At 58.7% G+C, this 67709-nt stretch overlaps 1 protein-coding gene and 1 long non-coding RNA gene across 2 annotated transcripts; both read left to right on the top strand.

Annotated features, from left to right (window-relative positions):
• Positions 1-33283: 33283 nt before the first annotated feature.
• Positions 33284-63169, top strand: HTRA3 (HtrA serine peptidase 3). The gene is made up of 9 exons (XM_006075851.4): positions 33284-33891; positions 46790-46889; positions 49622-49844; positions 51732-51926; positions 53413-53445; positions 54384-54498; positions 58600-58648; positions 60366-60461; positions 62059-63169. The coding sequence occupies exons 1-9, from the start codon at positions 33507-33509 to the stop codon at positions 62222-62224; spliced, it is 1362 nt and encodes a 453-aa protein (XP_006075913.1). The 5' UTR covers positions 33284-33506; the 3' UTR covers positions 62225-63169.
• Positions 34116-43535, top strand: LOC123334385. Its single transcript, XR_006552128.2, has 3 exons — positions 34116-42568; positions 42655-42780; positions 43138-43535. It is a non-coding gene; the product is annotated as an uncharacterized LOC123334385 (long non-coding RNA).
• Positions 63170-67709: the final 4540 nt, after the last annotated feature.

Here is a 67709-nt window from a genome sequence, read left to right as displayed (position 1 = left end):
GAGTGCAGTTAAAGGCTTATCTGGACCGCCTACCCCAGCCCTGCCCCCTCTCCCGTCCCTCCCCGCGGCCCGCCGAGGGCTGGGAATTCAGGCAGGGCTGAAACCGGCTCCTGACCCACAGACGGGGTACTGAGGCTGGGAGGCCGTGGGCAGCCCCATGGCGCCCTTCTGAGATTCTCCTTTTGATGACCTGAAATGCACTTCGTGTGTGTTCCCATGCGTGTGCTTAATTGCTCAGTCATGTCCGACTCTTTGCAGTCCCGCGGACCTCTCGTAGCCCTCCAGGCTCTTCTGTCCATGGGATTCTCCAGGCAAAAATACCGGAGTGGGCTCCAGGGATCAAACCCAGGCCTTCTGCACTGAAGGCAGATTCTTCACTATCTGAGCTGCCGGGGAAGCCCACACATCACGTGAAACCTACCATTAAAAGTGAATAATTCAGTGGTATATGGTACACCTGCAATGCTGTGAAACCACCACTCTGGCTAGTTCCAACATCTCCGTGTCCCCAAAGAAGCCTCCTGGACCACCCGGCAGTCATGGCCCCTCCCATCTCTCTCCCCAGGACCTTCATTAACAGAAGGAAACAGGAGACCCCTGGTTTGTTTCTGCGCCCAGGAGGCGGAGCCTGGAAGGCCCAGAGTCGGGGGGAGGTGGGCAGGGGCGCTCCGCCATTCTCTGGTCCTGGGGTCCAGAGCCCTGAGCCCCAAAGTCCTCTCCCTGCTTAGACATGCCTGTAGGGCTCCCCTCCACCAACTGCCCAGGCCTCTACCGCCAGGGGGCAGCAGAGGACTTTCCAGAAGCGGCAGCTCCCAGGCTGGAGGGAGCAGGTCCCAGCGGCAGGGCCAACAGACTTCCTGTAGCCCTGACCCTGGGCTGCCTTCTCTGAGGGCTAGGTGGGTTCACACAGCAAGTGGAGGCCGCGCTGTAATTGAAAACACGAAGACGTGACGGCCGTGCTGGAGGCGGCGGGAAGCCCCATCACGGTGACCCCGGGGTCACGGCGCTCTGAGGTCACGGGCTTGCTGGGCAGCTGCCCGACCGGCCTGCAGCCGTGCCGCGCGGGGTGGGGCCCGGGTCACTCCTGGTCCACCACGTGCCTCAGAACCCGCGGCGTCCCTGGCCGTCCAGCAGCCGTTAGGTTTCCGTCGCTTCCACCTGGAGTCCCAACCCCACGCCCTAGGTCCCCGGGGGGCTCGGGCATTCCAGGACCCCTTGCTCTAGAGCGGCAGACCTGGAGGTCCAGGTGAGGCCCGGTTGTCTAACCTGTGGGTTCAAATCCCAGCTCCTCACGTAGGGGCTGTGGCTTCGGGCGAGAAGTTTACTTCTCAGAGTCCCAGTTTGGTCGCGACTAAGACACGGCTGATGATCGCTGCGTATGGGGTTGACGTGAGGATTTGAGAAGCCGAGGGCTCAGCTCAGAGCCAGGGCTAATAGTGGCCTGTTTCCTATTAATGGTGATGATTGCCAAGGGCCAAGCTCCAGCAACCGCCGGCTACAGAACCCGGAACCAGAGCCTGAGTCACTCTGATCAAATCGCCCAGCCTCTCAGACCCTCAGTCTCTTCTTCGTCTGTAACCAAAACCAAACTCCACACCAGGGTCCTGAGCGTGAAGAGAAGCTGTATACCAGCATGGAGCAGGCACACACCACAGGGCCGCCAGCCCCCACCCCCGGCCCCCATTGGTGGCCGAGGCAGGGAGCAGGCAGGTGGAGGCCAGCGTTTGGCTGCCGTGGGCCCCGGCCGACTGGGCTCCAGTCCTGCTCTGCTGCTGCAGCGGCCAGGGCCCCGGGAAGCAAGGCCCCCACCTCCTCTTTCACCAGAGTGGTGGGTGTGAGACAGGCATGCGTCTGGCACAGGGACATACAGCCCAGGGGCCCTGCCACCCCAGTGTCTCCACTGGGTCCATCCAGGCACCTTCTCACTTGGGTTCACTGCGCACCTACTCTGTGGGCACCTACTGTGTGCAAGCTCAGTAACCCCTGCGGGCCAGGCATGGGCTGAGCCACAAGTGGCCGCTCCTGGAGGAGCCCCCTGGGGCTGAGGATAAAATCACGCTCCCTGCGGGGGGGTCCCTGAAGGCTCTCCCACACACTTTCCCAAACAGAGAAGGAAAGCAACCTGCCCAGGGTCACACAGCACCCTTCCTGACCGCAAGGCCCTGGAGCTCCCCGCCAGTATGCTGTCTCCACCCTTGGAGAACCAAGTCCAGGTTGGCCCCCAGGTTTGACAAGAAACTGAGGCTCTGAGAGGGAGAGTGACCGTCTCAAAAATGCACAGCATCAGTCATCTCCATCATGACGGTGGAGACACAGCAGCCTATCACCTCCGAACAACGGGCAGGCTGAAGCCGCAAGGAGGTGGGTGTGTCTCAGCACGAGCTCACCTCAGGGAGGACGCAGCTCTCCATCAGCAGAGGGGTTCAAGCAGGCCCTGAGGGTCTCCCTTGCGAATGGAGAGGTGTGACTAGACAGTCCTGAGAGTCTGCAAGGGATGTAAGATGCCCCTCAGACTGGGGTCTGCGTTGCCCATGACCCCACCACATTTTCAGGGAGCTTGACAGCCATCAGCTTGTGCTTCTGTGGGTGCCTGGCACCTGACTCGGGGCGGGTGGGGGGTGCGGCTGTCAGTCACAGGCTGTGTGGTGGTAGGACCCATCTGCCATAGCTGGGCAGGGGTCCGTGCAAGGTCAAGTCTGGACTTTGCCTCCCTCCAACCTGCTGTGACCTGGAGCACCCAGCAGAAGGTACCTCTCGTGTGTCAATGTGCCCTGCCTTCCATGAGCCTCAGTGTTCTTATCTGTAAAGGGGGTGGGTTGCTCGTCAGACTGTTAACAAGACTGCGTGCTAAGTTGCTTCAGTCGGGTCTGACTCTTTGTGACCCCGTGGATTGTAGCCTGACAGGCCCCTCTGTCCATGGAATTTTGCAGGCAAGAATACTGGAATGGGTTGCCATGCCCTCTTCCAGGGGATCTTCCTGACTCAGGGATTGAACCCACGTCTCTTATGTCTTCCTGCATTGGTAGGTGGGTTCTTTACCACTCATGCCGAACAACAGCATAGCCAGTATTTCCCCCATCATTGACCGTCAGGGTTGATGTAAAACAATGACTAAAGACAAGGATGTGCTTTCACCCAGAGGGAAGGCAGAATTCTAAAACGGCCAATATAACCCCCTTCTCCTGAGTTAAACTGTGAATGTGAGGCATTTCCCTCCCTTGGTTAGGTTGGTGGTAGTGGCGGTGCTTTAGCCGCTAAGTCGTTTCTGACTCTTGCGACCCCATGGCTGTAGCCTGACAGACTCCTCTGTCCATGGGATTCTCCAGGCAAGAGTGCTGGGGTATGTTGCCATTTCCTTCTCATTAGTTAGGTTATATATGTGCAAAGGTGAAGGTTTTGCAGATGTAATTAAGGTCTCTAATCGGTTGACTGAGTTTCTCAAACAAGGTGGGCCTGACCTAATCGGGTGAGTCCTTTATAAGTGGGCCCCGCCTTCCCTGCAGAGAGCTGTGTGCTGCAGAAAGGATCTACCAGCTTGAAGAATGCCATGGAGCAAACTTCCTATGGAGGGGGCCACGAGGTGAGAAGCTGACCGGCTCCCAGCTGGCAGCCCTCCAGGGTACGGGGACCTCCCTCCTGCAGCCATAAAGAGATGCATTTTGCCAATGACCACATGGCCTTGGAAGGGGCTCCTGATTCTCAGATGAGATCACAGCCCAGATTGATGACATTCTGCTGAGACCCCGAGCAGAGAACTGACCACAGAAACTGTGAGATAAGAAGCAGGCGTGTTTTGAGCCACTGTGCTTGTGATCACTTGTTACAAAACACGGATAACAAATACTGAGGCTGAGACCCAGGTGTGCCTGCAACCTGGAGCCCCACCTGAAAGGACCCACATCCAGCAACACGCCAGCTCCCCTCCCCCAGAGACCTCCATCCTCACCTGCCCACTGCCCACACTCTTCAGGCTCTACAAGTCCACACATGAGGCCCTGAGGCTCAGCTCCTAACACCAGGAGCTGAGGACAGAGAGAGAGAAGCCTGGGTATCGGGACCCCAGGCTCTCAGCTGCCCTTCCGCAAGGCTGAGGCCCCTGGGCAGCGTAGACTTCAGGGTCTCCCTCGCGGAGCAGAGGGCAGCCTTCCGGGCGGGCCAGGGTCTACGGGGACGCCACGGGGCACTACTCCCCCCACCCAGGGCAGTCACTTCTGGCTGCAAGCAGGGCCCTTGCTCGCCCCGGGGCTGTGCTCAACAATTTCACAATCGTCATGGCTTTGGGCTGGGTTAGCCCTGAATCCCGGGAAGTGGGAGTGCAGGGTAAGGGTGTCTCCAGGAGGCAGGGGCATCCACGCTGAAACACTCAGATGGGGTGGGCTCCGCATCTCTGACGGCTCCGGGGAGCCCCACGTGCAGGGTGAAGAGACCTCTCCAGGGATCAGTCGATCTGGGGAGGCCGTGAGGCTGTGGGAGGGCAGGGCTGGGATTCCAGAGAAGGCCAAGGAGGGAGGAACAGCCCTTACAACACTGAACGCTGACGTCTGGGGCTCCGGCAGGCCCGCCCCTTGGGGAGGGCAGCAGGAGTGGCAGGTCCACTCACCAGGCCTGGGATGGACCCAGGAGCAGGGCCCCCTGCCCTCCACCCCATGGGGTGGCCCCTGCCCGCCTCCTGCACCCCACATCCCACATCTCACCTGAGCCAGCTGCTACCACTCAGACTGGCAGCCTCCTCAAGGCTGGCAGGGAGGGACCCGGGGGAGTGTGGTCACGGTCACACATGGCAGGCTTCACTGTCAGCAAGAGCAGACACGCCCGTTCCTGACACGGCCTGGATCCCGGAGCCAAGGGGGAAGATGGCCGGGCCTGGAAGTCTGCTCCCCTGGATGAGCCCGGTGGGCCCCGCCTGGAACAGGGCGGCTGACGCAGAAGGGCCCCTCTATGCCAGGATGGGCCCTGGCTAGAAGGAGGCTGGGGCGCCCTGAGCTCAGCTGCCCCCCCGCAACCCTCCACCAGCCTCCACGTCTCGCTGGGTCCCCGGCCAACACCACGGGGCAGAGCAGATGAGACCCCCAGAACCACCTCAGTGGGTGCAGTGGATGCATTCTGCATCCTGACACCCAACCTGTGATGAGCCCTCTTACAGATGAGGAGCAGACCCCCAACCTGGCAAGGGGTCTCCACCATATCTAGTGGAGCCTAGATGTGGTCCCCGAAGGTCAAGGGTGAGGCCGGGCGGCCCCCACCACCCCTTCTCATCAACATCGCAGTGACGGTCCCAGAAAATGCAGAAGACAGAGGAAAAAGAAAGAGGTTGTTAAAGACGAAACAAATGGACATTATTCACCGAAGATGATGGTGGTTTACACAGAACACCCCAAGAGAGGCTCAGACGGCTTTGGAATTAACAAGAAGCCAAGTCTGCAGGGAAAAGCATGACCCGAAGTCCACTCTGTTCCTGCAGACCAGCACCCATGCGCTGGGAAACGCTCTGAAAAGCCATGCGATTCGGAGTCCTTGCCCCGCCAGATCCCATGGTTTGTTATGAATACAAAGTCATTTCATGGATGCGTGCATGTGTGTGCGTACACGTGTATATGTGTGTGTACTTGCTCACATGTATGCGTATAGGCATGCATGCGTGTGTGTGTGGGTATTTTCTCAGTCGTGTTCAACTCTGTGACCCCATGGACTGTAGCCCACCAGCCTCCTCTGTCCGTGGGATTTCCCAGGTAAGAACACTGGAGAGGGTTGCTATTTCCTTCTTCAGGGGATCTTCCTGACCCAAGGATCAAACCTACATCTCCTGCACTGGCAGGAAATTCTTCACCACTGAGCCACGTGGGAAGACCCATTTCATGGATACAGGGCAGGAACAAATAACTATGGAAAAAATCCGAAGCCTAGTGTTGAACTATCCCACGTGCGGACTCGATAGAAAGTGTGCAGGCCTGCGGGGAGAAGTTGGATGCTGTCGCTCTGCAGAGGGGCACTGAGCTGCCCACCGGTGAAACAGCGTCCTGACCACACAGCCTCCTCATGCCCACTGCTGTCAGATTAAAGACCACAGGACGGAGAGAAGAACTGACGTGCACTTCTAAAGAAAAAAAAAGGGAGTTTTCCTGAGCTGGCACGGGAAGAATGTCTCCAGAAAGGCACAAATAGCACAAGAGCAAAAGATGGATGCTTGTTTACCATTAAAATTGTAAAGCACTGTGCGTGAAAAGACACTGAGAGCCGCTCAGGCGTGTCCCACTCTTTGTGACCCCATGGTCTATACAGTCCATGGAATTCTCCAGGCCAGAACAATGGAGTGGGTAGCCTTTCCCTTCTCCAGGGGGTCTTCCCAACCCAGGGATCAAACCCAGGTCTCCCGTGTTCCAGGCGGATTCTTTACCACCTGAGCCACCAGGGAAGCCCAAGAATCCTGGAGTGGGTAGCCTGTCCCTTCTCCAGCAGATCTTCCCAACCCAGGAATCGAACCTAAGTTATCTTGCATTGCAGGCAATTTCTTTATCAACTGAGCCATCAGGGAAGCTCAGGGGAAAAAAGCCACAAGCTTGGAGAAGATGTTTGAAATGCGTGTATCCAAAGCAGTGTGTGTGTGTGTGTGTGTGTGTGTGTGTGTATTTAGGAGTATAGGAAGGCTCAAGAATTCATCAGACCTGATTAAGAAGCCTAACATGCTTGTGAGCTTGGCTGCTTCAGTCATGGCCAACTCTGCAACATCATGGGCTGTAGCCCACCAGGCTCCTCTGTCCATGGGATTATCCCAGCGAGCATACCGAAGTCAGTTGCCATCTCCTCCTCCAGGGAATCTTCCTGACTCAAGGATCAAACCCGAGTCTTCTGCGTTGCCTGCACTGCAGGCGATTCCTGACCACTGGTGCCGCCTGGGGAGCTCAAGAAGCCTCGCAGTGATCAGTAAACAATGAAACCAAAAGCTCCGGCTGTGTTTCAGCAGCACTTGACATTGAATGGGCTTTGTTTTTAATCCCAGAAGGGCTTGGCTTGGACAGGTCAGAGTAAAAGCCAAATGGATGAAATGTTTTATGATTCAGTTCAGTCAGTTCAGTCGCTCAGTCGTGTCCAACTCTTTGCGACCCCGTGAACCGCAGCACGCCAGGCCTCCCTGTCCATCACCAACTCCCGGAGTTCACTCAGACTCATGTCCCATCGAGTCGGTGATGCCATCCAGCCATCTCATCCTCTGTCGTCCCCTTCTCCTCCTGCCCCCAATCCCTCCCAGCATCAGGGTCTTTTCCAATGAGTCAACTCTTCGCATGAGGTGGCCAAAGTACTGGAGTTTCAGCTTTAGCATCATTCCTTCCAAAGAAATCCCAGGGCTGATTAACAGATGGGAAGAGGCGCCACGCTACAGACCTATCAGGGTGCTACAATCCTCACCAAACGCTGGTGAGGATGTGGGTTGGGGGGGCTCTGGCTCGCCGCTGGTGGGAATCCAAAATGGTGCAGCCACGGGGGAAAGCAGTTTCTTACAAATCTCAACATCCAGCAGTCAAGCTTCCTTGGTATTTACCCAGAGGAATTGAAAACTTAAACCCACACAAAAACCCACAGAGGCATGTTAATAGCAGCTTTATTCATAACTGGCAAAACTTGGAAACAACCAAGGTGTCCTTCAGTTGGTGATGATGGATAGACAAATAGCTAACATTCAGAGCTTGAAAGAGATGAGCGATCAAGCCTCTGAAAAACATGGGGGGTGGGAACTCAATCGCGTATTTCTAAGTGACAGAAGCCACTCTCAAAAGGCCACAGACTGTATGAGTTCAGCTATCTGACATTCCAGAAAAGGCAACTGGTGTTGGAGGAGACTCTTGAGACTGCAAAGAGATCCAACCCATCAGTCCTAAAGGAAATCAACCCTGAATATTCATTGAAAGGACTGAGGCTGAAGCTGAAGCTCCAATACTTTGGCCAGCTGATGTGAGGAGTTGACTCATTGAAAAAGACCCTGATGCTGGGAAAGATCGAAGGGGGGAGGAGAAGGGGACGACAGAGGATGAGATGGGCGGATGGCATCACCAACTCAATGGACATGAGTTTGAGGAAACTCCGGGAGATGGTGAGGGGCAGGGAGGCCTGGCATGCTGGAGTCCATGGGATCGCAAAGAGTCAGACGCAACTTAGCGACTAAACAACAGCAAAACAGAAACAGTAAAAAGAGCACTGGATGCCAGGGGTGGCGGGTGGAGGGATGAAGAGACGGAACACGAGTTTTCACGGCAGGAGACTCCTCGGGGTGACTCTAACGACGGGCACGTGTCGTCTCAGATTTGTCCAAGTCTCTGGAACTGGCAAGGAGAAGGCAATGGCACCCCACTCCAGTGCTCTTGCCTGGAGAATCCCATGGATGGAGGAGCCTGGTGGGCTGCAGTCCATGGGGTCGCTAGGAGTCGGACACGACTGAGCGACTTCACTTTCACTTTTCACTTTCATGCATTGGAGAAGGACATGGCAACGCACTCCAGTGTTCTTGCCTGGAGAATCCCCGGGACGGGGGAGCCTGGTGGGCTGCCGTCTATGGGGTCTCACAGAGTCGGACACAACTGAAGCAACTTAGCAGCAGCAGCAGCAGCTGGAACTGGCAAAACCAAGAGTGAACCAAGAGTGACCCCCAAAGTAAACCGCGGCCTTTGATGACGGTGACGTGCCCGTGTGATTCACGACTGTAACGGGGCTGCCGCTCTGGTGGGGGTGTTGGCGCTGCGGGGTCGGTGCACCAGCGGGGGTGTGGAGAGGAGCATGGGGACTCTCAGTATCTTCCCCTCAGCTCTTCCATGAATGTAAAACTGCTCTTTAAAAAATGGACTAAGGGTCCCCTGAAGGCCGGCTGTGTGGGGGGGGCGGTGAATCAAACAGGGTGACTGAATGCCGGGAGGGCCCCAGGGCCTGCCCTGTTTTGCTTTGTTTTGCCGGGCTTCGTGGCATGGGGCATCTTAGTTCCCTGACCAGAGATTGAAGCTGGGTCATGGCCGTGAAAGCTCCCTCTCCTAACCACGGGACCACTAGGGACCCCCCTGGTCCTCTGCTAATTAAAACCTCCCAAACTCCCTTTAGGGAAAGTGGAAGGGGCGGAGAGAGGAAGGAGGCTCAGCCTGGGTCTCTGGGTGCGGAGGCTTGGGCTGCAGTGGCGGTTGGCCAGGGCATCCCCGACCCCAGTCTGGGCACAAGGAAGTGTCGAGAGGCTCTGGGAGGCCCGAGGCTTGCAGGATCCCCGGGGATGTGAGTGGGGGCCTCCAGGTAGGGAGACCCGGGCCGGACCATAGCCACCAGCAGAGTGGCACCCAGGACTGGAGGGTGGGGGGTGAGGTCTTCTCTGATAGCAGAGCTATCTGAGAGCCCCTGAGAACTGAGGGGCCGGGCAGGTGCCGCTCAGGGTGGCCGAGTTCAGATCCTAAAGCCAAGAGTAATAACATGGTCATGGTCCATGGAGTCGCAGAGTCGGACACGACTGAGTGACTGAACTGAACTGAACTGAACATGGTCATGGGAATCGAGCAAGCACGGTCCCTGCCCCAACTTTCTCATAAAGCAGTTGGAGGTGGGGATGTGGCATCAGAACCAGCTAAAGCTGGGACTTCCCTAGAGGCGCAGTGGTTAGGACTCCCCACTTTCACTGCAGGGGCCCGAGGTTCAATCCCTGGTCAGGGAGCTAAGATCCAGCATGCCTCGCAGCACAGTCCAAAAAAAAAAAAAAAAAATTAAAGCTCCCCAGATGACTCTGAGAGTAGTCAGAGTGAGAGCTCCAATCTTTCCGGCCATCTGGGGCCATGCCCCCCACTTAGGGGCTCAGAAGTGTGAGGCCCGCCCTCCCCTCCTCACCCTCACCCCAGCACAGCTTTTCCAGGGCTCCTAGGTACCTGGGGAGGGCTGCAAGCATTGGTCCAAAGTAAGTCCTCCTCTGCAGGCTTCCCGTGCTGGTGGGGGGCCCTTTTGGGAACACAGGGGACAAGTTAGGTACACACAGGGGTCTGGATGGCTGTCAGTCCTTTTTTAAAACTTTTCACTCATATTTAAGAACCTCATAGTTCCGTATGGAAGCTGTAACAGATGCCCACAGATGGGGTGGCTTTAGGACTACAGAACGCTACCCTCTGGGTTCTGGAGGCCGGAAGTCTGGCCTGGCCCCCGGAGGCCCTCTGGCAGGACGGCTCCTTGCCAGCTCCAGCAGCGGGGGCTGCCAGCGTGTTTGGCTTGTGGCCGCGTCAGGCCAGCCTTCAAGGGCAGCATCGCATCCTCAGACGTCCCTGCTCCATCTCCACACCTCCGCCTCTGTGTCCCCCACACAAGGACACTTGTGAACACACACAGGGTCACCCAGATAAGCAGAAGGCTCACCCATCTCAGGACCCTTGATTTAAACACATTTGCTATAAAAGGTCACAGGATCCAAGGTTTGGGAGTGGATGTTTTGGAGGCTACCATCCTGCCTCTCCCTGGAGAAGGCAATGGCCACCCTCTCCAGTATTCCCACCTGGAGAATCCCACGGACAGAGAAGCCCGGCTGGGGTCACAAAGAGTTGGACGCAACTGAGCGACTAACCGACACATCCTGCCTCTTACATCCGTCAAGGGCAACTCAAACACCACGGCTACCGGTGGGTTCATAGAGCCGATGGAGGAGGACTGGATCCCACCAAGGGCCACAGGGAGGCGGGCGGGGAGGGGGCAGTCCGTCCACACCAGCAGCCTGGGATAGGCAGGCAGTCTGAGTCCCCCCCACCCCCCCCACCCTGGGCAGGAAGGAAAGGGTGTGGCCTAGAGCCTGGGAACATGGGTCCTGGGTGGGGGCCATCGGCCCTGCAGGAGGCAGGAGGCAGGAGGGCAGGCGGGTTTCCTCTGGGAAACCTCAGGCCCTCCAGCTGCTGTGAGCATCCCTGAAGGCTGCTGTCCTCTGGGTCTGGGGTCTGGACTCTGAGAGCTGGTTTCTTTCCCTTCGGGAGCTCTGTGTATGTGTGTGTGTGTGTGTGTGTGTGTGAGAGAGAGAGAGCAAGCGAGGTGGCGGAATGAAGACGGACAGGAATTGGTGGGGGGAGGGATTGCAGGGGAGAGGTATTCCCACCCACGTCTGCCCGGCCCCATTGCCTTCCTGGAGGACACTGACCTTGCCTCTGACCCAGGAAGTAGCATCTGCAAGAAATGCCTGCCCGAGGGGCCAGACAGACCCCAGAAGGGAGCTGTTCAGGGGTGTCAGGCACTTTTGACATCCCCACTGGGCACATGAGGGGCTGAGGACTGTGATGGGGCGTGCCCAAGGTCGGAGGGGCATGCCCAAGGTCAGAAGGGTCCCCACTCTGATGCTCAGAGCTACACATCTGTGAGCAAGTCACCCCCCTTTGGACCCTTGTTTTTCTCCTCTGTACCATGGGGATAATGATGTTGATTTCAGGGATTACTGCGAGGATCATGTGAGGGTGTGTTTGTTAAGCAGGAGCCCTCAGTAAATGGCACGGTTCTTATCTTTTTCTGGGAAAAGGCTTGAGAAAAGAACAGAGGGATTACTTATGTGCACTGGGCCATAATCCGCCCATCACATCCCCTTTGCATATGCGTGCTGACTCCTCACCCAGGGGCTCCTAGTCACCCTCCAGGACCCACTGTGAATGCCCCCTTCTGTAAAGCCTTTTCCGGATGCAAGGCCTCCCCGCTGGTCTCCACCTTGCTGTCTACACCTCACCGTGCAGCACTTTTCATGGTAGATGGTCGCCACCTGTTTGCCCGCCGGTGTCCTGCTCGTTGTGAGGTCCAGGGTGGGTCCATCCACCGTCTATGCCAGCCCAGCTCTGGGCCAGCTCCCAGGAAGCTCAGGCAGAAGGCCCAGGGGCCGGGGCCTCCTGACGGAAGGCGGGTCTGCGAGGAGTCGGCCTTCTTCCGTGAGGTTGGTTGGGAAGCAGGCGGGAGTCATCCCAGGGGTTGGGGCGCCCTGCCAGCCTCCCTGGGCCCAGCAGCAGGTGTGTCTTGCACAGCTAAGAACAGGCTTTGAACCCACAAGGGGGGAGACTTGGCGGATTCCTGCACAAAACAGAAAGTTCTTTTCTCAGAAATCCCTGAAGCGCCTCTTTCCCAGGCCGTATTTTTCATCGTGAGTTATTGTCATGTATTTTTTCCACTGAAGGGCGGGCCAGGCAAGCCGCCGTTGGACTTCCTGCTGCAGCGCCCTTGCCAGGCTGCCTCTGTGAAGTACGTGTTTGACAAACACCCGTGTGGAAATTCCTGCCCTGAACCACCACACGCGCACCGGGTGGACGATGGGAGCCGAGGCTCCTTCAGGATGAAGCACCTGCAGAGACCACATGGCTGCAGCCCCTCCGGGAAGCTGAGGCCCAGGGTTGAGAAAGACAGAACCCAGACGCCCAGGTGGCAACCATCTCCTGGGAAGAGTGCTGCACAGTGAGGTGACGAGGGCAAGGTGGAGTCCCAGCAGGGAGGCCTTGCATCCAGAAAGGGCTTTACAGAAGGGCCGTTCACAGTGGGTCCTGAAGGGTGAATAGGAGCCCCTGGGCGAGGAGGCAGCACGCACGTGCAAAGCCGCCTGCAGCTTCTGGGTACCCAGCCCGCACCCGGCGTGGTTTGTCCCGGTAACCCTGGGCTGGTCAGAGCCTGGAGTGGACTCAGCCTCACGGGAGGTGGGCTGGAGCCTAGCCCGTGTCCAGCAGGGGCTGGGATGTGACTCACGTCTCCCCCTCACCTGGGTCACTCTCAATGCTTTCCTTGTCTCATTACCAGTGTATTCATTTAACTGTTGCCTGAGGACCCTGGGCCCACAGCTAGGGGAAGAAAATGTCACTGCGATATGGGATGAAAAATTAATGGCAGGTGTTATCTGCCTACTGAGCAGGCTGAGCATCTAGCTCTGATCTCCAGGAGGCCAGGAGCCCCTGAGGACAGTAGTGGGGTGTTGAGCGGCGCCCCCAAACTCAGGTCCGCACTCAGGTTGTGACCTCACTCGGATCTAGGGTTCTGTTGATCACCTGTCGTGGGCGCCCCCAAGTTCCGACACCCACTGGCTCAAAGCCCGGCCTCCCCCACTCGCATGGGGGCTCCTGCGGTCCAGGGACACCCAGCCCAGTGTCCCCTGCACAGAGTCACGCCCTCCTTCAGCTGGCGGGGCCCGGGGTGGGCACACTGGGGTAGCCCGGAAGAACGGCGTGACCTTCTGTGGGGGACAGGGGTGGACGGCCCCATCTCTGCCCTCAGGTGAGGAGACAAAGCAGGGAGGGGACACAGAGAAGGGGCTGGAGATCCCGCTGGGGGCTGGTAGGCTTCCGCCAAGGGGGACCGTCGGGTGCCCGACTCCACGTGACAGCGACGTCTCCAGCTCCTGACGGCGCTCAGCGCTGTCCACGTCTCCCTGCGGCTCATGGGCGCCGCGTGTGGACGGACGCCGGGGCGGCAGATGGAGCGGTGTCGGGCAATTCCAGGCAGAGCCAGCCCAGGGAGAGGCCCCGGACCAGGCGCAGGAGTTGGAGGGTGTGGCCGAGGGTGAGGCCAGCCCCTCCAGCAGCCGCCAGGGAAGGGTTTGGGGGACAGCAGCTGCGGACCAGACCCCAAGCGTCCCCTAGAGCACAGATGACCCGCTGGCCTTCCATCCTGGACACCCCTCCTAGCGATGGCATCCAAAGATGCTCACCCAGCAGCAGGAGCTGGGCTGCAGGTGGTAGCGTGAGGCAAATAATTCAAGATGAGACTCCACCACGGCAAAGGTGCACCCAGCCCAGTGCTCCAGCTGGAGGAAAACGCCACCAGCAGAACCTTCCTGGAAAGCAAGGTGGCTCCCAGTGCCAAGTCTTCAAGCATTTACACCAGTGACCCTGCAGCTATTACGGTGGGACTCCTTCCCGAAGAAGCCAGCGCGATGCCCACCAACGTTCACACCCGGGAGCTTTCATCCGGCCTTATCAGGGGCAGCGCCCCGCGCGAGGAGGTGGGATTGACTGACAGATGACAGCACCCATGCAGGCCAGGCGACACGTGGCCTCCAGCAGCAGGCTTTTGAAAACGTTTAAAGGGAAAGGGGTTGCTCCGGGACGCGACTCAGTAAACACGACGCACGTCAAGATGGGAGCGCCCGCTGTACACAGCCTGCTAGTCAGTGGCCCCCGCTCCCCCAGCCCCAGCTTTGTCTTCCCCGCTCTGCCCTGCGTCTGCGGGGAGAGGACCCCTTCCATGCCGCCAGCCAGCTTCCAGCTGAGCTCAGGAGGGCAGAGGGGTTAGGGACGGGTGATGGGTACGGGCAGGCAAGCCTGGCCAGGTGGTCCCAGACCTCAGGAACCGCCCCCCAGCCCCCGGGGCGGTGGCAGCTCCGTGCCCTACTGCCGCTCTTCTGCAGCTCCATCACCACCCTGGTGCCCGTCACCACTCTGAAGTGCCGGGAGTGCTTTCTGTCTTCCCAGCAGGACGTTGTTTAACTTTCTATTTTGAAATGATTATTGATTTGCAGAAAGTTGCAAACAGAGTACAGGCAGAGACCTCCCGTGTACCCTTCACCCGGTTGCACCTTAGGTAACCGCTCCGCAGAAGGAATGCGTGTGTGCATGTGCGTGTGCGTGTGAGTGCGTGTCCCTTCAGCACATGTGTAGATTCCGACGAGCGTCCCGCAATGAGGACACAGAGCTGGTCCTGCCCCCCGTGACCACTTCCCTATGGCTCACGCACCTCCCACCTCTAACCCTTGGCACCCATGCCCCTATTCTCCATCCTTGTGATTGTCCTTCCAGGAAGGTGATGTCAAGGAATTACACGGCGTGTGAAGCTGTGACAGAGACCTTTTCCCCTCCAGGCGATGCCTGGGGGCCACCCAGGTTGCTGTGTACCAGTAGCTCTTTCCCTGGCGTTGGGAGAGGTGTCCACAGTGCGGATAAGAGGGACGGACACGCACGGTTGGCTTCACCACCCACGTAGGACACTGGGCTGTCCCCACTCTGGGCCGCTACCCGGAAAACCTCTCTGAAGGATGACCTGCAGGTCTCACGTGACCGTGAGACTTCGTCTCTGGAACGAACGCCCAGGAATGTGAAAGCTCGGTCATACATAGATGTTTACTTTAGTGGATTTTTTTCATTTTTAAGAAGCTGCCAGATTATTTTCCAGAGTGGCCGCCCCATTTTACACATCCTGGCAAGAGTGTGACCAAGGGGCACGCCTCGGAGAAAAGCAGTGACCGGTTGTCTGTGGTCGCCATGGTCCAGCGCAACGTTTATCCCTTCTGTGTATATTCGCGTATGCTCTAAGTTTTATGAGATGCAGGTGTAATTTCTAATGTACATTTTTGTAGTCAAAAGATGCATTCATGAAAATACTTTATAAAATGAGAAAATGTTCATGAAATCGTGTTTTTTTTTTAAAATGAAGACACCACAAGGTCTCTCAGTAAAATCTAAACTAACGAACACATACACAGGCCCCAAGACTCACGACCGGAGGATGGCGCCCCACCTGTCGACAAGGACCCACCCTGACGGCTGGGGTTGGGCTCACTGTTCGTCTCCTGGACCTGCCATGATGAAGCAGCACAAATGGAGTGACTGCAAACGATGGAAGGGCTTCCCGGTAAAGAGGCCCCCGGCCGATGCGAGAGACGCAGCCTCCAGCCCTGGGTCAGGAAGGTGCTCTGGAGGAGGGTATGGCACCCCACTCCAGTATCCATGGACAGAGGAGCCTGGGCGCTACAGTCCATGGGGTCCCGAAGAGTTGGACACGACTGAGCTATTTCAAATCCTGAAAGATGATGCTGTGAAAGTGCTGCACTCAATATGCCAGCAAATTTGGAAAACTCAGCAGTGGCCACAGGACTGGAAAAGGTCAGTTTTCATTCCAATCCCAAAGAAAGGCAATGCCAAAGAATGCTCAAACTACCACACAATTGCACTCATCTCACACGCTAGTAAAGTAATGCTCAAAATTCTCCAAGCCAGGCTTCAGCAATACGTGAACCGTGAACTTCCAGATGTTCAAGCTGGTTTTAGAAAAGGCAGAGGAACCAGAGATCAAATTGCCAACATCCGCTGGATCATGGAAAAAGCAAGAGAGTTCCAGAAAAACATCTATTTCTGCTTTCTTGACTATGCCAAAGCCTTTGACTGTGTGGATCACAATAAACTGTGGAAAATTCTGAAAGAGATGGGAATACCAGACCACCTGATCTGCCTCTTGAGAAACCTGTATGCAGGTCAGGAAGCAACAGTTAGAACTGGACATGGAACAACAGACTGGTTCCAAATAGGAAAAGGAATTCGTCAAGGGTGTATATTGTCACCCTGTTTATTTAACTTCTATGCAGAGTACATCATGAGAAACGCTGGGCTGGAAGAAACACAAGCTGGAATCAAGATTGCCAGGAGAAATATCAATAACCTCAGATATGCAGATGACACCACCCTTATGGCAGAAAGTGAAGAGGAACTAAAAAGCCTCTTGATGAAGGTGAAACTGGAGAGTGAAAAAGTTGGCTTAAAGCTCAACATTCAGAAAACGAAGATCATGGCATCCGGTCCCATTACTTCATGGGAAATAGATGGGGAAACAGTGGAAACAGCATCAGACTTTATTTTTCTGGGCTCCAAAATCACTGCAGATGGTGACTGCAGCCATGAAATTAAAAGACGCTTACTCCTTGGAAGAAAAGTTATGACCAACCTAGATAGCATATTCAAAAGCAGAGACATTACTTTGCCAACAAAGGTCCGTCTAGTCACGGCTATGGTTTTTCCTGTGGTCATGTATGGATGTGAGAGTTGGACTGTGAAGAAGGCTGAGCACCAAAGAATTGATGCTGTTGAACTGTGGTGTTGGAGAAGACTCTTGAGAGTCCCTTGGACTGCAAGGAGATCCAACCAGTCCATTCTAAGGAGATCAACCCTGGGATTTCTTTGGAAGGAATGATGCTAAAGCTGAAACTCCAGTACTTTGGCCACCTCATGCGAAGAGTTGACTCATTGGAAAAGACTCTGATGCTGGGAGGGATTGGGGGCAAGAGGAGAAGGGGATGACAGAGGATGAGATGGCTGGATGGCATCACTGATTCGATGGACATGAGTCTGGGTGAACAGGGAGGCCTGGTGTGCTGCGGTTCATGGGGTCACAAAGAGTCGGACACGACTGAGCAACTGATCTGAAGCAGTGAGCACAAAACAATACAAATTGATTTTCTTACCGTCTCAGAGGCCAAAACTCCAAATAAAGGGTTCTGCAGGGCTGGGTCCCTCCCGAGGCTCGTGGGGAGGTGACCTCCTGCCTCCTCCACCTCCTGGGGGCTCCAGGCGTTCCTGGGCTTATGGCTCCATCATGCACTCCAGTCTCTGTCTCCACCGTCACATGGACATTGTCTCTTCCTCTGTGTGTGTCTTATAAGGACTCCCATCCCTGGGTTTAGGACCCTCCCAGGTAACGGAGAAGGCAATGGCACCTCACTCCAGTACTCTTCCCTGGCAAACCTCACGAACGGAGGAGCCTGGTAGGCTGCAGTCCATGGAGTCACTAGGAGTCGGAAACAACTGAGTGACTTCACTTTCACTTTTCACTTTCATGCTTTGGAGAAGGAAATGGCAACCCACTCCAGTGTTCTTGCCTGGAGAATCCCAGGGATGGGGGAGCCTGGTGGGCTGCCGTTTATGGGGTTGCACAGAGTCTGACATGACTGAAGTGACTTAGCAGCAGCAGCAGGTAACCCAGGGGGATCTCATCCCAAGACCTTTAACTTAATTACATTGTAAGGACCCTATTTCCAAATAAGGAAGTTTACATTCACAGGGTCTGGTTTGCCTTTTTTTTTTTTTTTAAGTTTTATTTTATATTGGAGTATAATTGAATATTCATTGGAAGGACTGATGCTAAAGCTGAAACTGCAGTACTTTGGCCACCTCATGCGAAGAGTTGACTCATTGGAAAAGACTGACGCTGGGAGGGGTTGGGGGCAGGAGGAGAAGGGGACGACAGAGGATGAGATGGCTGGATGGCATCACCGACTTGATGGATGTGAGTCTGGGTGAACTCCGGGAGTTGGTGATGGACAGGGAGGCCTGGTGTGCTGCGGTTCATGGGGTCACAAAGAGTCGGACACGACTGAGCAACGAGAGTTGAATAACCATGTTGTGTTAGTTTTAGGGGTATAGCAAAGTGATTCCATTATACATATACATGTATCTGTTCTTTTTCAAGATCTTTTCCTGTTTAGGTTATTACAGAACGCGGAGCAGCATTCCCTGTGCTGTACAGTAGGCCCTTGTTGGTTATCTGTTTTAAATATAGCAGCGTGTACATGTCCATCTCAAACTTATAATGTATCCCTCCCAGTCTGGGGCTTAAGAACTTGGATCCATTGTTTGCAGGGCCCCACCATCCAACTTACTGTAAGGGAGTGACTCTAAAAACTGTGTGTCTATTCTTTGCTACTTTCTAGATGAGCCACAATAATATTTTATTATTGGAAGCAGCCAGTAGGATTAATAATACTATGGAAAATGAGTTGCATACTAGTAGCTTGAGAGAGAGCCAGCAACAGGGAGATAGCTGAGGTACACGGCTGGCAGGGCCAGACTCCTGGGGGCACAGACGTGCCTGTTTGCCGGTGGCATCATCACACAGGCATTTCCGGGGCGTGCAGAGACAGGGTGGGGGTCCCACGGCCCGAGAGGAAGGGGCCATGGTGGAGGTGAGGCGGGATGTTGGGGGGCAGCGGACGGGAGGCCCTGACGTGTTTACCGACCGCGATGCGGGTGGCACCTGGGGTTGGCCTCGGCGGTCAGCTGTGACCACTGGGTGAGGTCAGCGCGGTAGCCCATGTTGCAGGAGAGGAAACGGCGTTTTGGTGGGTGGGTGGCTGCTCGGGGCCAAGGGCCGGTGAGTGGCAGGGCTGTGACGGGGATGGGGCCCCGGACTCGAGGACGCTTTCCAACACGGACTCTGGCCAAGTGTGGACGGGACCCTTGTCCCCTGGCCTTGCCTGGTGTGTGCAGTGGTGCTTGATAGACGCTCCTGGACCCACCTGCTCGGGCGCAGCGCTCGTGTCTACGCTGTCCCCGTGTGCCTGGTGGCCAGCTGGAGAGGCAAGGCCCTGGAGTGGGGCCACAGAGCTCCAAGCCCCCCGACTCCGCTCTCCCCCGCTCAACGATGCCTCCCTGGGCCTCAGTGTCCTCACCTGAGACCAGGACCAGCTCGGCTCCTCCACTCTGTGATGACAAAGGGCAGAGCAAGGTTTTGTCCCCAGGAGTCTGGCCTTCCCAGAACCATGGTCAGCACTGCGCTCTCAGCATCCTGGCCCCTGCCTGGGCCCAGCTGGAGGCGCGGGCCTCCCCCATCCACCTCCCCCTCTACTCCCTCTCCTCCACCCCCTCCCTTCTCCCCTTTCACTTCCTAACCCCTCCTCCTCCCCCTCCTCTCCTCCTCCTCCCCCTCCTCCCTCCCCCTCCTCCTCCCCCTCCCCCTCCTCCTCCCCCTCCCCCTCCTCCTCCCCCTCCCCTCCTCCTCCCCCTCCCCTCCTCCCTCTCCCCTCCCCCTCCTCCCTCCCTCCTCCATCTTCCCCCCTTCACTTCCCAACCCCTCCTCCCCACTCCAGTTCCTCCCCCTCCCCCTCCTCCCCTCCAGAAGGAGTCCCAGGACAGGAAGTCAGGGGAGAACTCTCTTGACCAGGCCCTGGGAACAGGCTGCCTCAGGGACCAGGACTGTCTGCTGGGCAGGACAGTGGCTGGAGTATGGACGCCAATACACGGCCAGGGAGAGCGTGCATGCACACTGCACACGCACGCACACACACACACACACGCACCCCTGAGCACACGTGCACAAGTGCCGCACACCCAAAGCCATACACTCACCGCATCAGCACACACACGCATTGCACACACATGTACACGTGGGCACATGCGCATGTGTACACATGCGTGCACACACATCTCTTAAAGACCACTATTCAAAGTGTTACCCTCCATACGTGTCAATGGAGAGAGAGGCAATCAACAAGGGAAAAATTCACCCAGGGCCCCTCCCCCAGGGTTCACAGGGAGAGTTTCCTTCCGGATTTTGACAGAAATGTACAAGGCATAGGCCCAGGTTGATTTTTCCCAACATGGCCTCCTAGGAGGCCACCCAATGTCACACCAGTCTTCAGGGTCATAAATAGCGCCGTGGGAGACACCACAGCCAAGCCTCGATTGTTTATTGATAAATTCCCAGGAGCCCCTCGTGAGCAGCATTTTACCTACGCAAGAATCGGTCCCTGTCTGCCCGTCTGTCCAGGAGTCCCCATTCGCCCACAGGCGCCCAGCACAGGGGGAGAACACCGAGGGTACCCCCGGATGAAATGGATGTTCCACTTGGTTGGAAAGCGGCGTGGGCAGAGGCCTGGAGGTTTGCACTGCGGTGGAAATCTCCCCAGGTGCTGCGGAGGGGATGGAAGTGGGCGGGCGGGCTGACTTCCGCCACAGCACGAGGCCCCTCGTTGCCAGTAAAGGGTGTGGGCTTTCTTTTTTTAACTGTAGTAAAATAGATACAGCATAAAGCCTACCTTTTAGATCATTTTTAGGTGTGCAGCTCAGGGGCACTAAATACATTCACAACGCACAACCATCAGCAGCGTCCACCTCCAGACAGAAGCGTCGCTGCTGGAGCCTGGCCAGGCTGGGAGGTGAGAAAGGGGCTGGAGCGGCCCAGGAAGTGGACAGGAGGCCCCTGAGCTGCGCCCTGGGCGGCCCAGAGCCCCGCCCGCGCTCCAGGGCGCCAGGCCTGGGGCAGGGAGGGGTGGGGGGGAGAAGGGGTGTGGGCAGGGGGCATGCCTCGGGGCTGAGGTCACTCGGGCGGCTGGCCGCGGAGCAGGAGCCCACGTGCTGCGTCTGCACAAACTCAGGGCGGGCTGGGGGTGGCCAGAGCCGGCCGAGGGTGGGGTGGGTACCGAGGCCTCCTGGGGGCAGGGAACCGCGGTCCTAGGGGCTGAAGCTCCCAACCTATCCGCAAGGAAATTATAGGGAACAGCCTGGCGGGGTTTGCGAGGAACACATCCACTCTGGGGCTTGGGTTAAAGAGGCATCGTACTGGCAGCTCAAAGCGCCACGGAAGTGCCGAGCCCGGTGCTGGACTCCCTGGGCCAGCCCAGGCGGGCACCGTGCTCTCTCAGCTGCTTCACCCCTCCCCTCCACAAAGCAGCCCTTGCCACCCTCAAGGACACACCAGACCACCCTCCAGCCCCCTGGCATCCCAGCTTGGAACCTTTCACCCGAGCCCTCCTCTCCATCTCCGCCTTTCCCTGCACGTCCCCTGCCCACACTCTGGCCACAGAGAGACAACTTCAGGCTCCCCGGGAGACTGACTTTAGAGAGGGGTAAGGGCCTGGTGGTCTCCAGGGGGTCAGGCACTCAGAACTGTCGCAGAGGGCATGTGAGCAGGCCACAGGGGTGGGCAAAGGGCGCTGAGACCCTGGCCTCCCAGAGCAGATGAGCGAGGCTGGGTCCCTGCTGCTCGCCAAACACAGAAATTAACTCAGAATGGATCGCAGACCCAAACAGAAGAGCTAAATCTACAGAAGTCCTAGGAGAAAATACAGGAATAAACGTTCATGACCTTAGGTTAGACAAAGGCACCTTGGACAGGTCACCAAAAACACAAGAAACCAAAGAAAAAGTAGACAAACTGGACCCCATCAAAGCCGAACCTCTGGGGTTCCCTGGTGGTCCGGTGGTTAGGATTCTGTGCTCTTACTGACAAGGGCCTGGATTAGACCCTCATTGGGGAACTAAGATCCCCAAGCTGTACAGCTTAAAAAAAAAAATTTGAAACTTTCATGCTTCGATTCAAGTGTTAGGCACCCAGTCGTGTCCAGCCCTGTGCAATTCCCATGGACTGTAGCCAGGCTCCTCTGTCCATGGAGTTCTTCCTGCAAGAATACTGGAGTGGGTAGCCATGCCCTTCTCTAGGGAAGATCTTCCCAATCCAGGGATCGAACCCAGGTCTCCCACGTTGCAGGCAGATTCTTTACCACCTGAGCCACAAGGGAAACCTGCAAAAGATGCCAGTAAAAAGACAGCCTATGGAATGGGAAAATATTTACAAATCATATATTTGATAAAGGGATTTTGTCCAGAATGTATAAAGAACTCTTACAACTCAGCAAAAAAAAAAAGTAACCCAGTTTAAAGATGGACAAAGGATCTGAATAGACATTTCTCCAAGGGAAATATTCAAAAGGCCAATAAACACATGAAAAGATACTCAACACCAGGGGAATGCAAATCCAAACCACAGTGGAATACCACCTCATATAGAGCAGGATAACTATACGAATTTTTTAAAAGACAGAAAATAACAAGGATGCGCAAGGATGTGGAGACGTCAGAGCCTCACCGCGGGTGGGAACGTAAAATGGTGCAGTCTCTTGGGAAAGCAGGCTGGTGGTTCCTCAAATGGTTAAGCATAGAGTTAGCATCCTTCCCTGGTGGCTCAGCTGGTAAAGAATCTGCCTGCAATGTGGGAGACCTGGGTTCAATCACCGGGTCAGGAAGATCCCCTGGAGAAGGAAATGGCAGCCCACTCCAGTATCCTTGCCTGGAGGATTCCATGGACAGAGGAGCCTGGGGGGCTACAGTCCACGGGGTCGCAAAGAGTCAGACACGACCTGAGCAACTAACACTTTCTTTACCGTATGACCCAGCAAGTCCACCCCCAGGTACGTATCCAAGAGAACTGTAAAGTTATCTCCACATAAACATATATGAACGTTCATAGTATTTTCCCATAAGAACCAAAAATCTGAGCACAACCCCAAACAGCCACTAGTGGATAACAATGGATCATAAATGGACATACGACAGGCGGCATATCCATGGGATGGAACAGAACTTAGCCATGGGAAGAAATGAAGTACTGTTACATAACGACAACAGGATGAACCTTGAAAGCCTTAGGCTAAGTGAAAGCAGCCGGTCACAACAGGACCACGTGTTGTGTGATTCCGTTTGTGAAATGTCCAGACCAGGCAAATCCACAGAGACCGAAACTAGATCCGCTGTCGTCGGGGGCCTTGGTGAAGGGAAAATGGGGAGGGGAGTGACAGCTGACAGGTACAGCGTTTCTTTTTAGGGGAATGTTCTAAAATTAATTGTAGTGACAGTTGTTTTTGTGGGTCAGTCGCTCAGTCGTGTCTGACTTTTTTGCGACCCCATGGACTACAGTACGCTTCCCTGTCCTTCACCATTTCCCGGACTTTGCTCAAACTGATGTCCATCGAGTTGGTGATGCCATCCAACCATCTCATCCTCTGTCATCCCCTTCTCCTCCCACCTTCAATCTTTCCCACCATCAGGGTCCTTTCAAATGAGTCGGTTCTTGCATCAGGTGGCCAAAGTATTGGAGTTTCAGCTTCAGCATCAGTCCTTCTAATGAATATTCAGGACTGATCTCCTTTAGGATGGACTGGTTGGATCTCCTTGCTCTCCAAGGGACTCTCAAGAGTCTTCTCCAGCACCACAGTTTGAAAGCATAAGTTCTTCGGCGCTCAGCTTTCTTTATGATGAGAGCTCAGCTCTCACATATATACACGACTACTGGAAAAACCACAGCTTTGACTAGATGGACCTTTGTTGGCAAAGTGATGTCTCTGCTTTTTACTATGCTTTCTAGTGATGGATGTACATAGTGAAAATGCTAAAAAACCACTGAACTTTACTCCATAAAAGGGTGAACTGTATGGCATATGAATCACATCCCAACAAAGTTGTTATATATTTTTTCAAACCAAGGTTAGGGGAAATTCCCTGTCAGTCCAGTGGTTAAGTCTCTAAGCTTCCCCTGCAGGGGGGCATGGATTCAACCTCTGATCAGGGAACTAAGATCCCACAGCTAAAAAAAATAAATAAAACCAAGGGGGATGGTTAGACACTGAGATTTCAGAGGTGAACAGTTTCTGGTGATATGAGATCCAGGATGTGGCGTGGGGGCCCCAAGGAAGGGTGGAAGAGGAAGTCCCTGCGGTGAGGGGTCCTGGGAAGGGGCCGCAGGATACGTGTCCACTCAGTCACTGGGTGGGATGGGGACTGACATTCGGGTTTGGGGAGGGAGGGGTGAGCTAAGGATGCGGCAGAAGCCACAACCTGAGCTAGGAGCCGCCTGCACCCTGGAGCCGGCTCAGGCCAACACTATGCTCCCTCCCACCCCCTGCGGGGATGCCCCCAGCCAGCCAACACTCCCTGACATGCGCGGTCCAAGGAGTGCCCGTGGACTTGCCAGGCTGGCTGGCAGGATGCGGGTCCACACGGGAGAGCCTCCCCAGATGTCCACTGTGGCCAGGCTCTGGGCTCCAGCTCACAGGCGGTGCCCCGGGAGGGACTGCCCAGGGGCAGAGAACCCACACGGGCTGTGGAGTCGGACAGACCCAAGTTCAAATCCTAGCCTTGGGTAACGCTCGGTGATCTATCGGTCTCAGATCCTCACCCACGCAAAGGGAAGCTCGTCGTTGGGACGTAAAATAGACAGCTTTCGGCACATGGCAGGCAGTCCGTTCCGTGGTGTAACCCCACCAAGTGGCTGAGTTCTTGTTTATTGTCAGGGTTGGCTGGGCACAGCCCCTGAACTGCAATCTGAGCTGCAGGTAACACAGGAAACTCAACCAAGCTGACTTCAGCATTACGGAGGATCTACTGGCTCAATCATCTAACAACTGAGAAACAACAGCTTCAGGCATGGCATGATCCAGGCTCAAGACCAGCTTGCTTTCTCTCTCTTCCCTCAAGACCATCAGATGGCGACTGGTCACTCTTTTCATGGCTCCCACATGGAGGAAATGAGTCTATGTAGAAAGAAATGTTCCTTCCTGACAGTGCTAGTGAATGATTCATCCGTCGTGCAGATTGGCTCTCATTGGCTAAAGGACTCGCCCCTGAACCAATCACCATGGAAGGGGGGGCAGGGTATGCCGATGAGCTCAGCCAATCAGGGCTCACCCTTGAAGGCACTGGGTTCAGACCCACGTGAGTTTCACGATGGGCGGGAAACCGGGCTCCACGTGACAGATAAATGATAAGCAGTTCCAGAAAGGCACCAGGGTCTCCCTCCAGAGCTTGTACTGCCACAAGGTGGGCTGAGAGGCAGAGGGGAGCCCAGCCTGGCTGAAGAGACGTGGGTGTGAGGGTCTCCCGGGCCCAGGAACAAAGCAGGGCGGGCTGCCCTGGCAGGTGTGCAGGAGGGGTTCCCATTCCTGCCGGGGGTACAGGTAATCAGGAGGTTGCCTGGAGGCCCTCTAGCCTCTCAAGGGGCTCCCGCAGGCCCAGACCACCTCACCTTGGCCACTGTGTGACCTCAGTCTCCAAGTGGCCACCCCACAAACCAGGGCCCAGCCATGAAACCCGTCGGCCAGCACCCTGGTCTCCCATGCCCTGGCCGTGTGACCCTTGAGGGGTCACTTCCCCTTCTCTGAGCCTGTAACATGGGGATGGTAGGAGTTTCCCTGCAGGGACCCTGTGAGGGGTAAACCTGGGTGCCGAGCACGGTGGGGAAGGGCCTGAATGAGGACCGTTGAGGGGGCAGGGGCCTGGGCAGCACCTGGACCCCATTTAGCAGCTTGAAAGCTTGGAGGGGAGCCCCCGGAGGGCCAGAGGCAGCCTCCTCGCCCTCAGCTCTGCAGCCCTTCCTCTCTGGCTCGTCTTCACTGCAGCAGGCCGCCAGGAATGTGTGGACACAGCTCAGGGGCCCTGAAGGGCAGTGTGGCCCAGGGGCCAGGGGAAAGCGGCTCGAGATTCCTGCCCAGCACTCCCACCCAGCCGGCCGGCCTGACACCCTGGGGGTCCAGAGCGAGTCTCTGGGCATCTGCTTGGCCCCAGCTCTGGGGAGGATGGAGGAGGGTTTCAGGCTCCTCAGAGAGTGGCCAGGGGCCGAGCAGCCTCCAGGACAGCTGCACCGTCAGCTGGGGTGGGAGTGGGTGAGCCAGAAGTCCGGGCAGGACTGCCTTGCTGGACAGGATGGACAGCATGTACCTTCCCAGGCGTGGGGAGGCAGTCTGGTCCAGGGGAAGCCTCACGTCCAACTCCTATCAGCTTTGGGGTGGGGCAGGCAGGGTGATTTCCAAGAAAGTCTTGGGCTGCAGACAGTCAAAGCTGAAAGCTGTTGTCTTAAAAGAAGGGAAAAGGACCAAGCCCTGCTGGCCGGGTGGCCCTGATTTCGTCATTTCATTCAGCTGGGGCCGCTTTCTGATGTCTGTCCGCTCCTTCCTACCAGCTCTCCTTACCCAGTCCTCAGTGTCCGCTGGTTCTGAACCAGCTTTTGTAGAAGAGGCACGTTGCCTGGGTTCCCATCGCGACTTTATAGCTCCCTCGCTTGCTCTGTGACCTTGGACAGTTACTGACCCTTTCGGTTCCCTCTTCATCTGTGAAATGGACATATTAGCAGGAGCACGTGATCAGGGTCAGATACAGGTTTGGGCTCATGCGTAGTACAGGCTCAGTCCCTGTGACCTTCTGTTATCAATTAGCCTGGTGTCTCTGCAACCCACCTCCCCTTCCTGGGCCTCACTTTTCCCTTCTGTAAAATGGACGTAGAACAGAAATGTGGGGCTGAGGTAAGAGCATGAGCTTTGAGGTGAGACCCACCCGTGTTCTAACCCTAGGTCCATCACCTAACGCCTTTGGGGCCTTGGAAAATCATAGCCTCTCCCGGCTTGGTTTTCTGCTCCAATTTGGTGGGTATAGTAGTGCCCACCTTGTTGTATCCTCCCTGGAACTTAAAAAAAAAGCTCGCAAGAAAGGGCAGACCTGGCCCAGCAGGCAGGGCTCTGGAGGGGCTGTCTCCTGGGGCTGGGGCCGGGCCCTGGGGTGCAGGGGGTGCCTCCCCTCCTCCAGGCCGTTGGCCCCCCAGCCCCCCAGCTGCTCCCCTGACTCGCTCCCTCTGCCCCTCTGAGTCAACCACCCACTTAGTCCTCACCGCCTATATTTGTTTTCTGTGCCCACTACAAACCTAGTGGCTGGAACCCATGCACATTTATTATCTTCTGGTCTCTGTGGGTCAAGACCCCAGCACGTTTCAGCTGGTCTTCACTCAGCGGCCCACACCCGCGGCTGCAGGCTCAGCAGGGGGAACATCTTCAGGCCCTTCGGTTGCTGGTAGAATTCCTCTCCTTGTGGGTAGGACTGAGATCCCCACTATCTTGCAGGCTGTTGGCCGGGGACCACTTGGCTCCTAGAGGTCACCCCAGACCCTTGCCTTGTGACCCCCTCCACGGGTCCCTCACACTTCCAGTCTCTCTACACTTGTGTGTCTGACTTCAGGAAGGGCCCAGGGCCTTTAAGAGCTCACCTGATTAGGCCAGGCCCACCCATATTCAAGGAGAGTGGGAAGGATGTGAGCGCCGGGGGCAGGAATGTTGGGGACCATCTTACAGCTCTGCCTTCTGCCTCCTGCCTCTGCTGGTCCTTAGGAACCCCAGGAGGGTTTCCTTCTCATTCTCCAGAAAGAGAGAAAACTCAGGCCCAGGGTCACACGGGAACTAAGAAGAGAAGAAAGAACATGAGGTCCAGCCTCTGGTGTTTGCAGTCTTCTTCTGGAGGTGAGGAATCAGCATTTTCTCCCCAGCCTCCTGGGGTCCAGCAAAGCCCACAGGTGGGAGTTGCAGGAGCAGCACTTAGATCAATCAGAGAAAGAACATTCTAACAACAGAAAAGAGTGCCATGATGGGTAGTGAGCTCCCCATCACCAGGGGTGTGCAAGCAGAGTGTGCAAGCCTGTGAAGGGTCAGTCACTGGGCAGCTTCTTTCAGCTCAGTCTCTGAGGCATACCTTCCTACCATCTGGGACAGTCATCTGGCTGGGAAATGCTGAGCCCAGCAGGAGGTGATCAGAGCTGGACTGCCGGTAGCCCCCACCTCTGCTGCCTTCGTGACTGAGTCAGGGATGGACGTGAGAACCACTGTAAGACACAGAGATTTTTGCTGGGACTGCGAGGGGAAAGGACCCTCAGAGTATGTGGGTCTGGCTCTGCTGACAGCTGTCCTGCAACCCCCAGGGCCTGAGAATGAAACCAGGGCTGCGGGGAGCACAGCCTAGACGGGCCACAGGACACTGGGAGCTCCTGGGTCAAGCCTCACCTGATGCTGGCCCGCCGGGGCCTATGGGGAAGGTGCACACATACGCCCTCGTCAGCTGAAGCCAGTTGGAGTCAGGCTTTCTTCCAGTTTTTTGCATACAACTTGGGGCCAAAGCATCAGCTTGCCCCCGGGCCCCTGACACACCCCTCTCTGGCCCACCCAGACCCTCAGGTAACCCCGCGTCATGCTGCTGCTGCCCCTCCTCCAGGCGTCCTTGCTGCCCCAGAGAGAAGGCCTGTGGTCCTGAGCCCCGCTGCCCCCCTTTGCAGCCCTGAACCCTCTCCTGGGGCCCCCAGTCTTCTTGCTCTGCCTGGCAAGCCCCTCATGTCTTTGGAGCCTGCTCAGGGAAGGCCCTCTTTCTCTGGGGTCCCCAGAGTGGCCCCTGCCCAGTCCCTGGGCTTCCCTATGCCCCAGCATCTCCTGGGTGTGCAGTCACGGTGTGGTCGCCCCGAGACAGCACAGTGGATTGACCATGGGCATGTGCTCTGGAGCCAGAGAGCCTGAGTCCACAGCTGGCTTTGTCTCGGGCAGGCTGTGTGCCTTCAGGCACGTTACTCCATCTCTCTGGGCCTTAGCTGCCTCACTGGCAGGGATCTTTTTTTTATTTTAAAGTCGCTCAGTCCTGTCCGACTCTTTGCAACACCATGGACTACACAGTCCATGGAATTCCCCAGACCAGAATACTGGAGTGGGTAGCCTTTCCCTTCTCCAGCGGATCTTCCCGACCAAGGGATCGAACCGGGGTCTCCTGCATTGCAGGCGGATTCTTTACCAACTGAGCTATCAGGGATCCCAGGAAGCAGGGATCATAATATCCCCTATTTCCCTGAGCAGTCCTGAGTGCTGGCTGGTGCCTGTCCATGTCCCTCCCCTTGAGGCCAGGGGCCAGGGTGGGCACAGGGCTGGGGAGGGAAGTCTCTCTCTCTGAGGGACTCACTTCCTCTAAGTGTGGGGAGGGCCCAGGGGGCGGGGGCTGAAGACAGAGTGGGTCCCACCCACCCCCACCCCCCTCCCCACCCCAACCCTGTGCAGGGGCCCACCCTCTGAGTCACCGCTGATGAGTCTTACTGCAGGCCGAGGTGTGGCCGGGATGGCCTTCAGGTCCCCAAAGTGACATGAGTCATGACCTCATCCAGAGCCGTAGACAAAGCTGAGGTCAAAGGGCAGAGGCTGCCCAGAGCCTGGGGACTCAGGCCTGGCCGGCTGTCCAGCTCTATGCAGAGATGGTGGTATGGGATAGGGGTGCCCCAGGGGGCCCGCACACCCTGGCCTGGCTCAGGTTCCCCCCTGGAGGGAGCCGACTCTGTTCCCATCAGTGGAAGTAACGTTGGCCGACGCCCAGCCTGGCCAGTGCCGGGGAGGTGAGACACTGTCCCCATCGTCCGCGAGGGGCTGACGTCTAGATGGGAGCCAGACCCAGAGGGTGACCGTATTGTGATGGAGAGCTGGAGCAAGATCACTTTCTGTAGCAGGAAGCCCTCCCGGCAGGTGCAAGACCTTGAGCCCCACAGAAAGCACCCCCTTGGCCCAAGAATTTGGGGGCGTTTCCTGGGAGGGCGCTTCTCCCCCAGCTCACAGAGGAGGCGGAGTCTGCAGGGAGTAGGACTGTCCTCCGCCCGCCGCTGCTCTGCTGGTGGTCAGGAACGTGCTGGGCAACCCTTGGGGCCCTTGGGTGCCAGGCTACAGGGAGATTACCTTGGTCCCCTGGGCTATGTTTTGTTAGAGGGCCCCGAAGCAGAGTGTTGGGGCCCTCGCTGACATGGTTCTGATGGCCTTCAGTCCTCGCTGGCCTCCCACCTCTTCTGGAACCTTCTCGCCCTGCTGGGTTGTGGGCCACTAGTTAGATGGGCCAGCCCAGCCCGTGCACTGAACAAAGGTTCCTGGAGCTCTTTCCCTGCGGTTTAATGTGTCATGGAGGCAAGGACGTGCTCAGGGAAGACATGCTCATGAATCCGTGAGGCCGGTTCTCATCAATTTCAGTGTCACACGCTCTCGCTCCTGAATGAGCTTCCAGGATGTTCTGCCAGGCCTGGGCACCACTGCAGAGTTCCCCTGCCCTCCCGGGCCAGTCCGAATCCCACCTGCTAACGAATGAGTTTTCTTGAAGCATGCCTAGGCTGCTTGCCCCTTGTTCCCACTGAGAGCTGTTTTCTGGGGACCCACGTGGGACACGCTATGGGGGTGCCAGGACATCCGCAGCATCCTTTCTGAGGCTCCCCTGGGGATGCTCTCTCCTCTCCGTAGTGAGAAGCCAGGCTGGTCTGGAGTGACGGTTTGTTTCTGCAACACGGGCATCTCATCTCCATCCTTGCCTCGGCTGCCAGGAAGCTGGGAGCCAAACTTACGGCCATGCACTAAAACGGGTCCTCAGCCCCCAGGATCTGATGCCTGATGTTCTGAGGTGGAGCTAATGTGATAGAAATAAAATGCACAAAAAATGTAACGCACTTCACTCATCCCGAAACCATCCCCTCCATCCCAGGTCGGTGGAAAAGTTGTCTTCAAGGAAACTGGTCCCTGCTGCCAAGTAGATTGGGGATCACTGCACCAAAAAAGAGCATCTCAGGGCAATAATTTGTGCACCAGCCCTACCTATGGCTTCCTGTTTGTTTGTTTTTTTCTATCACTCTTTTTGGCTTTACTTGGTTTCTCTTCTTTCCTTTTTATCTGATCTTGTTTGTAAAGAGGCTTAAGTACTGAGAGCAGCAGTGGGGGGTGGGGGATTAAATGTAAATGAATAATAAACAGGAGGAACTTCCAACTTCTTGAAGCTCCACCCAGGAGCATCCTGGAGCTTTGAGGAGCCCCACCCTCAGCAGCCATGAAATTAAAAGACGCTTGCTCCTTGGAGAAAAGCTATGACCAACCTAGACAGCATATTAAAAAGCAGAGACATTACTTTGCCAGCAAAGATTTGTCTAGTCAAAGCTATGGTTTTTCCAGTGGTCGTGTATGGATGTGAGAGTTGGACCATAAAGAAAGCTGAGCACCGAAGAATTAATGCTTTTGAACTGAGGCGCTGGAGAAGACTCTTGAGAGTCCCTTGGACTGCAAGGACAACCAGTCCATCCTAAAGGAGATCAGTCCTGAGTGTTCATTGGAAGGACTGATGTTGAAGGTGAAGTTTCAATACTTTGGCCTTTAAGAGCTGACTCATTAGAAAAGATCCTGATGCTGGGAAAGATTAAAGGCGGGAGGGGAAGGGGACGACAGAGGATGAGAAGGTTGGATGGCATCACCGACTTGATGGACATGAGTTTGATTAAATGCCGGGAGTTGGTGATGGACAGAGGAGCCTGGCGTGCTGCAGTCTGTGGGTTCACAAAGAGTCGGACATGACTGAGCGACTGCTGACCGGAACTGACCCACAGGAGGGGCGGGGCTCTGGGGGAGACTGAGATGCGGGGGTGGGGCCGCGGTGGTGGTGGTGAAGAATTCCTGCCACCTAAAGGGAAGCCCTGAAGGTGTCCTGCTTTGCACCTGGAGGCAGGACAGAGTCTGACCAGCAGGGGGCACTGCTCCCTCCGTCTCCTGGGCACTGCCAGGACATCTGGAACCCGATTCCCTTTACCAACAGAGCACTCGGCAGCCAGCCATGCTCACGGCAGCTTCTGCGACCCAGGGGCCTGCCCTTTCCAGGCAAAAACTAAGGCGACCCCAGGGGCCTGCACCCCAGTTTCAGATGGGAGAAGGAAAGCGAGGGATGGGTCCTTTCACTTAAGGCTTCAGTTTCCCCATCTGTTGTTTAGTCGCTCAGTCATGTCTGACTCTTTGTGACCTCATGGCCCGTAGCCCACCAGGCTCCTCTGCCCATGGGATTCTCCAGGCAAGAGTACTGGATTGAGTTGCCATCTCCTCCTCCAGGGGGTCTCCCCGATGCAGGGATCAAACCCGCATCTCTTGAGTCTGCTGCATTGGCAGGTGGGTTCTTTACCATATACTTGAACAACCGTGTTCATAACAGCATGACTTCCCCCCAGTAATGCTGTGCAGCTTGCTTTATGCATGTAAAGCCATCATTCTGAGCAGGGCTCTCCAGACCTCAGCAGGCGGCTGCAGGGCCTTGCAGAGAAGGTGCGGACCCCCAGCTCCAGGGTCTGCACCCGAAGGCTTTCTCTGCCTGACAGGTCACCCCTCTGACCTGGCTTTGCTTCCGAGCCTTCACCCAGGTGGGAACTAGCTTCCCACTTGACGCCAGCAGCCCCCAGGCCCACTACGACATCCAGACCCTACAGCCTCTTGAAGCTCACCTCCAAAGAGGGTTCTGTCCTCTGTCTCCTTGGACCACACCCGGCTACAGCCCTCGTCACGCTGCAGGCAGCCTGGTCACCATGCTCTGGGCCCTCGGTGTAGGGCCCCGGGCCTGGAGCGTCTTTTCCGAGAACGTGTGTGGAATAATCAGGGGGATGCCCCCTGTGGGCTAACTACGTGCCACCCCCCAACACAGGGGATGCCCCCTATACCCTATACAGCACAGCCCTACGCCTTCCCCTTTCCCAGGGAGGAAACTGAGGCACAGGGCTGTCAGGTGACCCCGCCAGGGTCCCAGGGCACCGAGAGCTGGGCGGAACCAGACAGACCTTGTGCGGAGCCGGGGGAAGCAACTCCTTCGAGCTCTAAGGGCCGGGGACGGTGGGGCGGAGGCGCTTCCTGGAGGTCTGTCCCCAGCGTCTCCCCAGGAGGGGCGATGTCCACCTCGACCACCCGTGGGTCGGGGGCCAGGCCTGTGTGTCCTGAAGGCACCCAGGCCCAGGAGGCCCGGGGTGGGGGTGGGGGCGCAGGGCCTCAGGGCAGGGAGAGGAGACGGGCTGGGGAGGAGGGGCCGGGACTAACGGTCTGGCCTTGCCCATTCTATGAAGGGGGGACCCGGGGGAGTAGCTGAGGTCACTGGAAATGGGACACGAACCAGGCCGGGTCAGAGATTCCCCGGGGTGGTGCTCGCGGCCTGCACGCGGGGTGGCTCCTCCCCTGCAAGGCCCCTGACGCCCCGGGGTGGGGGCCCGCTGCATAACCATCACCCGGTTTCCCAGACCAGGCAGGCCCAGCTTTTGGCCGCGGGTGGGTCCAGGCCCCGGAAGGCCGGGCTCGGGGGTGGAGGGGGGCGGCGGTTGGGCTGGGGCGGGGCTGGCGGAGGGGCCGGGCCGCCCCCTTTCTGCGAGGGCGGGCGGCCGGCGCCTTAAAACGCGGCGGGGCCCGCCGCCCCGCAGACCGTCGGCCCGGCCGGCACGGGGCGCCTCTCCAGTCCCCCGCCGCCGCGTTCCCCGCGCCCCTGGCATGTCCCTGCGGTCCCGGCGCCCGCCTGCCTGAGCCCGAGCCGCCGGCGCAGGTGGCCGCGTTCCCTCCGTCGGCGCCCGGAGCCGCAGCCTCGGTGCGCGCCCCCTCCCCGGGCCGGTCTCCCGCACTGCCGCCCGCCGCCGGCCGGTCCGCCATGCAGGCGCGGGCGCTGCTCCTGGCCGTGCTGGCCGCCCTGGCGCTGGCCCGGGAGCCCTCGGCCGCGTCGTGCCCCGTGCGCTGCGACGTGTCGCGGTGCCCGAGCCCCCGCTGCCCCGGCGGCTACGTGCCGGATCTCTGCAACTGCTGCCTGGTGTGCGCCGCCACCGAGGGCGAGCCGTGCGGCCGCCCCGTCGACTCGCTGTGCGGGGAGAGCTTGGAGTGTGTGCGCGGGCTGTGTCGCTGCCGCTGGGCGCACGCTGTGTGTGGCACCGACGGGCACACGTACGCCAACGTGTGCGCGCTGCAGGCGGCCAGCCGCCGCGCGCTGCAGCTCTCCGGGACGCCCGTGCGCCAGCTGCAGAAGGGCGCCTGCCCATCGGGTAAGCGCTCGGCCGGGGAGGGAGCGCCAGCATCGCTGGCGGGGGTGGGAGGGATGAAGAAGCATCTCCTCGGAAACGAGGCTCAGAGCCAGGGCTGAGCGCTCCCCAGGGAACAAGTGATGATTTCTTTTAGAGATCTCTAACCAGGCTCTTGGTCTTCAGGTCGGGGAACCGAGACGGGGAGAGGTAAAGTGCTGTCCCCAAGGTCGCAGAAGTAGCCCACCGGTGGTGAGACCAGGGGCTCTCTGACCACCCCAAGGAGCCTGGTCCGCCCAGCATTTCTCCAGCCTCATTAAAATGTACCCACTTTGTGTCTCGTCTCCCCTGGTCCCCATATCCCAGCCCTGCCTGGGTGTTGGATGCAAAGCACTCTTTCCTGGCCTTCGATTCTGGATATTCAAAAGACAGCGGTTGAGCCACAAGTAGTGGGTTGTTTTTTTTTTTTTTGTACCGCATTTAAAATGCCTTTCTGGAAGGTCGTTTAGGAATGGTGAGCCAGCGTGTGGGGTCTCTGGACTGTGTGTGGGGGCTCCGTGTGGACAGGCCGTGGGGTAAGAAATCTCTCAGTCCCATCAAAGCTTAGAGCATGCGTGCATGCGTGTATAAGTCATTCAGTCGTGTCTTTGTGACCCCATGGACTGTAGCCCGCCAGGCTCCTCTGTCCATGGGATTCTCCAGGCAAGAATTCTGGAGTGGGTTGCCATGCCCTTCTCCAGGGGGTCTTCCCCACCCAGGGATGGAAGCCACATCTCTCATCTCTTGCCTTGGCAGACCAGCTCTTTACCGTTGAGCCACTGGAGAAGCCCAACCTTAGAGTAGACCCCGCTAACCTGGGGTTGGCTCCAGGTGGCTTCTTGCCACACAGGCTGAGCCTGTGAACGAAAATGCTGGAAAACCCTGCTGTGCCCATGTTCGTCTGGGGCATCTCTTGGGAAGGCAGGCTCCCACGTTGGTTCCCAGGCGCTCTGAGCACAGCACCCTGCGCTGAGTTCACAGCAACCGAAAGGAATCAGGCTCCGTGGTTGTCTTCAGCCCGCAGCTGGGGAGATGCTGACGCCCAGGATGGGCTCCTCCGTGGGGCACAGGGCCACCTGGGGGCCAGGGAGCCTGGGATGGCTGAAGGGCTAGCTCTCCTGGGAGGAGAAGGCAGTGTGAACCGCCTCATGGAGACCTCACTGTGTGTGGTGAGTCAGGTCGGGGAGAACACGCAGCCTGGAGCAGCTGGTGTGTAGGGGGATGTGTGTGTGCACGTGTGTGCACGTGTGCGCATGCACATGTGTGTGCACGCATATGCGTGTGTGCATGTGTGTGACACCCAAGGCTGGACAACTTGGCAGGGACAGGACCACGCATGTCCCATAAACGTTGTACCTTAGATTTCACCCTGTAGGCCGGGCTTCCCAAATCGGGTCTGGGATTCTGAAAACAAGTGTCCTGGGGCCCAAACATTCTAGAAAGTAAACTCCAGCCCTGCAGTGGGGAGTCACACTCAGCTTGAGTCTATCAGAGCCCCTGAGAAAGCCTGCAACAAGGTAAAAAAAAAAATGATAAAAACCCAGGGTTTCCCAAGAGAACTTCAACAAAGAGCTCCTTCCTGGGAGAATGCACGGGACCTCCCCCTGGCACGCTGGGGTTCCAGGGAGCCTGGTTTGGGAAGCATTATGTGGGATTAGCCATGATTATATGGGACAGCCTTTGAAGGGTTTTAAGAGAAGTGAGGGTGATGTGGTCAGGCTTGTGCTTGGATTGTACCTGGGAGACTGGGGACGTGGGGCCACTCAATGTCACGGGGGTGAACGTTATCATTTACTGCGTGCCCACTGCGCCCTCTGCCTTGGGGCTCAGAGCCAGCGGGCCCATCTCAGGCCATGCTGGTGGGTCAGACAGGCAGAGGGCTCAGGGTGGGCTCCCCAAAGCCAACTTCCCAAGTAGTGGATGCTCTTAGAGTCAGGCTCCAGGGCGCCAGCGGCTGGAGTGGGTTGGAGGTGGTCTAGGCATTTTGAAGCCTTTATTTTCTCTAATAACTATTAAATGTTGTATTCTTTTTTTAAATGTTCATTTACTTGGCTGCCCCGTGTCTTAGTTGAGGCCCAGGGGATCTTTAGTGTGGTTGATGAACTCTTAGTTGTAGCAAATGGGACCTAGTTCCCTGACCAGGGGTTGAACCCCGGGCCCCCCACAACGGATGCACAGAGTCTTAGCCCCTGGACCACCAGGGGCGTCATGAAACCTTTCTTCTTGGCTGATGGAGTCCTGGCTTGCGAAGCCCCTGCCCTGTTTGTCCTGCTGGCCATGGGCTGGTAACAAGGCCCCTGTGATGAGGCAGAGCCCGGCCGGGCCCTGGAGAAACGGATGGTGGGGGAGACACGGGAGGCTGAGCAGAGAACAGTAGCGTGGCGGCCACAGGCAGATGCAGAGGGCTCAGGGGCTGAGTGGGAGGCCCGCAGCTGGGGCTGGCCCTGCCCCTCCTATGAACACAGTGCTGCCCATGAGGCCCCGGTCCTCAGTTTCCTCATCTGTCAAGTGGGGTGATTGCTCCGTTTCGGTGAATTGGTGCAGACAGTAATGAGCTACAGCACGCACACACGTGCCTCTAACGAGCGGTCCCCAGACGGTCGATTACTTTGTGCATTATGATCATACTTCTGACGCCTCCCACACCCTTTCCATCACCTGGCGAGGCCTGGAGGCTCCCCAGAGGCGGAGCTCCAGTGCTGAGCGGCGGGAGGTGACCCGGGCTCTCTGGACAGATGGATAGGGAGGACGCAGGGAGCTGGGAGCCGGGCAAAGGCAGAGGGACCGGCCGCACCGGGTGGGCGCGCAGACCGCAAGCCCTGTCGTCACAGCCCCCGGGGCAGGGGGCACCCAGAGGGGCTGAGGCCATTGGAGGGCGGGGAGGGGCGGCCTCGGTGGGTGGGGTGGCCTCGGTGGGCGGGGCCACATGGGCCCAGCCTCCGATGGGCACCTTGCACAGCATGGTCCGTGCGCGGCCTGCCCTTACTCCCGGCGCCCGCCCGGGCACAGGGACCTCAGACATCCTGCTTCCCACGAGGCGGCAGGGGCAGAGTCCAGCCCCTGTGGGACTGGAGTCGGTCCTGGGCTCCGACCGGCACTGTCTCACTTGGCGAATCTGTTCCTTACTCATGCACCCGAGATGTGCTCATGGAGTCAGGGAAGGGCCAAGTGATGGGGCTGAGGTCACTCGGCTGGGAAATGACAGAGGCAGGCCTGGCCCGGCTCCGGCTGGCTCTCTTCTTCAGGCAGGGCGGTGGACCCCCGAGGTCTGGGGTCAGGATCAGGCCTGGGTCTTCAGCGCCAATAGGCTCAACCTCTATAGAGCATTCCTGGCGGCGTTACCCGCTCCCCTACCCCGGGCCTTCCCAGGGCCTGGTCAGAAATCACCGTGTGATGTCCATGTGTAGAGGCAGGTAAGGGGCTACTGTCTCCAGCATATCCCCCCTGGACGTGAGTCCTGCTGGCTCCACCCTCACTTGCCTTCGGATGCACCCAGGGTCCTGTCTCCAGCCCCCTCCTTCCCTGAGCTGGAATCCTGTGTCTCAGCTGGCCCTTACCCTCAACCGACAGGACCACCCCAGGGGAGTTTAGGTCAGAAGGCTTCGTCACGCTTTGACCCCATACTTCCCCGCATCCCTCACTCCCTGTCTGCAGGAGGGTCCTCAGCTTGACCTTGAGATGTTACCCCCAGGGTCCCTCCAGCCACGCTGGCCTCCGCAGACCTTCTCTGCCTCCCTCATTCTCCCTTCGGTCACTTCTTCACACGGCGGCCAGGGTGACCGTGATAAATCCGTGCCGCCCATCACGGGTGTTCCCCAACACCTACCCTGAGCCCCAGACCCCTGTGCTGTCTGGCCCTGCCCACCCCTCCAACACCGTCTCCTCCCTTGCTCCAGCCACACCGGTCTCCTTTCCACCTCAGGGTCTTTGCATGTGTGGTGTCCATTGCATCAAATTCCTGTTCCCTCACCTTCGTGGGACCGAGTCCTCAACTTGCCTTAGCCTAGATGAGCTGCCCTCTCTGATTGCCTGGGTAGTCCCTTGCCTCAGCCTCATGGGCGCACCGTGGGGACTCCTCTGAACCACCTCTCATTTCTTCTCTGACTCAATGACTTATTTTCAACTTCACCAGGCTCTGAGCCTCACAGGGCGGACGTCTGGTCTGTTTGTTCTCTGCAGGCCTGGTCCAGCAGCTGAGCTCAGTTGGTGCCGTTGGAATGAAAGGCCAGCCCACGTGGTGTGTGTCCCTCCTCGCATACCCCCAGTGATGGTGGGCTCACTACCTACCCAGGGAGCTTTTGCCCCTTCCCATGTCTGTGCGAGGCAGATGCTACATGTTGGGGATGAGTATCCGTCAGGGGGAGAGTAAAGGCCAGAGAGCTGCGTATGCATGGAGCAGAGGGATCCCTTTTCGCAGCCTCTGCCCACAGCTGCAGACCAGGAGGCCTGCGAGTATGCAGTTAAGTCGGAATTTCGAGCCCCTGGGCAGTTCATTCATTCTCAGTCGCTTCGGCCGTCGTCGGACTCTGTCCCTGGGATTTTCCCAGCAAGAATCCTGGAGGGCAATTCACAATGTGGCATTTAATCATCGGCTTTTATTGTTCAGCCCCAGAGCAGGTGCCCGTGGAGACTCTGGGCTCTGTTTATTTAAGAGCTTTGTTGACTTTCGGGGTTTAATCCCCTTAGCAGCTTCCCGGGCCCCGCACTCAGGACTCACCCGGGCCCCCACCTCTCACCTTAGTGGCTTCCCGGGCCCTGCACTCAGGACTCACCAGGGCCCCCTCCTCTCCCCTCCCCCCGCCCGCACCAGGGGCTGAGTTGCAGCCTCTGGCAGCTCCTGAGGACCCATGAGGAGCCAGGGGTCCGGCCAAGAGGAGCTTAGGGCCTGGACTGCTGTGCCGCCATCCTTTCCCGGCCAGGGCTTAGCCTGGACAGCACCCTCACCCTGCCGCCTCGCGCTCCCTAAAGCTGGTCTGGAGGTGCGCTGGGATCCCACAGCACCCCGTCCGGTCCTGCCTTCCCCAGGCCTGTCCCCTTCCCATGCACCTCCACACGGGACCCCCCACTTGCCTTTGGGGACCAAGCAGGACTTCCCATGCAGCCCACTGGCTCAGTACATCCTGGGCTGTGCTTCATGTCCACCTCCACCACCACCACCACCAGCCAAGTCCCTGTGAAATCCCTGATCATCTGTGCCATGAGGGACAGAGGACAAATGGGTGGAACTCGGGGGAGGGAGAACACATCTCTGGGTTGGGGAGAGGGAGCAGTCAGGGAGAGCTTCCTGGAGGAGGTGGCATCTAAACAGCCATGGAGATGCCCGATGCAAACAGAGCCTGTGCAGGAGGATAGCAGGAAATGCTAAGCATAGGTGGGAGGAGCTGTGAGGGTGACCCGTCTTCAGGAAATGAGAGACCCCTGAAGCTTATGGGTAACAGGTGTGCAGAGCGGGGTGCCGGGGCCCAGCTCGTGGGAGTCTGGTGCCTGAGTGGGTCTTTGCTCGGCTGGCAGGCGAGGGAGACAGGCCCCAGAGGCTCTGGAACCTCATGACGGGGCAGGGGCAGGGCGGGCAGGCAGCCGGGCCTGTCCTGAAAGAGCAGGTTTGGAGAGCTCTGCTTAGGTTCTGGCGTGGGTTCTGGCGCGGAGGGTGTCCAGTGCGGGATGGGCTTTCACGGCAGGAGCCTGGCTGGCGAGCGGCCCTGGCCCTGGGTTGGTGCTGTGTCACTGTGTTTGCGTCACTGAGAGGGGGCGGCTGAGGTTTGGGGCAGGGCCGCAGGCTCATCGCCCCTCCAGACTGTGGGGGCCCCCTCCATGACCTGCGGGGCCCGTGGAGCCCCACCCCCACCCTGTCCAAATCCAGGTCTGAGCTTGTCTTCAAGTCCACATCCCAAGGGGACCTGATGGAGACCACCCAGCCACTTGGGGAGTGAACTGCCCCGAGTCCGTCACGCCGCGAGCGTTGTACCAGGGGAGCCGGAACCCAGGTGTGCCGGGCTCAAACCCCTGACGGCGTCCACCTGGCCCGACACGTGCCCCTTGGCTGCCAAAAGCCTGGGAGAAATGAGGCCAAGCACAGAAGCCTCCTTGCAGGCCTGGGGTTCATACAAACCAAGTGTGGAGCGGTGGGCCACTGGCTGAGTCCCGCCAGAAGCACTGAAAGCCACCTCCTCCTGGGCTGCTCTAATGGAGAGAAGCCAGCAGGCTTTACCAGGGTCAAGGGTGAGACCTTGTGCTGCAGGCTAAACACCCGTCATGTCTGGGTTTGTCATGGCCTTTCTAAGAAAAGACCCCAGCAAGGTACAGTGGCCTGCCCGAGGTCAGCAGGTGGGAAGAGACAGCTCTGCCCTGAGACTGGTCCTTCTGACCATCCCTGGACACCGGGCAGGCCTCCAGCACCTTGAGGAAGTGGCCTCCCAGCTTTGATAAAGGTGTTGAATAGTTGGAGAAAGAATGAAAGCACAGACTCCTTGTCCTAGAGTAGCACAGACTCCTTGTCCTAGAGTAGCACAGACATGGCCAGGACATGTGGGGTGTGTGCCTCCCAAACAGAAGGCCAGGTCTGCTGCAGAGGGGAGCAGGGGGCCCCTGCGGTTGTGCCACGCACAACCTGCCCGACTATGCTTTAGCCCTCTTGCAAAGCCAGGACTGAGACCCAGTTCTGTTCGAGTTCCACCACTTCCCGAGGTGAGGCCCTGCAAGTCTAGGCTCTCCACACCTCAGCTTCCCCATCTGTGAAGGGGGGACAACAGACCCTCCTCCCTGGATCACTGACAGTCGATGAGATAATTCACCCCTGTGTAAGGGTTAACAGGCGTTCGTGGGAACAAACCTAAGCGTTGTCAAGTGGACGCTTCTGACGTGAATGGAGTTTATGAGGGAGGCAGGGCCACTGAGGATGGGAAGGAGCCAGAAGGCAGCGTTGGCAGAAAGGCTGCCATGTGCCAGGCCTTGCCCACAGGGGTTCCACTGGCCTCATTTAGCCCCCATGTCACAGCTGAGGACCCTGAGCCCAGAGGAGTCAACTGATGGGCCAGTAGGCGGGGAGGGTTTCCTGTAAGAGGAAGACCAGGGGGTTGACCCCATCTTAGCTTGCGGGCGGCCTGGAGTCCTGCCTGGCCTGTGGGGCCCCTTCATAAAGTACAAACAGGCTGGTGGCAGAGCCCTCTGCTCCGTGGCGTTGGCTGCAGCCGCAGTGGGATTCACAGCTGGAGGAGCTGGGCTGGCCCCGAGCTGAGGACCGGCCATGCCAGGCTCTCCGGGAGCAGGACAGCCCGCCACCCTGGACAAGGACCAACAAGGAGAAAGAGACGTGTCAGGGGTCGGGGGACCTTGCTGCCAGCTTTGCTGGGTGCTCTGACCTCTCTGAGCCTTTTTCCTCACCTGTACAATCGTGACGATCCCTGCCCTGCAGAATGGCTGTGAAAATTCCCTGAAGCCTAAGTGCCTGAAGCCTGGGCTGGCGTGGCCTGTGGAGTGGAGGTCTGGCTGCAGCCCTCAGCCCTGTGTTCCAGGGATGGGAGCCTGGGGGTCGCAGACAGTAGGGGTCCCCCCTCCCCACCACCCCACCCCGGGAGCTGCAGCAGGATCTGAAGTCACCGTCTTTGGCTGCGGGGAGACAGTTCACTCCGGGACAGGCATGTTTTCAAGAAAAAGAAAAACACAGGCAGGGAGCCATCCTGGGAACTAATTAGATCCGGAAGGCGGCCCCTGGGGCTGCAAAGCGGCCCCTTGTGGGTGGTGGGTGGGGCCTGGGGGTGTGGGCGAGAGGCCGAGGAGGGGCCCCTGGGACCATGCACCCACTCTCAGGGCCCCTGTTCCCCATGGCTCTCTGCTCACCGCCGTGGGTCAGGGGCGCCCAGGCCACGGGGACATTCTTGGAGGACAGGTCTGGGAGAGGGGTCACACAGGGCCTTGGGCCCCAGATGAGAGCGCTTGGTCCCTGAGCCCACTGAGTCAGGCAGGGCGGGCTCCCCAGGGGCAGTGTGTTGGCCTGGGCCTAGGGGTCTGCAGGAGAAGGACTGACTACAAAGGTTCGGGGGATACTTCAGAGCGTGCGTGCTTGGGGAACCACAGCTGAGGCCACCGGGAGGTGGGCACAGCACTAGCGAGGCTGAGGACTAAATGGGACACCTTGGTCCCCGAGCCCTGGTGAGAGGTTGCCATCTGGCCGCATTGTGGACGGATGGGCCCAGCCTGGGACCTTGTGGGCACCTGCTGATGATCCCTCCATCCTCAGTTCCTAGCTGACTGCTGGGTGATGACGGGGGTAGCAGGGGAGTCTTCTGATTGCAGGAGGCAATAGAAGAATGGGCAGTGACCTCTGAGTTAGAGGGAAAAAAACCGAGTCTCAGTCCTGGCTCTGCCCGCTGTGTGCTGGACAGGTAAGGTGTACAGTCGGGCAGGTTGCGCACTGCACAACTCCAAGGGCAGCCTTCACACAGGGATCTCTGTTAACAATGGCCCCTGGGTGTGCAGTGCCCAACCTGTGTGACCAGTGGCCCTGGGAGGGGTGTCTGGGCCAGTCTGTCTGCCTTCCTGGGCTGGGACTTCCCCACCCATTCCCCTGGCCATCGTGAGCATCGAGTCAGCACACAGTAGATCCTCTTCCAGGGTCCGCCACTGTCAGCCCTCCTGGAAGCCCTGCCCCACAGAGACGCAGGAGGTGAGCCCCGGGCACACTTGGCTCTTTCCCGTCCCCGGGAGGTGCCACTGGACACCTGGCCTTGACTGCTTTGCTGTGTTGTCAAGTTCTTCCTGACCAGGACTTCCAAGGCCTGCAGACTCCAGCTCATTTTTGAAAACACACACACGATGCTAACAGCTGAATCTGGTCAAGACTGACTGTTGACTTCAGAACTTTGGCTCCAGGACAGGGTGAGGCTGGGGTGGGGGTTGTCAAAAACCCCCCAAATAAACAGAGTCCGCCTCCCAGCCGTGGGGCCCGAGGTTTTCATGTTGAACGCAGCGGTGGGAACCGCGTCTCTCGTTTCCCACTGATTCATGGGATGATTCATCCGTGTGTGGGGAGGCAGCCCAGGAAGCCCGCCCTGCCCCGCCTCCCACCCCATCCCCACCACCCACCTCGCCCGCTTAAAGGGACAGGACCTGGTTGGGGGTGGTGCTGTGAACCAGCCGGCTGACCCAGGAGCTCTGCAGGGTCCCAGGGTCAGGGAGGGCAGAGGTTCTGTAGGCACCAGGCCTGTGTCCACCCTCAACCGTCTTTACCTCCAGCCTGTTCCTGGCACACGGCTCCCACGGCGAGACCTGCTTAGGAGGCTGAACAACCTTTGTGGTGGTGTTTGCCGACCTGCTGTGTGCTGCTGGGTCAGTTGGGGTCTGGCAGAGCATCCCTGCCCTCCATCCTTCCCACCCTCCCCCTCTCAGGGGCCGCCTTGGGGGTCGCCTCTGCTGGTGACAGCTGGGCTGTGGGGCATCCCGACAGGGCTGCTGTGTCCCAAAGGAGCTGGTGCACGGGTGGGAGGTGAGCCCTGCCCGCCTTCTCCCTGGGGTTCCTGCAGCCTCCAGGGCCCTGCAGCCTGCCCGCGGGGGTGCTGGGAACAGTGCAGTCTCTCGCTTTCACACCCTCCAGCCCAGCTCACACACACACACACACGCGCGCACACACAAACGTGCACACACACGCGCACACACACGTGCACACGCACACACGTGCGCACGTGCACACACACACACACACACCCCGCCCCGACCAGGCCTCTCTCTCTCCCGTCTGTTTTATCTGTGTCTAACTTGCCTGGGGGAGAACCTTCAGAAAAATCCACAAACCAAAACAAAGTCCCCATCGCTCTGCCTCTGCCCTGGATGCCACCATGAGATCTTGTGATGTGTTTTCCTGCCAGCCTGTAACCTGTGAGTGTTTTACAGGGGGTTTTTGTTTTCAAATCATTACATGAAATTGAGTGTGGCCGATTTTAACTCATCTCTGGAAAGGCTGCCGGAGAAGGCAATGGCACCCCACTCCAGTACTCTTGCCTGGAAAATCCCATGGATGGAGGAGCCTGGTAGGCTGCAGTCCTTGGGGTCGTTAAGAGTCGGATACGACTGAGCAACTTCACTTTCACTTTTCACTTTCATGCATTGGAGAAGGAAATGGCAACCCACTCCAGTGTTCTTGCCTGGAGAATCCCAGGGATGGGGGAGCCTGGTGGGCTGCCGTCTGTGGGGTCGCACAGAGTCGCACACGACTGAAATGACTTAGCAGCAGCAGCAGGAAAGGCTGCATTGGAAAGAAGAGCATCTGGGGGGGACAGTCCATGTGAGGTCCGGATCTGTGGGCGGCCGGGTCAGCGCCTCAGCGGCTTGGGCAGCTCGGGGCGTTCTCTGCCAGACAGCTGGACCTGGGCAGGGTCAGCCGGTGGGGAGCAGACGTGCCTAAAGCTCTGGAATCCCAAAGATGGGGGATGGAGTCAGAGTCCCTGAGGTCGGGGACGGGGTCCCTGAGGTCAGGATAGAGTCCTTGAGGTCGGGGACGGGGTCCCTGAGGCCGGGGACGGGGTCGCATGGTGGCACAGCCTCTTCTGGCTCGATGTTCTCACCCCTTCCCTGCTTTGTTCACACTGGGCCAAGTTTGCAGTCGGCCAGACCCACCGGTAGCTGCCCTCAAGCTTTGTCTTTGCACCTCTGCTCCCCCCACCCAGTGCGCCCTTCCAGGCACTGGACTCCTCAGCGTGCCCCGGGCCTGCCTCGGTCCCATCCCTGGTCACACGGTGCTGGACTGGCCAGTCACTGGCCCGTTCCCAGCACAGGCCGTGCGCCCAGAAGGTGCTCGGCACCCCTGTGAGAGTGAGCGCGGTGGACCGGGCCTTATGCCGGGAGCCCCAAGGAGGATCTGGGAGAAAACTGCCGGGGGGCTGCCTGGAGGAGGCAGGGCTTGAGCTGCGCCTGGGACAGGCCGGAGCATCGAGGTGGGGAGGGCTCGGGAGAGGTGCGGGTGGGAGGAGGCACAGACAGCAGGTGATGGAGCAGGGGGCAGGCGGCCCACCGGGAGGGCGACACCTGGCATTGCCCACTCCAGTGCAGAGCAGAGGTGGGCACAAGCCTAGGCTAAAGAATATCCATGCCTAGTGCCAAGCCCTCCCCTGCCTGGGTCGTCTGGGAACCTTAGGGACATGGGGACTGCCTGGTAGGGGAGAACCTTGTGAGACCGCAGAACCTGAAGTGGCCCCTCCGCCTTGAAGGCAGACATGAATGCAGGTTCCCAGTGCCCTTGGACGGGGCCGCAGAGCTAGGCTTAGCCCCCACGGGCTAGCTGGCCAGTAGCTTCTCCTCCAGAATTTCAGGGACCATTAGCAATCCATACGGAAATAAGCGTGCTGGGCACCTGCGTGTGCTGGGGGCCGCAGAGCCCTGGCCTGGGGTGGGCCCCAGGTCCGTGATCATGACCTCTGAACCTGAGACACCACCCCTCCACCGGGCTCTGCCTCTGCAGGGGGCAGGCCCCTGGTGCCCACAGTTTGATCATCAAGGAGCCGAGAGTGGGGCACATCCTAGCTAGGCTCTGGCCACCCTGGACAGGCGGCCTTTGATTCAGGCTGACCGCGGGAGGCTGGGCCCTGAACAGTCAGTGACCACGGGCTGATTGAGAGGCAGACACCACAGGATCAGTGGGGTGGGCCCTCCTCGCCTCCCCTGACCACAGAGCCCAAGGCAAGCTCTCTTCTGGGCCCCGAGTCCCAGTCAGGCTTTAAACACAGTCAGGGCCTTGAGTTGGGGGTCCGGCGGGGACGGGGTCCCTAAGGACAGGGAGACCTGTGGCCCCATCCAGAGCCTGGCTCTCCTCCAACGGAGTTTCCGTTTTTCTGCCTTTGGGACGGAACCAATGACCCCTGCCCTGGCCGCCCCCTGGACAGCAGGGGAGATGAGTCCGGCTGTGAGTGGGGACCTCACTTGTCCACAGAGGCTTCCGAGGCCCCAACTGTGGGCCTGCACTCCTTCCCGTCCCTTTGGACAGTTGGGAAAAACCAGATTTTCTCTAGATCCTGGTGCCGGTCACTTCCCAGAGACCCTCAGCTGCAGAGCTGGGCTTTATGGGCTGAGCCCTCGTTGCTCAGCACCTTCAGGGAGCCTTAAGGTTTGCAAGTCACGGCCTGTTCCCACAGGTCTCTGAGGCAGGCAGGGGTGGAGAGGCCCAGAGACTAAGCGATTTACCTAAAGCCACACAGCTGGAGCCCAGCCCGGCGCTCCTTTCAGGCCCTGGGAGCCTCTTACAAGCAGTGCTGAGCAGCACGGGCTCCAGATAATCCTGCTGTCTAGTAGGGGACCTGGGAGACCCCAGCACATACACCCACAGGGAGACCAAAGGGGGAGTGGGTCTTGTGCCACCCCCACGCCTCAGGCCTGTGGTCCCGGCAGGCGGCTGCTGACGGCGGCAGAAATCTGAGCCGGTGAAGGCTCCAGGGAAGATCGCGAGCTGCCTGGCAAGCCGTCCTGGGGCCAGGCCAAGCTCGACACACACGGAGGGGCCCTGGCAACTCAGATGGCAGCAGCCCGACGTGGCCCAGGAGGGGGCCGCCCCACGGCCGGGGGTTTGGCCGTGACCTTGTCCAGCCACCGCACGGGCCCAGGGCCTGCAGGGACAGGCCAGAGCTTCAAGCTGGGGTGGGGCTGGTTTCCTCACGCCAGCACACTGCTGTCTAGGACAGAAAGGGCAAGGGCCCTTGGCAGCTGGCCCAGATAGATCCAGCCCGAACTTTGTGTGAGTGCTGTGTGGCCCAGGGTGAGTGTCCTGGCCTCTCTGAGCCTCCCGGCCGCCCTGGCGATATAAGGTGGGGGAAGCCCGGCGTCCGCCAGCCTTGGGACAAGCGAGCCCTGTGCCTGGAGGTCTGGGCCTCACTAACGCACCTGGTTCTTCCTGCCAGCGCAGGTCTCCACCAGCTGACCAGCCCGCGGTACAAGTTCAACTTCATTGCCGACGTGGTGGAGAAGATTGCGCCGGCTGTGGTCCACATAGAGCTCTTCCTGAGGTGCGTGGAGCCCCTCCTGGCCGCTACCCCACCATCTGCTGGGCCCAGACCAGACTCGATCCTAGCACTGCGGGGAGCGGGGGCAGTAGAGACCAGAGCGGCTGTGGCATCCCGGGGACCCTGCTCAGACTGCCTGGCCGCTGCTGCCCGGGGAGGGCGCCCGTCCCTGACCCGGATCTCGTGGCCTAAGGAGACAGAAAGCAGCTCGCACTTGACCCAGCTGCAGGGGCTGCTGCAGGGCCACAGGGGCTGTCTGAGCTGATACCACCCTGCAAACCCCTGTCTCCCGTGGAATCCTGGGGTCTCTTCCCAAATCGACTTCGACACTGCAGCTCTGTCTTAACCTCACGGCCGCTGTGTGTGGAGGGGGCCGGCAGGGACCCAGACAGGACACACAGGGTCAGACCCCCCCCACCACTTCCATCCTGTTGGGGTCGGAGGGAGCCAGCTCCTTGCGTGCCACGCTGCCCGAGGGGACCATCACCAAGACCTCGGCCACAACCCCAGGGCCTCACTTGACTTGACTTCACAGAGGTTTCCTCAAGCGGTGGGGGCTGCCAGCGTCATCAAGCCCCCGCAAGGCACAGGGGACGAGGCAGCCCGCCCCCCACCCCACCCCAGGCAGGGGGCCGGGAGTGGGCAGAATCGCTCCCACGCTGACTCCTGGCCCCAGCATGGGACTTGGCCCCTACCCACTGGCTGTGGAGCTTGACCAGTGGGAGCCCCTGTCTCCCGGCGTCCCGCTCCCGACCTCTGGAGGCCTGGAGCGAGCTCAGCATGGTCCTTGGAACCCGCTCTGTGCCTGTCACCGCACAGGCTGCCCTTTCTGCCCTTCTGAGCTTCTCCCATCGCCCCAGTCTGGTGCCGCCTCCCAGAGGAGACGGCCAGGCCCAGCCGCCGGCCCCTCAGTGCTGACCGACAGGGCGTGCACCGCACTCTGAGGCCCTCCCACAGGTTGGGAAGGCAGGCTCCCATGTCCCCATTTTCTGGATGTGGAAACAGAGGCCCAGGCCGCTGCCCCAGGCTCAGGGCTTCCCCCCGGGTCTCTGGCATTTTAGAGCCAAGCCCATCCCCCTGCAACACGCTGACCCCTCACTGCCTTTTCCAAGGGCCCCAGACCCTGAAATGTGTCTTTAAGGAAACGGCAGCCCAACGTGTGAATGGCCCGTCCTTGGCCTTGCAGGTGGCTTGTTGGGGGGGGCAGCGTCCTTCCAGACACCAGCCCCTGAACCAGCTAGTTGCTGACCACAGCGGGAGGCAGCAACACTGGGTCCAGCCTTCCCTGGAGGCGGACGTCCCGGGGTGGGGGTGGGGTGAGGCCGAGGTGGGCGCCATCCCAGACATGGGCAGCGTGGTCCTCCAGCACAGGCACCTCCGGCTGTGACCCCGGAGTGTGCGGGGGGAGGCCCTGGACTGCCTGGGGCTCTTCCTCAGACCCGAGGCGAGTCCTGCACCCAGCAGGCCCCGCAGGGCTCGGGTGCGGCCACTGCTCAGGGAACCGCATGGAACCGGGGGCAGGCAGGAGCTGGTCTCAGGCCTGAGCAGACAGATGCTCTGGTCATCGCATGGAGGGGCTGAGTGGCCAGGCTGCCCAGGTCAAAACCTGGCTCTGCCCTTCCCCTGACTGACCCGGGCGGCTGGTTCATGTCCCCGGGCCTGGGTCCCCACCTGTGAACTGATTGCGGGCAGGAGGCTGACCCCTCTGAGCCTCAGTCTCCTCATCCAGGAAATGGGCTGACGCCACCTCCACTGACCCGGGCGGCTTCAGGCCTTGTTTCCCCACCTGTGACCTGGGGGACCTCTCTCTCCTCTAGGGCGGCCGTGAGCACGGTGGGACTCGGTCCCTGGCTCCGTGGGCGCTCTTGGTGACCTTGGTTGTCCCTGACCTGCTGGGGAGGTGGCGTTTCTGCGCTTCCCAGAGATCTGCTCCACTCTTCCTCCCCGCCCTTCCCCATCCCCGCCCCCTCACGCACACACACACACACACACACACACGGAGTTAGACCCTTTATGGCTGGTGTCTGTCCAGCAGCCTCGGGCATGCTTGACCTGCCCCGTCCAGGCCCTGCACTGTGGCCCCAGAGACAGAGGCGACCCTCCCCAGGGAAGGCCCTGAGCCTTCCCAGGACTTCAGGGCAGGCAGCCAAGGCACCGGAGGGAGGTGGGAGCATGGGCCCCTCAGTGTTTATGACCCTGTCTCTGTGCAGCTGGAGATCTGGGATGCTGACGTTCCCCGGGGACCTGCTGAGTCCCGTGGAGCTGTGTGCACATCCTCCTGTCTTCCCTATGGCGTGTTGACCGACTGCCTGCAGACGGGCACCCTGCTCGCTGGAGCAGGTGGTATCGGCCCATTTCCCAGAGTGGGAGACTGAGGCCCAGAGGGGTCAGCCTCCTGGCTGTCCACAGTCAGGCAGGTGTAAGTGGGGACCGGACTCAAGGTTACAATCCTGGTCTGTCTGGCTCCAGGGCAGGAAGTGCCTGCTGCGTCGTCACAGTGCTGACATTCGCAGGCCTCGCGTCTCGTCCTCGCAAATGGCAAGTCACAGGCCATCGTCCCCCTCTGTGGCTGTGAAATGGGTCCAGACTTAACAACTGGCCAAGGCCACAGCCAGGAGGTGGCAGAGCCAGGATTCAATCCTAAGGCCTGATGGATGCTCGTCTCCCCCAGACCCTGGCTGTGGCTGCCCCCACCCGCAGTCCTGACCCAGCCCACCCACCTGCCTCCCCCACAGACACCCTCTGTTTGGCCGCAACGTGCCCCTGTCCAGCGGCTCAGGCTTCATCATGTCGGAGGCGGGCCTGATCGTCACCAACGCGCACGTGGTGTCCAGCACCAACACCGTCTCGGGCCGGCAGCAGCTCAAAGTGCAGCTGCAGAATGGGGACACCTACGAGGCCACCATCAAGGACATCGACAAGAAGTCGGACATCGCCACCATCAAGATCCACCCCAAGGTGAGTGGGTGGGGGGTGGGGAGCCCTTCCTGGACCCTGGGGCTCAGAGACCTTCAGCGCCACTTTCCCGTCAGACAGTCAGAGGAACCGAGGCCCCTGGGGACTGGCAACGTGTCCTAGTCTTGGGTCTAGTGAGACTAGAACCCCGATATCTGGACACCGCCCTGCAGGGCCCTAAGTGGCCCGGCTGCCGTCCAGGAAATGTGCGGCTCCCACACGGAGGGTGCAGGATCTCCAGGGCCAGGGACCCTTCCATTGTCCCTCCTGGGCCTATTCCTGGAGATGCCACTGTCCCCCTGGGGGTCACAGAAGGGGTGACTCCCTCCTGCATGTTTCTTGCTGTTCAGCTTTGTGGTCCTGGCTCCGTGGGGCGCTGTGGGCTCACCTGGGGTGACCTGTGCCCTGCCCACGCCATGCAGTCCATGCGGATGGGTGGGGGTTGGGGGCGGGCCCATGTGGGCTGGTGAGTCCAGCTTGGTTGAGCTTGCACCCAGCTTCTGCTCTTTCTGAATAAAAGTTGCCAGGACTTGAGATGATCAATGTCTTGCAAGGAGGCCTCCTCTCACCTGGTCACGCGAGAGGGAGTTCAGTGACTCCGTGAAATTATCCTAAGGGAGACCCTTGCCCGCTTTCGGAGCCCTGTCACGGTCGTCCCTGAGCCCGGGGCACCACCTCTATGTTGGAGACGGGGAACCTAGGGGTGACGGGAGGGCCGTACTCAAGGTCAGAGGTTGGCAGACTTTTTCCGTGAAGTGCGGACAGTGAACGATGTAGGCTTCACAGGCCCTGTGGTCTCTGTCGCAACCTCTCCACTCTGAACCGTCCTGGGAAGGCAGCCACAGGCCAGACAGATGGCTGGGCTGCGGTCCAGGGAAAGATGTGTTTACAGAAGAGGCTGCTGGATTTGGCCAAGGGCCATAGTATGCGCCCCCTGCCCGAGGACCCCCGCGGGGAGAGGCAGAGCCCTTTGGAGCCCTGGGTGGGTGGCCGCTTGGTCTCTCCCCTTCCAGGCACTGGAATCTCCCCCTGGGGAGTGGAGGGGTGCATTCTAGCAGCCGCCAAAGAAAAGCCACTGGCAGGGTCAGTAAGACCAGATGCCCTGGTGCTCAGATGCTCCCAGTGCCTGCAGGGGTTCTCCTGACCGCAGGTCTGACTTCCAGCCCCCAGCCCTGCGTTAAACTGGGCTTTGGGGAAAGCTGTTGACCTGCGTTGTCCCCTCTGGGTCCTCGTCCCAGATGCCACTCCCTGGGTCCTCACCTGGGACCCCGTGTGCCTCTTGCTGAGGCTTCACTGCCCAGCAGCACAGAACGTGGCACGTTGAGGCTCCATGCCTCCCACGTGGGCACAGCTGCTCAGCGCCTCCTTAACCTCACTTCTGTGTACAGCATTTTTCCTGCTTTATCAAGAGCTGCTGTGAAAAACAGAAAACTTCTTACTTGACTTGGAGGCAGACAGTACGTAGGGGACGCTCCTGACACGGGAGGAGAGGCCGGACGGATGGAGCCCATGGTCCTGAGGGTCTGTGGCTCAGAGTCCTGGCCTCTGACCTCCAGAGTCAGCAGAGGCCCCTGGGATCTGGGCGCGGCTGTGCCTCCAGGCTGTGCCCAGCCAGACCTCTCTGTGTCCTCCCTGACGTGGACCCTGTGGCTTGCCTTGGGAGACCTGTGGTCGCTGGTGGGCTGAGCCCCTGCTCTGCGAATGCCAGCCCTGGGTCTGGTGGCCCCCAAGGGTCAGCCAGCCTTGCTTTGGCCTGCACCCTGATGGCTCTGTCCAACTGCTCCGGGGACCACGCTGCCGGGGGCCTGGACATAATTTGGCTCTGGTCCCACCAAAGGCCCACCACTGAGCTTCCCTTCCCGTGTCCTCCCCACCTCCTCCCACACCCAGAAAAAGCTCCCGGCGCTGCTGCTGGGCCACTCGGCAGACCTGCGGCCCGGCGAGTTCGTGGTGGCCATCGGCAGCCCCTTCGCCCTGCAGAACACGGTGACCACCGGCATCGTCAGCACAGCCCAGCGGGATGGCCGGGAGCTGGGCCTCCGGGACTCAGACATGGACTACATCCAGACGGACGCCATCATCAACGTGAGTCCGCACAGCGGCCTCAAGACCGGTCCCCGGAGCCCCGCCCCGGAGCCCCGCCCCGGAGCCCCGCCCCGGAGCCCCGCCCCGGAGCCCCGCCCCGGAGCCCCGCCCCGGAGCCCCGCCCCGGAGCCCCGCCCCGGAGCCCCGCCCCGGAGCCCCGCCCCGGAGCCCCGCCCCGGAGCCCCGCCCCGGAGCCCCGCCCCGGAGCCCCGCCCCGGAGCCCCGCCCCGGAGCCCCGCCCCGGAGCCCCGCCCCGGAGCCCCGCCCCGGAGCCCCGCCCCGGAGCCCCGCCCCGGAGCCCCGCCCCGGAGCCCCGCCCCGGAGCCCCGCCCCGGAGCCCCGCCCCGGAGCGCCCTTCTATCTTTCCAATATGTCCACTGCTGGAAAGAGCGCCCTTCTATCTTTCCACTATGTCCACTGGTGGAAAGTTCTTTCTTTACATTAAGTGCAGCTCTGACTCCCGGGACTTCTGCCCGTGGGCACCAGGCTGGACCTCTCAGTCTCAGAGGCCGCAGCCCTGATCCGGGACAGTCCTTCAGAGTCGTAGAGATGCAGCCAAGACCTGAGAAATATCTTTGCCTAAATCACACACCCCGTCAACATCATTGCCATTATTATTGCTGCTACTGTTATTATCCTATTGGATGCCACCTCTTACATTCACAAAGCCCTTTGTCCAGACACCCAGCGCCCGCCACCTCTCTGCTTTACCATGGTTCGGAGAAGGCAATGGCACCCCACTCCAGTACTCTTGCCATGGGCGGAGGAGCCTGGTAGGCTGCAGTCCTTGGGGTCTCTAAGACTTGGACACGACTGAGTGACTTCACTTTCATTTTTCAGTTTTCATGCATTGGGGAAGGAAATGGCAACCCACTCCAGTGTTCTTGCCTGGAGAATCCCAGGGATGGGGGAGCCTGGTGGGCTGCCGTCTATGGGGTCGCACAGAGTAGGACACGACTGAAGCGACTTAGCAGCAGCAAACCCTCTTCTGGGAAGTGTTGGTCTATGAAAGATTTCTCGATGCCAGTGGGATGAGAAACAGTGCCCTGTCCTGCATCCACCAGGGAGGGTGGAGACATGGATGAGAGGCTGGAGGGAGCCCATGAGGTCTGGGCGGACAGTGCCGGCCAGCTCAGACCCCAATGATCAGAGACGGCCGTGCACTTGGCCACTGCGGGCCTCAGCCTTCTTGTCTGTGGAATGGGCACTGAGGCCTATTAAGCTTGTTGTGCTCAGTCGCTTCGGTCGTGTCTGACTCTTTGCGACCCCATGGACTGTAGCCGTCCAGGCTCCTCTATCCATGGAATTTTCCAGGCAAGAATAATGGAGTGGGTTGCCATTTCCTTCTCCATTCAACCCTGTTGGGGGAGGAAATTCAATTACATGTTTCTGGGCCGGGTGGATGTTAGTTTCTAAAGAAAAAGCTTCAGAAGCCGTCCGGGAGGGGAGGTGCAGGGCCCGGCTGATGTGCATTTCCTCCCTGCAGTACGGGAATTCCGGGGGACCGCTGGTGAACCTGGTGAGTGTCCCCTGGGGCAGAAGCCTCGGGTTTTCTGGGGCCCTGTTCACTCTGGGATGGGCGGCACAGCCTCGAGGGGGACTTGGGACCCAGAACATGGCACTCGTGCCTTCACACCCAACAATCTGGGGGCTCCGGAGGAGGATGCGACCCCAAGCATGTGCTGCCCCCAGGGGAGCTGATGCTGTCAGAGGAGCGAGACAGGTCTCAGAGCAGCAGGACCCAGTGCCTGTGGTGGGCCTGGGGCAGGGGACACGGGTCAGGGGCCGGTCCCCTCATCATCGTGTTGATGGGAGAGGAGCTGGGCTTGCCACGCACCTCTGGGGCTGGTGTCTGGGCTGTGTAAGGATAGACACAGGCGGGGTCCTGCAGGAGCGCTGGGGCAGGGGTGTCTGCCGGGCACCCCTGGGAGGAGCTGCGTCCAGGAGTGGGGTCTCAGGTGACAGATCAGGCCAAGCAGCACCCGCCTCCTGGCGGAGGAGGGCAAGACAGGGAGGGAGCCCAGCTCGAAAGGGGCAAACAGCGGAGGGTGCTGGGGGCTGCCCTGACCCTACGTCCCCCCACCCTGCTTCTCGAAAGAGGGGATAGAGGGTCCCCCAGTCCTCACCACGTTCCTCTTGGCTCTAGCCCCTCAGAAGGCTGGCTGGGGGCGTCCTCAGTCAGTAGACACAGCTTCTCGGGGGCAGACTGTAGCTTCCCAGGTGAACACTCTGCAGCGATGCAGCTAGGGGTCAGGTGTGGAGGCAAACGGCGGGAGAGGTGGGGGTCCCTGACTCAGACCTGGACCCTGGAGCACCTTTAGGGAGCTTCTCAGGGAGGGCGCTGACGGCCAGGGCCCCCCGTCTGGGAGCCGAGTCGCATGGACACACTGCTCTGCCACTGAGGGCAGTGGCCGCTTGGGCTCTCGGAGTGACCGCCTGCTCTGCTCTCCCGCCCAGGACGGTGAGGTCATTGGCATCAACACGCTCAAGGTCGCAGCCGGCATCTCCTTTGCCATCCCCTCAGACCGCATCACGCGCTTCCTCTCAGAGTTCCAGGACAAGACTGGCAAAGGTACGGAGCCCCCACTTGGGGTCAGGGACGCTGCCCCAGGGCTGAGCTCACGGCCTCCAGCAGGGCCAGGCGATCCCGCCATGCTCTGTGATGGCACCCACTGCCCAGCCCACCCTGATGTCCCAAGACCCCCACCGGGGATACCTCAGCCTCTCTCCCATCCTCTCCTCACCTCATGACGATGACCACCCCCACCCCTCTAGACAGTCCCCTCTGGCTGGGGATCATCCACCTCACCTCCCGCCTCCTAAGGTGGTGGCCCCTAGGTTTCACTCGTCTGAGCCACTCCATAGTTGCCAGACCCAGATAGAACTTCCTTCTATCCCATTAACCCATCTGCCCTCCCACCCACCAGCCCATCCACCTACTCACCAACCCACCCATCCATCCTTCCACCCACCGTCCCACCCACGCACCAACTCATCCATCCATCCACTCATCGCTTCATCTACCTATCTTTCCTTTGTACCTTCTTTTTCTTGCTTTCCTTCCTCCCATCCTTCCCTCTGTTCATTCATGCATCCACCCCACCCCCTGCATCTTTTTATCTATCTAGTTTTTGAGATGATGGTTTTCCTTATTCATCTTTTGATATGGTAAATTTCTTTGGTTGGTTTTATAATATTAAACTATCCTTGCATTCCTGGAATAAACCTCACTTAGTCATGATGTATTACCCTGTTTTATATATTGCTAGGTTTGATTTGCTGAAAGCATTTCAAGACTTTCCACATCTATCTTCATGAGGAATGTGGGTCTAGTTCTCTTTCTGGTTTTGGTGTTGGGATAATGAGTTAAGAAGTGGCTTAGGAAAAACATTTCCCCTGGCTGTCTCTTCTACTCTCCATTTTCTACTGCAGTGCTATTTTACTTCTGACACATCTGGTCAGCAATAAGTGGGGTTTCTCCCTGCCAAGCTGGGTGTCTTACAATTTAACTCAATTCTGACACTGCCTACCTGGAGATAGCATCAGACCCCACAAGTTAAGGGCTCAGTCCTATGACTGCACCCGGCCCTGCCTTCAGATGCCAGTTGCACACTGTGACTATAAATCAGAATTGCCCATGACTCCTTTCTTGGGTTGGATCGTTTGCTAGAGCAGGAAGACTGTTTTCTGAACAGATAACCAGTTTATTGTAAAGGATATGTCTCAGGAACAGCCTGATGAAGAGATTTGTAAGGCAAGGTGTGGGGGAAGGATGCGGAGCCCATGGTCTCTGGGTGCACCTCCACACAATCGCCAACCCTGAAGCTCTTCAAACCCATCTTTCTGGGATTTTGTGGTGACTGCATGACATAGGCATGGTTGACTAAGCTACTGTGTGTGTGTGTTAGTCCCTCTGTTGTGTTCGACTCTATGTGACCCCATGGACTGTAGCCCATCTACTGTTGACCGTAGCTTCTCTGTCCATGAGGTTCTCCAGGCAAGAATACCAGAGTGGATTGCCATGCCCTCCTCCTGGGGATCTCCTCGACCCAGGGATTGAAGCTGGGTCTCCTGCATTGCAGACGGACTCTACCATCTGAGCCACTAGGGAAGCCTCTGAATAAGTTATTAGCCACTGGCAATTGATTCAACCTCTAGTTCATCTGCTCTCCCCGAAGCAAGGCAGAGAAGGCTGAGGAGAAACGTGCCAATCCTCCAATTATGTGGTCAGTTCCCCTTGCAACCAACCGACACCCTTAGGGGCTTTCCAAAACTTACCTCATTAACATAAAGTCAAATGTGATTGAAAGGAACTTGTTGTGAATAACGAAAAGCCCTGTGAGAGTTAGACCATAAGGAAGGCTGAGCACCAAAAAAAAGGAAGAAGGCTGAGCACCAAAGAATTGATGCTTTCAAACTGTGGTGCTGGAGAAGACCCTTGAGAGTCCGTGGACAGCAAAGAGATCAAACCAGTCCATCCTTAAAGGAAATCAACAATGGAATATTCATTGGAAGGACTGATGCTGAAGCTAAAGCTTCAGTATTTTGGCCACCTGATGCAAAGAGCTGTCACATTGGAAAAGACCCTGATGTTAGGAAAGATTGAGAACAGGAGGAGAAGGGGATGACAGAGGATGAGATGGTTGGATGGCATCATTGACTCAATGAACGTGAGTTTGAGCAAACTCCAGGAGATGGTGAAGGACAGGGAAGCCTGGCGTGCTGCAGTCCATGGGATTGCAAAGAGTCGGACATGACTGAGTGACTGAACAACAATAACAATTTCACCTTTAGAGGTCTGGAACTATTTCAGGAGCTGTGAGAAAAAAATGTCCCTTAGAAATCTGATCACTTTGGGGAGGTACAAAAGTTTTAGGAGCTATGTGTTAGGAACCCTGGATGAAGACCAAAATATGTATACATTTCTTATTATTGGTCACAGTATCACAGAAATACTCACTCATTTTCAGTTTTCTAGAACCGTTTGTGTAGAACTGATATGGTATCTTCCTTAGGCATCCATTAGAATTCTCCTATAAGACCCTCTGGGCTTGAAGTTACTTTGTGGCAAGATTTTTAACTACTTCAATTTCTTTAATAGATGCGGGGCTATAAAAAGTTAGTCTCTCAGTCTTGTCTGACTCTTTGCAGTCCCATGGACTGTAGCCCACCAGGCTCCTCTGTCCATGGCATTCTCCAGGCAAGAATACTGCAGGGGATTGCTGTTCCCTTCTCCAGGGGATCTTCCTGACCTAGGGATGGAATCCAGGTCTCCTGCATCACAGACAGATTCTTTACTGTCTGAGTCACTAGGGAAGCCCATATAGGGCTATGGAGGTTATCTGTTGCTTCTTGAGTGAACTTTTGTAGTCTGAAATTTTCAAGAAATTTGTTCCGTTTACCTCAGTTGTCAAGTTTATTGAGATCTAGTTGTTCATATTAGTTCTCTTATCTTCTTAATACCTATAGAATCTGTAGTGATGCCACCTCTCCCATTCCTGATATTGATCATTTTGTGTCTTTTTTCCTGCTAATTAGTCTGGCTAAAAACGTATCAATTTTATTGATTACAAAAAATCAACTTTTGGTTTTCATTTATTTTCTCCACTTCTTCCATTTTCTATTTCTTTGATTTCTATTCTTTATTATTTCTTTTCTTCTGCCTACATTAGATTTCATTTGATCTTCTTTTTCTAGTTTTAAGGAGAAGGCTGATGTCACTGATTCGATATCTTTCTTTTTTTCTGATATTGGTACTTTAGTGCTATTAATTTCCCTCTAAGTACTGCTTTACCTCCATCCTGCGAAGTTTTGTACATTGTATTCAGTTTTATTTTTTCAATTTAAAATGCTTTCTAATTTCTCTTTTGATCTATTCCTTAAAGTTGGGTTATTTAGAAGTATGTATATTTACTTTCTAAGTTATTGTGAATCGTGTAGAGACCTTGTGGTTTAATTCCACTGTGGCCAGGGAGCACAGTTTTGTGATATGACATTTAAAAATGTGCTGAGACTGGTTTAGTGTTTGTTGCTGTTGTTCAGTCGCTCAGTCGTGTCCGGCTCTTTGTGACCCCACGGAATGCAGCACACCAGGCTTCCCTGTCCTTCACCATGTCTAGGGTTAGCCTATGCGAAGGTTGTTGTGGAGTCTAAGACACCTGCTAAGTCACAGGCTGGAGAAGCCGGGGCCACAGAGCTACCACCTTAGCCTTCTGTGTTTGTATTGCTCCAGCCAGGGGCCTGCCACGTTGTTAGAGCTCACTGGGTGTTATCAATTAATATTTGGTTTTTGGAGAGGGTAGGAGAAGGTGACCAGTTCAGATCAGAGCAAGGCGACTTGGGGAGCCTGTGGGATGGAGGCTGGGGCGGGTGGGTCCACTGTCCACTGGGGTCGGGTGGGGGGCCCAGCAAGAGAGCAGATGTCAGAGCTGATGTGGGTGAATGGTGCCCGATGATGAGGGAGGGCCCGAAGCCCCCAGATCAGAACCAGGGCCTTTCCCGGGCCCTCAGGAATAGCCACGTGGGGAGTGGTGCCTCTGGGCTCCTGAGGACACAGGGGCTGGGCTGGCCCCAGGGGCACAGCCCTTGCTGCCTCTGCTCCCTGCCCAGGCCCCTCAGGGAGCACTGAGGCCTCCACAGCGGCTCTAACCGAGTCCCGACGCTCTGTTTCTAGACTGGAAGAAGCGCTTCATCGGCATCCGGATGCGGACCATCACGCCAAGGTGAGTGTCTGAAGGATGCTGGCGCCCGCCGCCCCTCACCCCCACCCTTCTCCTGGGCCCTGGCCCCGGCGGGCCTGGCCACCAGCAGGTGCTCCCATGGACCAGACGCATCAGCCTTCTGAGCCTTTGCTCAGGTCAGTCCCTCGGCCTGGAACACCTTTCCCCCTCAGCCTGATCCAAAGGACTCCGTTCAGGTGCTCCTCCTCCGGGAAGCCTCCTAGATTAGTTTTCCTGGGGCTACCATAACAAATCACCCCAAGTTAGTGGCTTAAAACAACAGAAATCCTTTCTGTCAACAGTTCTGGAAGCCCTCAGTCCAAACTCAAGGGATCAATAGGGCTGCTCTCCCTGGATGCTTCAGGGAAGGGTCTTTCCTTGTGTCTCCCAGCTTCTGGTGGTTCTGGGTGTTTTGGGGGTTGTATTTGCATCACTACAAGCTCTGCCTTTCTCATTGCATGGTGGGCACGTAGCCCCCAGATTAGAGCCAGGATATCTCCCAGACTCTCAAGAGCAGCCACGTGGGGAGAGGTGACTCTGAGCGCCTGGTCACACAGGAGCTGGGCTGGTCCAAGGAGGGTGGCCCCTGCTGCCTTCTCCCTCTTCTTTCTCTGATAAAAACACCAGCCATTGGATTTCGGGACCACCCTAAGTCAGGCTGCTCTCATCTCGAGGCAAATCAGCCAAGTCGCTATGTCTAAACAAGGTCACATTCTGAGGCCTGAGCAGACTTGAATTCTGGGAAGGGGACACCATTCTCCCTGCCCGGAGGCCAGTTCAAGGGGAGGAGATGTCTCCTCTTCGGTTGCACAGCTGCGCTTCCCTCCCCAGCTTGCACTGGGTCCCCCGATGTGAGAGCTGCCCACCCCCAACCTTGGCCACGAGCTCTTTGTGAGCAAGGGCTGTGTCCTGCTCACCCCCAGGGCCGGGACTATAACAGAGCAGGTGTCTGCAAATTCTGAGGCATGAATTAGGGGAGGGGCTAGGGAAGAGGAGGGACAGGGAAGAAGGAAGGGAGGCCAAAGGGAAGAAAATGCAAAATCCAGGGGTTTGGAGAAGGAAGAGGTCACTGCGCTGGGGAGCTCTGGGGCTAACTCAGCTCATCTGAGGGACCCTCCCAACCACACAGTCCCTAAGATGACATTCCTTCCTGTGTCGGCAACCGTTCCTCTGGGGAGTAAATCTGAAAGCAATTTGGAATCAAAACCAGTGTGCCAATTTACCATCTAAAGGTGTTATTTTTCCCTTCCGTCCAGCCATCCATCCACCCGGCCTTCCGTCCAGCCGTCCGTTACACCATCCTTCCAGCCTTCTGTCTCTCCACGTTCACCCGTTGTCTGTTCATCCTCCTTCTGTCTGCCCGTCTATCCATCACTCTTTCCTTTCCTCCATCCCACCATCTGATCTCCCATCCCTCTTCCTTTCTTTCCCTCCTTACCCCTCCTCCTGCTCATCCTCTCGTCTGTCCGTCACTCTCCCCTCTCCACACTTCGAATCATCCACCCTCACTGAGATTTCTTTCGAGGAGCCCGAGCTGAGTGGGGGTCACAGACAAGAACCAGTGACAACCCAGAGTGGTCAGTGGCAGGCCACCGCAGCGTGGGGGCACAGAGGAGACTCCTCGTCCTGGGTGGAGGAGGGGACGAGGGGGCAGCTTTGTACTGAGGAGTGAGCTCAGAGGCCCAGAAGAAGTGCCTTAACGGTGGAACTGTCTTTTCAGTTTGGTGGAGGAGCTAAAGGCCAGTAACCCAGACTTCCCGGCAGTCAGCAGTGGGATTTATGTGCAAGAGGTTGTTCCGAATTCACCTTCTCAGAGGTAGGCTCCGCCCGAGGAAGCAAGGAGGCTGGGCGGGTGGGCTCGGGGCCTGGGCCGGACTTCACTGACCCTACATGACCTTGAGCTTCCTGGCAACGTGGTGTAATGTGAAAATGGCAGGCGGGATCCTGGCCAGTCCTCTAAGCTGGGCTCAGGCTGGAGGCCGAAGGCCGTCCCCTCCTTGGCCCAGAATGTCCTTCCCTTTGGGTCTGGAGAGAGAGTGTAGTGGACGTCCTCACCCTCAAGCTGAGAGCTGCATGCCAGCCTGACTCTCACCAGCCTTGGGGGTCAGCCTGGGTCTTTCCTGGCCAGTTTCCTCATCAGCAAAATGGGTATGATTCTGCCTACTCTTCCTCCCCCACGGGACACTGTCAAGATCAATTAGGGAACAAAGCCTTGCCTTCTCGGAACCTGAGGACAAGGGAAAGGTCGAATGTTGCAGCGTGGTGGGCTGAAGCAGGCCGTGCGGGGGGCGATGGCACGCATGATCCTGTGCCCTGGATCGGCGCTGAACAAGCGCCCGCCTCGCCTCGCCTCATCCCTGGCGTCCGTCTGTGCAGTGGGTGGGCTCCTTTGGATCCTGCTCCTAAAGTGTAGCTTCAGGAGCAAGAAGTGGCCCATGTAGGGTCTGGGACCCCTCTGGGGGGGCGAGTGGAGCCAGGCAGGAGGGTATCCCAGCCCCTTCAACCCAACAGGACCCGTTTTCTCTGTTTTGTGTGCTGGGCTGGAAGACGCAGATCCCTGGAGTCTTCCTGCCCTGAACACAGCACGCGTGCTCAGCCCACAGCCGCCGTGCAGTAAAAATTGTCGAGATACAGATCTGTGATGCCAAAGAGTAATCACCCCCAACTCAGGCTCTCTATTTGGGGGTGCTGGGGCAGCAGGCAGGCGTCAGGGAGAGTGGCCACACGCAGGGTGCCCTGGACAGGGGAGCTTGGTGGCGACAGTGGCTGCGGCTGACCCAGGCTGGGTCGTGAGCTGGGCGTTCCTGGTGCGTCCCCTCAGGGGCTCCTCACCGCAGCCTACGAGGTGTGGGCTCTCATCCCATTGCTCAGATGGGAAGAATGAGCCTTGACGCAGCCAGTCGTCTGAGGTCACGCAGCTAGCCCGTGTGGATCTGGGTCCTGTCACCCGCGAACCTGACCTCGGTGCCACTCTGCCTGCCCTCTGGATGGAGCGGAAGGTCACGGCAAGTCAGGTGCAGAAGGGGGCGGCCTCGCTCATTCCAGCCCTGACTGGAAAGTCTTAGGGACTGCAGCAGTGGTGGAATCAATACCCTGGGCCTCGCTGTAATTTGCCACGAGTGTCCCCACCCAGGGCTGCAGCGGCGGGCACAGGCTCACGGAGCCGCGCCCTCGGCCCAGGTGGGGAGGCCACAGCCAGAACATGACTCCATTCCCCCTGCTGTACAGAAAAGTCAACCAACAAAGCGTTAGCCAGTGGTTGGACAGTGGCCTCTGCCCGGGGTGAGAGCCTGGCGGTCAGGACCCTGTTCTCACCTGTAGAAATGACTTCCCTTAAACCTGTGGCTGTTAGAGGCACCCAGGCCCCGGCCTCTTGGGGATGAGCTGTGACCGCCTCTCTCTCCCGTTGGCAGGGGGGGCATCCAGGATGGAGACATCATCGTCAAGGTCAACGGGCGGCCCCTGGCCGACTCGAGCGAGCTGCAGGAGGCCGTGCTGACCGAGTCCCCCCTGCTGCTGGAGGTGCGGCGCGGCAATGAGGACCTGCTCTTCAGCATCGCGCCCGAGGTGGTCCTGTGAAGGTGGGGCCGTCTCCCCCAGCCCCGCCCATCGCCAAGGACCGGGGCCCGCAGGCCGGCTCCCTCCAGAGCCGCTGCCCCCGCGGGATCAGGACGAAGGACCCGGGTCGGTCCTCAGCACAGCCAGCGGACTCTTCCCGGCATCCAGGACCGGAGCCACAGGCTGGCTGGGCTTCACCGGGGGCCCGCATCTCAGCCGCGTCACAGTGCCCCCACGCCACCCCCAAATGCTCCGGGGGGCCCCCACATTCCCAGATCTAGAAGACTCTCGTATTCCCCCCAAAGCCCCTCCTCTCTCCCACCTTCCTGCCTTTGCACCCATCCGTAGGGTACTTCTCTGTAAACGCCTGCCGTTCCTTCCCCACCCGCACCTCCCCAGCTCTCGCTGATCAGGTCTCAGGCCCCCAGCCTCCTCCTCTCCCTGGGGTGCCCCTCTGCCCCCCACAGCACAGCGCCCATCACCTTAAATGACCAGGGCTGTCTGCCTGGCTCACCTGCCCCCACTGAGGAGTCCAGTGTGGTGGGTCTGGCCGGAAGCTGGCACTGTGAAGCATCCCCTGATGACCTAGCCGAGCCCTAGGGCTTGGCGACCAGCCCCGGCCTCCCAGGTGGGAGAGAAGCAAGCAGAGAGAGAGCAGAGGGTGTCTCCCACCCCCACCTCCCGGGAGGCTGGCCTGTCCTCCCGGAGAAGACCCTGGGGTGGGGTGGGGACTGCGGAGGAAGCTGGGACCCGCGGGCAAGGGGAGGCGAGGACTGAGCCGCTGGCCTCCCCAGCTGTTCTGCGGGTAGCGGGGACTCATGGCATCCCCAGGAGCTCAGGTGGCCCCCTCTCGGTGGGGAGCCTGTTTCCAGGTGACTCCGTGAGCTCCCCAGTGCAGTCTGGTCCCCGAGTTGCTTGTACTGTATGTTTCTCTACTGTATGGAAATTAAAGTTTACAAGCACGTGGTTCTGGGCCAGCAAGGGCGCATCTGGGGCCCCCTGCCTGCTGCTGCACGGTTCCTCCTGACCCAGAGCCTACCCGTCCATCAGCAGGCACAGAGATGGCGGCGGGGTCCACCGCCCAGAGCAGCGCCTGAGCATCGCCATGCCCCAGCCGCCCCACCCTCAGCCCCAGGCTCCCCACTTTGACTCCTGGCCCCTGGTCCCCAGCAAGATGCCTCCCTCCCCATTGCAGGAGCCTCTCCCCCGACACAGGAGGGTCCTGAGACCACCTACCTCCTGGCAGTGGGCTCCTGGCCGCTTGGAGAGGTGTCTGGCTGGCAACGGCGAGCCACCGAGCGTGCAGTGCATGCCCGGTCAGGCCGTCGGGTGAAGTCTCCCTCTGTCATCTTCACTCCAGACCACCCAGCAAGGGCGCTCGTGGCAGAACCGGGGAGGGCGGGGCAAAGCCAGCTGCCCAGGACCCCAGCGGGGGCTGCCGGCAGGGACCGAGAGCTGTGAAGTCGCCCAGAGCCCGCCCCCAGGGTCGCGTGAGTGGGAGGCTGAGGGGCGCTGATCCGGGCTGAGAAGGAGAGCCCAGCCCGGAGTTCTGGACCACCGTCCTGGAAAGATGGAGCCCCCTTTGGTCCAAACCTCTCAGAGCAGCAGGGCCTGCCCCCAGCCGGCCTCTGTGTGACCACAGCCAGCTTGTCACTCAGGGCTGGGGGGGAACTACAGACTTCACTCTTTCCCAGCTCCGAAAGCCTGAGATTCGACAGGTCCAAACTTAAATGACCTGCCAAGGGGGCTAATTTTAGGAGCTAGCCTCGGATGGCCACGGTGGTGGCTGGAATCCCGCTCAGTACCTGGAGGGACTCATGGGAGATGGGCCCGGAGGGCGGGGGGCTGGAAGGGCTGAGTGGGGCTGATGTGGCCACAGGCCGGCTGGACAAATGGGGTGGGAGGTGGATAGGGAATCAGACTGAAGAGCTCTCAGCACCCACAGCCATGAAAGAACCCGAGACCGTCTGGTGACGCCGTGACCCCATTCACCATCCTAGTTTTGCGGTCCCGGGGTCAGATGATCACAGAACTGAGCACACTCCCCACCCCCAGGCCATGTCTAGGGCCTGCTGTGGAAGGAGGGGGCCGGCACAGAGGCCACCCTGCAAGAAGCCTCCCAGCCCCACCATGCAGTGGTCCCTGCCACCCACCGGCCAGCCTACCCCCTTGCCCTGTCCACCCTGAGCCGACTCCTATCACAGCCTGCCCTGCGGCCAGCGTTCTCCGAAACGGAGCCTGGCCCAGCCCCTACTGTGGGACCTCGCAGCCAGCCCCCATACCCCTCGCCCACCCAGGATGGACCAGACCATCCTCACAGAGCAGGCCTGTGCCATCGCACCCCCCCTGCCCCTTCCCCCGCCCACTGCCCAATCTGGAGCAGTCGTGATGCCCAGGGTTGGTCCACTTGCTGAGGTCTCTGCTCTCACCGGCCCCAGGCGGCCCCCTGCTTTGCGCATCCACAATGGTGCACAGAGGTTGGTCCTTGTTCTCCATCTCTGGCCCCCTGTCGGTGTGCCCAGCGGCCACGTGGTCCTCACTGGGGATAGGGAGCCCAGGGAGCAAGGGCAGCTGTCCAGGTCAAGGCCGCTGGTCTGGGGGCCTGGGCTTGGGTGGACAATGAGCTGGAAGTAGGGCACTAAGAGCGGAGCCTTGGACTTGAGCGGGGCCAGGCGTCTGACAGGGCTCTGGGGCCCACAATCAAGGGGGTCAGTTCAATTCCTGGTGAGAGCTGCTTCCTGGCCTGGCAGAGGCTGCTGATGGCCCTATGCCCAGGAGGCAGGGGTAGGGGTGGAGAGCTGGCAGGAGAGGACTGGAGTCCTTCCTACATGGGTGGCAAGCCCACCGTGAAGTTATCCACCTTGTCTAACCCTGCTCGCTCCCCCAAGGCCTCGCCTCCACTTCCCATGACGCTGAGGGTAGGGAGGGCTTCCGCTTGTGAAATTGGGGTACACGATCCAGTCCTTAGCGCAGCGGCGCAAGTGTGGGGAGGAATGGAGCGGGGAAGGAGAGAAGCAGACAGGCCTGCGGGTGTTGTGCTGGAGGGATTGGGGTGACGCCGCCGGCTGAGCCCCTCTGTAGAGCTGTGCAGGTGGAGAGCTGGTGGCAGTGGTGGTCCCACCTGCCCTCCTTGCAGGGGTGGAGTTAGTGTCTCCTGGGCCCAGAGGGGACCCCTAGGCTCCAGAGGGAGCCCTGAGCCCAGAACTGTCCCTTGCAGCTGCAGGCGTCCTCAGAGGTGAGGGTGCAGGGGGGACATGGCCAGCCGCTCCCGCCTGAGACTTGGAGAGACAGACAGCAGGGTGCCCAGCACCTGCCCAGAGGTCCAGCAGTGTCAAGTACTTGCAAGTGCCCAGGATGGGTCACCGGCGCCCTCCGGGCATTTTCCAGAACCATCTTCCCCTGAGGTGTGGCGCTGGGGTGCCCCAGGCTCCCTGACATGGCCTCTGCGGGTGTCGATGATGACCAGCCCATCAGCATCGCCTCCCCCTTCCACCAGCACTCGGAAACCCTCGTGTTTGGAGAAGAGTCATGACTGTGGCCCCAAAGGGGCGGTGCTGAGGCCCATCTGACCCCAAAGCCGCTTTGCTGCAGAAAGTGTCAAATTAAATGTCGCACAGGGGGGCTTCCCTGGCGGTCCAGTGGTTAGGAATTGGCACTTTCACTTAGGGAGCAAGAGGCCAGTCCCTGGTCAGGGAACTAAGGTCTGCAAGCCCTGTGTGTAGTCAAAAAAAAAAAAAAAGAAAAAAGAAAAAAAAAATCACAAAGGAGGTTCCTTACTCACAGTCTGGCCCCAGAGTGCTCAAAATATCACTTCATATCCGGTCACTTCCTGCACCAGGCCCTGGGGGACAGGGATACCCGGCCCTCCGCGACCTCAGGCCATCTGTGTGTGAAATGGGAGGTGGGATGCGAGGGTCTCAGCTCAGGCCCAGGCTGGGGTCTCAGCTCAGCCCTTTGCTGCCTGTCTGCGGGCGCCCTTGACTTTGTGCTTCAGCCTTCGGGGAGGCCCATGGATACCACCTCTGGGGCGGAGGGACCCCTTGCCTGAGGCTGGGGGCGGCCTGCTCACCTGCCCCTGGGCTGGCTCTGCAGCAGCAGGCTCTGTGGGGGTCAAGGCCTCCGACCCCCACTTGCCACTCAGCTCCGACCACCCCCAGCCAGGCAGATCTGGCCTCTCCACAGCTGTTTCAGCGGCTCCTGGTGAAAAACAACTTTGTCAGAGCCCGCCAGCTGCCGCCTGAGCCATTGTGCAACCCTCAGGCTCCTGACGCAAGCCCTCCACCCCCCTGCTCTGCGTCCTGGGAGCTACAAACAGGGTTCTGAGACAGTCAGAAGCACCCGCCCCCACTTCTGGCTTTGGGATTTCCACCCCCTCCAAAACACCTGGATCTCTAGATGGACTGGATCTCTAGATGGACTGGATCTCTAGATGGACTGGATCTCTAGATGGACGGGGCTGGAAGGCGTCATCACAGCTTCCCTGGTTCGAACAACCCATTGCACAGAGGCCAAAACTGAGGCCCGGAGGGGAGAAGGACATGGGGTCACGCGTGAGCCAGGGACTGGCTCCTGCAGGGCACAGGGCTGAGCCAGAGCAGACAGCTGTGGCCGCAGCTGCAGCCGGACTAGCATCCATCTGTCCGAGTGTGTTGGGCCTGGGCCGGGAGCTCCAGGATCCGGCGTTCCGGGGGTGGATGGCTGTTGTTCCTGTGAGCTATGGACCTGCAGGGCATCCTCCTCCCCTCCCCCTCTGGGATTAGTGAATCCAGGGCACAGTGACCAAAGATGGACGTTCTGGAATGGGTCAGATGCAAGGGAAACAGCAGGGGGTCTGGCACGGCTGCCCCAGCCTGGAGCAGCGGCGCCTGGGGGGACGGCTGGGGCCCGCCTGCCACACTGCCCAGCTCTGAGTCCCGCCTCCTGTCCACACTGCCCCTCCCCCCACAGGCTTGGATGCTCGTCTCCTTTCTTGCTGCCCCCGTGGCTGCCCTGACATCGGTCCACAATTCTCAAGTCTTTCGGGGTCTGGCTCTGCTCTCATCTATGCTTTCCCCGCCTCTGTGGAAGCTGCCCTACTCCCGGGACGTTGTCCAGGCTGCTCTGTGTCTGCTTCTTTCTACTGACCATCTTCTCCGTGATGGGCTGAGAAGTGGTCTCCAAAGTGTCCACATCATAGCCCCAGGGAACCTGTCATGTCAGCTCCCCTGGCCCAAAGGAGCTTGCAGGTGTGATCCGATGTAAGATCCTGGATTCTCCGGGGCCGGGGCACGTGACCACAGGGTCCTTAGAGAAAGAGGCAGGAGGGTCAGACAATGGACATGAGGTCGGGGTGACTTGGGGAAGGGGCTGAAGACTGTGGGTGCCTCTGGAAGCTGAAAATGAGGTCTCCCCTGGAGACCCCCAGCAGAACTCGCCCCACCCACACCTGGACTTCAGCGGTGACCCTGACCCTGAGCACCGTGACAGTCAGTGGCTTTGTTCAGTCAGCGTACTTGTGATCCCTGAG

Source organism: Bubalus bubalis, chromosome 7 (assembly GCF_019923935.1).
Source record: "Bubalus bubalis isolate 160015118507 breed Murrah chromosome 7, NDDB_SH_1, whole genome shotgun sequence".
In the NCBI taxonomy this organism is placed as follows: domain Eukaryota; kingdom Metazoa; phylum Chordata; class Mammalia; order Artiodactyla; family Bovidae; genus Bubalus; species Bubalus bubalis.
This window is presented reverse-complemented; position numbering and strand designations above follow the sequence as displayed.

Bases quoted from the DNA above. Each gene is read 5' to 3' on its own strand.
- HTRA3 (XM_006075851.4), top strand. From the start codon at position 33,507: ATGCAGGCGCGGGCGCTGCTCCTGGCCGTGCTGGCCGCCCTGGCGCTG. The intron at 51,927-53,412 runs GTGAGTCCGCAC...TCCTCCCTGCAG, and splicing joins AGACGGACGCCATCATCAAC to TACGGGAATTCCGGGGGACC. The intron at 60,462-62,058 runs GTAGGCTCCGCC...TCCCGTTGGCAG, and splicing joins CCGAATTCACCTTCTCAGAG to GGGGGGCATCCAGGATGGAG.